The following is a 72,089-nucleotide window of genomic DNA, read 5'->3' on the forward strand; positions in this document are numbered from 1 at the left end:
AGACATATTTTAGAGTGTAGATTCACTCATTTTGCTCCGTATGTCTTTTCAGGAAGGGGTCAGATTTGTCCTTGATTTATTTATGAGGTATCTAGATGGCACTGCACCGCCAAGAAAAGAGGGTAACATCAAAATTATGGACTACTTTTTTGAGTATGTTGGTAAGGTCCCGTCATAGTCACTTGTTGGAATCTCTAAAAAGACAAATACTCCCTCCGTCCGGAAATACTTGTCATCAAAATGGATAAAAGGAAATGTATCTAGACGTATTTTCGTTTTAGATACATCTCTTTTTATCCATTTTGATGACTAGTATTTTCGGATGGAGGGAGTAGAAAAACAGTTGGTGATGATGGTGTGCATGCCATCCTGCAATATAGGTTGTCGGATTTATATCTAACGGATAGGAAAGAAACTATGGCAATTTTGCAAAAATATACCCACACGTCTCTCCATGTTCGCAAATAAGGCCTTCCCTCGTTCAACCTTTTCCCTCACAAGATAAACTACTCATACAAATGCATCCTGATGTTCCGTGCAATGCACGGGCAGCTAGCTAATTTCTTTTAAAATAGTTGCTGTGATAATTGGGTTGAAGTGATATATTTTATGTCTGCCCCGAATGATTTCAGATTCACTAGTAGTAACAAAGAAAAGGTTGCCTTGTTAATTAACAGAAAACAGGGTGAAAACTATCACATGAGGTCGGTAAAAACAAGGCACACTGGGTTCAGCGTCATCGTCACTACAGCTGTGCACGCGAGAGAAGTCTACATATCGAGGGGGCTACCGAGCGAGGCACCAAGACACAATGTTTGAGAGAGAAACCAATTGACAGATTATGATCAGATCGAGTTGTCACCCTTCTGCTGTCATTGTTGGGGGGAGAGAAAGACGTATTGAGAGTGTGTGCGGTAGGCACAGAGGCACAACTAGCGAGTGTGTGTGTGTGTGTGTGTGTGTGTTTGAAAGAGGAGTAGATAGATTATTATCAAGATCAATGTGCCACCCTACTCCTTCGGTGCCGGGTAGTGTATGTGTATGTTTGAGAGAGAAGCCAGTCGATAGATTAGTATCAAAATCGAGGTATCACCCTACTCCTTCGGTGTTTGGAAGTGTGGATGTGTGTGGGGGGGGGGCAGTGACACTCACATATCTCTACTCTTATAAAAAACAGAGTTGGTGATGATGGTGTTCCTGCCATCCTGCAATATAAGCCATCTGATTTATATCCGACAGAAAGGAAGGAAAGTATGGCAATTTTGCAAAAAGATACCCACACCCCTCTACGCATTTGCAAATAAGGCATTCCCTCGTTCATCCTTTTCTCCCACAAGATAAACTTCTCATACAAATGCATCTTGATGTTCCGTGCAATGCATGGGCATCTTGCTAGTAGGGAGAAGGAGTTTGTGTGACACATATCTAGCTATATTAAGGGATAGGTAGATAGCATATGTGTGAGAGACATTAGTGGCTGTGGGTGGGCGGAATTAAAGGGGTGGGCGTGTTAGACATAGAGAGCATGTGTGTTTCTGTGTGAGAGACTTGTAGGACGGGGTAGAAAGACGAATTTAACCCTGATGGAGGGAGAGAAATACACGAAGTGCGCGTGTGTGATTCCGATGCCCACAAGGAAATGAGATATGTATGCGTGTGAGAGAGATTGCACAATTCATTCACGTATCACTATCTAGCGATCGTGGACGTGCATCGCTTGAACATAAGTCAATATCTACTTCGTATCATGGCCAAAGGTACAATATCGATTCAATGCTATAAAGATTGGACACTCACATATCACATTTTGTTCTATTTAAATAAGCCTTTTTAGTTGTGCATGCCAAAGTTACAGTGATGTTTCTTCAAACAACCAATGTAGCTATCATGAACATGCACCATTGTTACTCTTGCATTCAAATTCATTAGTCTTGGATGATTTAAGTTTCTATTTTGAAGTAATATATGTAATATTCATATATGAATTCAACGGTTACGCAATTTATGAAATGGAGGCTATGTAATCATATGAGGTAACACTTTTAAGTAGCTGACTACAATATCCATTTCTTTTTGTGCGCCTCTACACTAACACGTCAATGCATTATGTTTGTAGTAAATAACCAATGGCACTAAATTATCTATTTACACGAGAAATACATAGGCTGAGTGTTTGATCCCTTTTTTGTGAACGCGCCACTACACCCGTACGATTGGCCGCTCCCGTGTGAACGTCCAAGTTATCGGCGCATCATCCCGAGTTATTGTCTTTTTTCTGGGGTGGACTTCACACCAGTTATTAACTGCTGACGCGTGCCCCGTGTACACAGTCTAGCATGACCTTCCCACTAGCACGGTCCAAAATTAGTTGAAACTGGATACGAACAATCCCGTGGGCGGCAAAATCTCCCGCCTCCTTCTAAAATTTCCGCCACCTTAGTCTTTAGCATGTGAAATCCCCCTTTTGTCCTTGGTGCTCGGAGACCAACAGTTACAATACCGCCCTCATCTACATGATAGGTCGGGGCTGCTTTGGTAACTTCCGGTTCCCCCACTACACGGCACCTCCATTTCCTCTCCCCCTCCTGCAAAAACGACTAACTCTACAGCACCAGAGCATCTTACATCACGCCGTCCGTACTTCATCGCCCTTTCTCCCCTCCCCTCTCGAAACCCTAGACTGCTCATCCGCCGGCGTACCATAGCCCATTCACTGCCAGCGGTGTCCACCTCGCCTGGATCTCCTTCTGCGGCCGCATCTACCCCTCCCACCTCCCCTAGAAACAAGTAGATTGCTCATCCACCACTGTACCACAGCCCATTTAGTGTCGGCCTTGTCCACGGCGCCGGATCTGCTTCGCCGGTACTCTCGTCAACCGCCGTGCATCTGCAGCGGCTCATTCGTACTCCCCACCGGAGACGCTTCGTCCACACCCCCCGGAGCCGCCCCACTAACACCCACGTCGACGGCCTCTGATCCTCTTCGCCGACACCTTCCTCAACCCTACCGGAGCCGCTTCGCCGACACCTTCCTCAACCCTACCAGAGTAGCTTCGCCTATACCATTCTCAACCCTACCGGGGCCGCTTTGACAACTCACAAGTCCACGGCCTCAGATCCGCTTCCTCGCACCCTCATCCAACCTACCGGAGCAGCTTCTGACGCCCCATCCACGGTCGCAGATCCGCATCGTCGACACCACCCTTAACCCAACCACCGGAGCAGCTTCTGACGCCCCGTCCATGGCCATAGATCCGCATCGTCGACACCATCCTTAACCCAACCACCAGAGCAGCTTCACCTACGCCCTCGTCCACGACCATAGATCCGCTTCGCCCACACCGTAGTCCACCCTACCGGAGCCGCTCCACAAACACCCTACTCGACGGTTCTAGATCTCCTTACCAGACCCCGACAGCCAGCGCAACGTCATCACCCTCGACGTTTCTAACCTGATTCCCATAGTCTGGAGAGATGCCAAGCACCCGCCACGACCTAGGTACTTGTCACCTTTAAACCCATCCAGCATCACCTGCCCGATGTACTTCAAATATACTAACCGGTCGCTATTACCTGTTATGCAGCTAGCAAAAACTACAAGGACGATGTTTCTTCTGGATCTAACATCTTGGCCAACCAAGATCCTGGACTGAGGCATTGCTATGATCTTGTAAGCGCGTCTCTCTATCTTGTATTGTTTTGTGCCTGCCAGCGTGCTTTGCTAGGATTTTCGACCAGTAATCCCTTTGTGCAGACAATGATTTCTACTATTGGCTGCTAAATTAGATATGTAGATGTCATACATGATACTACCTCATACCTTCGTTCCTAAATATAAGTCTTTCTAGAGATTCCACTATAGGCTACATACGGAGCAAAATGAGTGAATCTACACTCGAAAATGCATCTATATACATCTGTATGTGGTCCATACTGGAATCTCTACAAAGACATATATTTAGGAACATGGGCAGTACATTACACAAAATCGTAGGTGGCATGTAGGAATTCCAGTGCACTACATTAGGCTCCCTTAGAGTGCCTGCTAGTCCAGCATACAGAGTCATGGCTAGTTTATGGTACGCACACAATTGTTAATTGGTGGTTTAAATATGCGCAAGGGATATGCAATGTACTATCATGTAGATATGTCTGAAATTAGCCGTGTCAACTTGCAGATAGGGTTACACAATGAAAAAGTACAAGATTTATGTGGCAATTTCATGGAACATCGCAAAAAAGGAGAGGCAGCGGTGAGCCTATACAGTGTGCCATGGTACGTCACTCCTCCATTGCAATCATCATGACATGTTATTTGTATGCCATTTCTATTAGCCAAGTTTCTTAGGGACAGTTATTATGAGTTATCCTAAGAAAATAAGCACATGTGAATATAAGCTCCATGTAATAAGCCAACCAGTTCTTTTCATTGCGTTTTCAGCTTATCTTTGGTATGATCAGTGGAAAGTCTAGATTGCATTATATTTTTTTCATTTTGCTGCCCATATGGAAATTAATGTGACTTGCAAACATCACAAATTGAACCCAGTGCAGTAATTAATATGATAGGAAAACAGACCATCACTATTTGCTCAAAATGCAAATACAAAGATACCATCTACTTGGCACAATCTACTTTGGTCAATGTTTTCTATAGAGATCCCATTGCCTAATTTAAACGAAGAACGCATGACCCACATTTAAATGAAGAACAATTATTTATTGAAATTCGATGGTCCAAGTGGTTGGTTATTATCGTATAGCAGCACCACCTGAAAGCATCATATAACAGCAGCAGCTCATAGCAACTCATCATACAGCGGCAACAGTCTGCAATTCATCATATACCAGCAGCAGCTCATAGCAATTCATCATATAGCAGCAGCAGGAGCATGTCATAGAAATTCATCATATAGCAGTAGCAGGAGCAGCTCATAGCAATTCATCATATAGCAGCAGCAGTAGCATCTTGTAGCAACTCATCATATAGCAGCAGTAGGAGCAGCTTGTAGCAACTCATCATATAGCAGCAGCAGCTCATAGCAATTCATCATATAGCAGCAGCAGCAGCTCATAGCAACTCATCATACAGCAATAGTAGCAACTCATAGCAATTCATCATATAACAGCAGCAGGAGCAGCTCATAGCAATGCATCATATAGCAGCAATAGAAGCAGCTCATAGCAATTCATCGTATAGTGGATCAGAATGAAAATTTGGCAAAAAATCAGAGGAGATCCTCACCTTGTTGGATGAGCTCATCCTTCAACAGCACCTCAAGGCCATGCCCTGGGAGGAGGGGAGGGGGAATAAGGTGCCTTCTGCCACAGTGTGGCATCAACCGTAGTTGTGCAGCGCCCGCTGGAGTCGTGCGTTGGACGAACCACAGTGGAGCAGCTGCTGGAGACCATGAGAATGAGGGGCGGCGCCAAAGGGAGGAGAAGCCAGGGAGATTTGCCCCTACCCGCCGGCCATGTAGCCTAGCTGGACATAGCATCGTCGAGGACAAGGCCAGATGGGACCAGTGGTGATGGCTCGCCGGGGAGACCCTAGTGCTGCAGGCAGGGGATCGAGGTAGAGGGAAAGGGGAGAGGGGATGCAAGCGGGCAGGGCAATGAATGCTTGCGTGTTTGTTTTTACTAGAGGGTCAGGTGTGACACCGGCATCAGCAGTTGCATTTTGACTATAATATAGGCAGACAACAGAGTCATTTCACTATTCCCCTTCCCTTTAATTTTTAGTGAGGTTCTACCCGAAACACCCTTCTCCAAAGCGAAGTTAGTTAAGCCCAAGCCCATAACTCAAAAATGACTCTTTACATCTTTTATGGCTTATTTTGACAATATGCCCTGAAAAGGCAGAATCGAACTGGCCCTTAACCTGCAATTCAATTGTGCGTGCAATGATGAATCACTCATGCCTGCTATCTGTACATTTAGGCATCATCATACATGGCATAACCTAATACATGTGCATTCCATTGTAGAAGGAATATGCAATGTTTATGTTAGTTCATACGTTGCACATGATGTTTAAATGCCCCTTAAATCTGGTCAGTCAAGTGATGGTGTTTAAGCCTCCTTCTTTGCTTCTTTTCTTGATATGTAAGATTTGCTCACACATCTGTTCAATTGCTTGTTTGCATCAGCCAGCCATACTAGGAATGTTTTCTTTGATTACTTGCTATTCTTGACCTAACACTCTAACAGAGCTTGTCAATGATTTAAACACTAAGGGCTGCTGTAGTGGGGCCTTGTCTAACTCATAGGTGACATAAAGGTTTGGCTGTACACTATAGTAGGCAAGTATGTTAGGAAAGTATGCATATTTATCTTCCATGGAGACGAGTAACTGGTTCACATAATTATGTGGTGTTGTTTTGTTATAATCTCATCCTTTTGTGTTCACAGACTGGAAAGTATGCATATTTATATTCCAAGGAGACGAGTAACTAGTTTGTGTCACCTTGCAGAGGGGGTGCAATGAAGATAAGATTGAGGATTTCCAAGTACAAGATGTTAGGAAGGAGCCTTGCAAGAGAAGTAGGAGCTGCGCTGAGCCTCTTCAACCTGCTAAGGTAAGTCACTGTATGCAACTCAACAGTTCAATTCCTTGTTTGTTTCAGGCATAGTTAATTTTCTCTTTTCAATTGCTTTATTTGTCCTTAGTTAATGAGATGCCCAAATAATCATGCCTGATGTTCGATACTTGTATCACTATTAGTTGACATAATTGAAGGCCTTACCATTTAATTACTCTGCCGAAGTGTTCTTGAAGCTTTGAAGTCTATTAACCAACTATTATTGCATGAGGCTCACAATCTAGTTTATACTACGCTAATGATTGCATAGTTTTGCCTGCTGTAGTATGTTTGTATGAAACCCTCTGCTGTTCATTATGCTCAATAAGACTTTAATTGAGGCACAGAATGGCCAACTGCTTGCTTACTTATACGCTACGTGTTGTCTAAATTTGTAACTTGTCTATGTTTTCGATTGGGCACCAACATCATGCTCCTCTGGTGAGCTAAGAGGGATTTCTGTATGCAGGCTGCACAAACTATCTTTTTTATAATTTTTAAAATATCACCTGCTTATGCTTCATGACGTGTAACATTTTTTTGAAAGTGACGTGTAACATTATTGTTAGTCCTATTTTGCCATGTAGTACAAAATAGTGTCTTGTTTGCTTCACTGTTGTAACTATATTTTTGCCCTAGTCATGTGTACTTACAGAAACATTTCGGGATGAAGTGACATCAACACAAAGATCTGTGAGTAGTGCGGCATGGCCGTTACCAAATGATTATGGATAGGAATTGGAATGTGCTAATGTTCTCGAGCACCAACTAGAGGTGGCAAGATAACATGTACATGATTGTCAACGTATGTCGGAGTAATGGGCCACGGGTAGGCTAACCTGAGGCCCAGAACCTTTCAAGACATCGGGGCTGACTACGCCCCTCAAGAAACCAGGATGGAGAGCCGCCTTCCAGAGGCCGGCTAAAGGAATAGCCGACTATCCGCCTACGGCCGAGTCCTGGAGGAGAGGTCAAGACGGGCCGACTCCCGCCTGGTGGCTCCCAGAGAAGCCGGCCACGGGGAGTCGGCCCACAACACCAACGAAGCCCATGCCCTCATAAGGGGGGATGGGACGGGAGTGGCAACAGTAAAGCCCACTCCCTCCCCTTTTCATGGGATGGCTAGGCCACAGTGCGCCGTATTAGTGGAGATCTCCATCCGGCGAGGCACTATTGTTGTGCCATCCCTGACATCAGCAACAGTGGGCGGAGTCCTGCACCCAAGACGGCCTGTCGGTACGGTCCACGGATGCTGGGCCCTATCGGTCAGCGAGAGTCCAGAAGACGGCAAGAGCGCCAGCAGTCGGACCCGAAGGGGGCCGGCCCCCGGAAGTCGGCAGGCCCCTCCCACGAGTCCCACACGCCATTAACCAGACAAGACGGGGAGTGGCTATAGTAATTGCTCGTCAGGTAGCAGGGCTGTAGCCATGACCCCATGACCAAGCCTGCGTCATTAGAGGCACGGCTACAGTAATCGGCAGCCGGCAAGACCCGCAAGCAGCGGGTATGGCCTATCGGCTCCGTACCAGACCAGTCGGTGGGGCCCACCAGCCGGCGGGGCCCAGCAGTCGGCAGAGAGGCCGGCAGGCGAAGAGACTGATGGCTGGGCCCTGCGCCCAGTCAATTTACCATTGTACCCCTGGGGGGTAGGCCTATATAAAACCCCCAGGGCACCCATGCAGAGGGTTCCGATCCATTAGAACTAGACCAGACCTTAGAGAAGGGGGAGAGCTGGCCTAGCCTCCTTCTGTCCACAGATACAGCTCGAGGAGCACCATTGTACTCACTTTTGCCTTAGTGATCATGCGGAGACCCCGCAGAGCAGGACTATGGGTGTTATCTCCTAGGAGAGCCCCGAACCTGGGTAAAGTCCACCGGCGTTCATGTCTACGCCTCATCCCGTTTCCAGGCACCGGCGATGTTCTACTCGCCCCCACCATGATAAGCCATCCATTGGCATATGTCGCACCCAACCCCCGACATTTGGCGCCCACCTTGGGGCCTGGTGCACCGTCATCCGAAGACCTGTTCTGGACGGGAACCCTTTTCCCCCTTGGCGAGCGCAGCCAGCCCGGCACGCCAGATGGAGTCTGCGCCGACGCGCTGCATGGCGCTGAAATCGCCTGTGCGGCCAGTTGCCTCGCCAATCTTGTAGGCGAGGTCCGCCTCTCCGACGAGCCCACATCCGATGCGGGCACAGGCGGCCCCGAGAGCCTCCTCGCGGGCCTCCTCAATCAACTTCACGTCGCCAGCGAGCCAGCTGGGGACTTGGAGTCTGTAGGCTCCACTGACCCGATGTTGGTCGAATCCGATACTGTGTCGCTTGACACGTTCCCCACCAACGTGGTGGTCTACGACGAGCCGCTCCCTCGCGCGGAGAGCGGTGGAAGCACCGTCAAGGAAGTGCTTGTCATCGATCATGGCGAGCACTTCGGTGGGGGAGATTACGACCCGCTCCACGTGGCGCTGCAAGACCTGGCAGCGCCCATCCTTGAAGATGCCGACGCCGAGACGCTGGAGGCACGCCGCCTTCAGCTGGTCGAAGGCGCCAGAAAGCTGGCCAGCATGAGACGCCTGTCAGAAGCCTACCAGCGCGAGATGGACCACGCGCTGGGCGGCACGCCGGTTCCAGCTGGGCCTAGCCGCCTTGGCACGGTCCAGCAGCATGGTGCGGCTATCGCCGATCTGTTCAGGGCAAATCGCCCCGTCTATGCCACACCTACGGAGAATATTCGAGCCGCCAAGGCAGTAGCAGACGAGCTGGACAAGTTTGAGGGCGAAGAGCGTCGCTTGATGACAGAGCGCGTCCAGTGACTCCTTGACGCGGCTGCTGAGCAGAACGAGGCCGACTGCCACACTGATGCGTCGAGCCGACGGAATGACAACTTGCTTCCGCGCCGAGACCAAGGCGCGGAGTCTCGGACACCGACTGGCGGTGTCCACAGAAGAAAAGACAAGGAGACAGCTGCCAGCCGCAGTCGGACTCGCATCACCATAGAGCGCGACCGAGACGGCCGCCCAAGAACAGTGGAACGATGGGACGACTGTCCGCCTCCTCCCCCTCGGAGAGAAAGGCAAGTCTCCCCGCCACCTGTTGATCACCCGACGCTCGGCGACCGGCTTGGCCGCCGAGAGGGAGTCAGTGAGAACGACGCCCGCCATCTGATCGACCGTCTCCACCGATCCCTGGCACTCGAGGAAGAAGATGAGTTGGGTCCGCCATGTTTTGGCCCTCGCATCCGAGATGAGCCCTTCCCTAAAGGGTTCACGCTCCCCAGAGACACACCCATGTACACAGGCTTTGTGAAGCCGGAGGACTGGCTGGTCGATTACTCCACGGCCGTCAGCATAGCAAACGGCAACAAGCGTGTTGCTGTGAAGTACGTTCCACTCATGCTCCAGGGCACGGCCCGGACGTGGCAGAACAACTTAAGACCCCGCAGCATCAACAGTTGGGTCGACTTCACCGACGCCTTCATCCGCAACTTCACCAGCACGTACAAGCGACCTCCCAAACCCCGCCAGCTCTCCTTGTGCATACAAGGCCCCAGCGAGTCAACTCACGACTACCTCACGCGCTGGGCCGAGCTTCGCAACTCCTGCGAGGGCGTGCACAAGGTGCAGGCTATTGAGTACATCACTGCAGGATGCCGAGAGGGCACCCTCCTCAAGCACAAGCTTCTCTGTGATGAGCCGGAAACCCTGGATGAGCTGCTGATCATAGCAGACAAATACGCCACGGCCGATTCCTCCATGAAGACAGAGATTCAAGTCAGCACAATCGGCAAAGTGGCTCCTCAGGCTCCCCGAACCCCAGTCGGAGACGCTAGTCGGCGTCAACAGCAGAACGACCACAAGCGTAAAGCCCCCCCCCCCCCCGCCGACTTCCACCAGTCGGCAGGTTGCAACAGTTGAAGACCCACAGCCGGAAGGGCAGCCTCCGCTCAGACGTCAAAAGGGCGGCAAGTCCAACTGGCAGCCGGCCTTCTCATATGAGCAGACTTTGGATGGACCCTGCAAGTTCCACAGTGGCGTGAAGCCGTCCAACCACACAACTCGGAAATGCCACTGGCTCACCAGGATCGCAAAGGGAGACGACCTTTTGCCTCCCCCACCTGCTGGGCAGCCGCCTCCCCTCCGCCCAAGCAGCCGGCAGTCAGACCAGTCGGCGCAGTGCAAGACGAGTACCCAGAAGTGCAGGGAGCATACGTCGTGTTCACCAGTGTGGCCGACGATCGACGCAGCAGACGACTGCAGCAGCAGGAGGTGAATGCAGTAACTTCTGACACACCGGAGTTCATGCACTGGTCTGAGAAGCCCATCAGCTAGAGTCGGGCTGACACCCCGAAGTAATGCCCACACCCGGCTCCTATGCTTTGGTTTTGGATGCCACCTTTGCTACGGACAAGCGAGCTGCTCGTTTTTCCAGAGTCCTGATAGACGGCGATAGCAGCATCAACATCTTGTACAAAGATATCATGGAGAAGTTGGGAATCAGGCAGAGGCAACTGCAGTCCAGCCGGACGGTATTCCACGGCATAGTCCCTGGCCTTTCCTGCTCGCCAATCGGCAAGATCTTGATTGATGTCCACTTCGGGGACAAAGATCATTTCCGCCATGAGTCAATATGGTTCGAGGTGGTGGACCTAGAGAGCCCATACCATGCACTGCTTGGCCGGCCAGCCCTGGCCAAGTTCATGGTCGTCCCCCGCTATGCCTACCTCAAGATGAAGATGCCGAGTTCCAAAGGGATTCTGACCATAACTGGCGACTACAAGAAGTCGTCCGCCTGCGCATCAGAGAGCAGTTGGTTGGCCGAGTCCCTCGTGATCGCAGCTGAGAAGCGGCTGCTAGATCGAGTTGTGGCGATGGCAAGCAAGCAGCCAGAGATGTCGCCTGATCCCAAGGAGTCGGAAGTTGAGGGCTCGTTAAGGAAACAAAGAAGATACATTTGGACCCGGAGCACCCAGAGAGGTACGCTGTCGTAGGCGCCCACCTCGACAGCAAATAGGAAGGCGAGTTCGTCGATTTCCTCCATGAGAATCGAGACATCTTTGCATGGTCCCCAAGTACATGCCAGGTGTCCCAACGGAATTCGCCGAGCACAAATTACACGTCCGATCTGATGCCAAACCAGTCAGACAGCCTTTACGCCGCTTGTCAGAAGAGAAGAGGAGAGTTGTTGGAGAAGAGATAGCCCGGCTGCTCGCAGCCGGCTTCATCATGGAAGTATTCTTCCCAGAATGGCTGGCCAACCTGGTCTTGGTACTGAAGAAGGACAAGCAGTGGCGAATGTGAATTGACTACACAAGCCTCAACAAAGCATGCCCCAAGGACCCGTTCGCCTTGCCAAGGATCGACCAAGTGATAGACTCCACAGCCGGATGCAAGCTGTTGAGTTTTCTGGATGCATATTCAGGGTATCACCAGATCAAGTTAAACCCAGCCGATGGGCTGAAGACTTCCTTCATCATGCCGTTTGGAGCTTTCTGCTACCTAACCATGACGTTCGGCTTGAGGAACGCCGATGCCACCTTCCAACGATGCATGCAGAAGTGTCTCCTCAAGAAGCTCGACAGAAATGCTCACGTCTACATGGATGATGTGGTGGTAAAGACGGAGAAGCGTGGAACACTGCTAGAAGACCTCAAGGAGACCTTTGAGAACTTGCGTCAATTTCAGATCAAGCTCAACCCAGAGAAATGCATCTTCGGAGTACCAGCCAGCTAGCTCCTTGGTTTCCTGGTCTCTGAACGCGGCATAGAATGCAACCCTGTGAAGATCAAGGCAATTGAAAGGATGGAGGTACCTAGCCGACTACTGGACGTACAGAAATTCACCGGCTGTCTGGCGTCCGTCAGCCGATTCATTAGTCGGCTGGGCGAGAAGGCCCTCCCCCTGTACCAACTCATGAAGAAGACCACATTTTTCGAGTGGAACCACAAGGCAGACGAAGCATTTGTCCAACTAAAAAAGATGCTGGTGACTCCACCTGTTCTGGCGGCTCCGGCTCCTAAGGAGCCCATGCTCCTCTACATCGCCGCCACCAGCCGAGTGGTCAGCACGGTCATTGTAGTAGAAAGCAAGGAGGAAGGCAGAGCACTACCAGTTCAGAGACCGGTATATTATTTGAGTGAAGTACTGTCGACCTCCAAGCAAAACTACCCCCACTACCAGAAGATGTGCTATGGTGTGCATTTCGCCGCCAAGAAATTGAAGCCTTACTTCCAAGAGCATCCAATCACTGTGGTCTGCACAGCTCCTCTAGCCGAGATCATCGGCAGCTGAGATGCTTCGGGACGAGTGGCCAAGTGGGCCATAGATTTGGCCCCCTACACCATCTACTACCAACCTCGCAGTGCCATCAAGTTGGAAGCGCTGGCCGACTTCCTCGTCGACTGGGCCGAAACCTAGTATCTACCACCAGCGCCCGACTCCATCCATTGGGTAATGCACTTCGACGGCTCCAAGATGCACACCGGCTTGGGAGCCGGCCTCGTCCTCACCTCTCCCAAGGGCGACAAGCTCAAGTATGTGCTACAAATCCATTTTGCCGCCTCCAACAACGTCGCCGAGTACGAGGCACTCATTCACGGGCTCCGGCTAGCCAAAGAGCTCGGCATTCGCCGAATCTTGTGTTATGGTGACTCCGACTTGGTGGTCCAGCAGTCGTCAGACGATTGGGATGCCAAGGACGCAAACATGGCAAGCTACCGCTTCCTCGTACAGCAACTCAGTGGGTATTTCGAGGATTGCGAGTTTCTCCGTGTCCCAAGAAACGACAACGACCAAGCAGACATCCTGGCGCGAATCGGCTCCACCCATCAGACAATACCGTCTGGCGTTGCCCTCCAGCGCCTCCTCAAGCCGCCAGTCAAACCATCACCGGAGTCAGACTCCATCTTTGTGCCGACTCCTCCTGAAGTAGTCGGATCCGACTCAAGAGCCCCCGCAAATGGCACGAGTATTCTGGCAGGCGGCACGGGGATCGTGGCAGTCGCACCCAGCCCGGGGACTACATAGCCCGGCCCGGAGACTTCAGAGCCTGGCCCAGGGACTGCGCCATTCTTCCCAAGGGCTTCATCAACACAGCAAGCGACTGCCGACTCTAACCCGCCACCTCCCGACCCAGCCACCCTCGTCCAAGTCGCAGTCTTGGCAGTTGCAGAAATTGCAGCACCTTCATGGGCCCAGCTCATCCTCAAATTCATGGTGAACAAAGAGCTGCCAGTCGATGAGATCTCGGCTCGGCAAGTGCAAGGCCGGGCGGGAGCGTATGCCATCATCAATAGAGAGCTCGTAAGGTGCAGCGTCACTGGTGTTCACCAGCGGTGTGTGGAGCCAGAGCAAGGCCAGACAATCCTCAAAGACATCCATCAAGGCGAATGTGGCCATCACGCGGCTTCAAGAGCACTCGTCGCCAAAGCTTTCTGCCATGGTTTCTTTTGGCCGACTGCTCTTGAAGACGCCAAGTCTCTAGTCCAAAAATGCAAGGGGTGCCAGCAGTTCTGCTCTCAGCCTCATCAGCCGGCTTCGGCACTCAAAACAATTCCTATTGCCTGGCCCTTTGCTGTTTGGGTCCTGGACATGGTCGGGCCATTCAAGATGGCGCGAGGTGGTTTGACTCATTTACTTGTTGCAGTGGACAAGTTCACTAAGTGGATATAAGCAAAGCCAATCAAGAGTTTGAATGGTCCGACTGCTGTGACCTTCATCTCCAACATCACAATTCGGTACGGCATACCGCACAACATCATCATCGACAACGGCACAAACTTTGCCAACGGTGAATTGGCCCGTTTTTGCGCGACGCAGGGCATCCGACTGGACTTAGCGTCCGTTGCCCATCCGAAGTCCAACGGCCAGGTAGAGCGAGCAAATGGCCTAATCCTGTCCGGAATCAAGCCCCGGCTGGTCGAGCCTCTAGAGCGCTCGGCAGGCTGCTGGTTTGATGAGTTGCCAGCCGTCCTCTGGAGCCTATGCACGACTCTAAACAAGTCAACCGGCTTCACGCCCTTCTTCCTCGTCTATGGTGCCGAAGCCGTCATCCCAACGGACATAGAGTTCGACTCCCCTCGAGTCACCATGTACACCGAGGAGGAAGCAGAGGAAACACGTCAAGACGGCGTCGATCTGCTGGTAGAGGGCCGGCTGTTGGCACTCAGCCGGTCCAACATCTACCAGCAGAGCCTACGCCGATACTACAATCGGAAGGTCAAGCCACGGTCTTTCTAAGAAGGAGACCTTGTGCTTTGGCTGATTCAGCGAACAGCTGGCCAGCACAAGCTCTCAGCACCTTGGGAAGGCCCCTTCATCATCAGCAAGGTGTTGGTCAATGACTTCTACTACCTGATCGACACTCAGAAGCCCCGAGCGCGCAAAAGGGACGACTCCGGCAAAGAGACGGAGCGGCCATGGAATGCAAATCTCCTCTGAAGATTTTACAGTTAATGAAGTATGTATCACGCTACCTTTTGTATTAAAGTACGAAGACTTCGGGCCCCTCGAGAAGATCTCGGGGACTGCCTTCTTTTATCTATATGATAAAGAGTTATGCCTGTGAGTATGTTATTCTTTACCGCTTGGCACCGGGTTCGACTAGTCGGCCCGGGGACTTGCCGTCTTGAGCTATGAACTGACTTCCTGCAGCCGGACAAGTAGTGTGTGGCACTCAAGCCGTCTCCTGTTAGCAGCCGCAGATCGCAGAGCGACTGACTGGCAAGCAGGAGTAAGGTAGAATGGGTGTCCATATGAAAAATGGCTAAGGACTCAAAGCATGCACATAGCTTAAGTCGGTTTCCAGCCTTTTGCAACCAACTCTTGAGCAGCCGGCTCGCCGTTTTCTAAATTAACTTGCTAAAAACTCTAAATGGCTAAGTACTTGCCTCCCAAAGAAGCCAAGTATTTGATCTAGCGGTAGTCCACAGAGCGGCTGTCCGACTAGCCAAACGGCAACCAAGGGAAGGCAGCAAAGGAAAAGGCCAAAGAGCCATAAGAAAGAAGAGCTAGAACGCGGATAAATATTTACATAGAAAGGCCCTTGGCCGAATCATCAAATAGGAGTTCAGGATACACCCACACCCAGTGGGTGGAATTGTGCAAAATAACAAGTTCATAGAGACTAGGAAGCAGGTAAAACAAAGATAAAGTGGTAGCCTAGGAAGCCGCGGACGGACTCGGAGGACCAGAGGGGTCGGCGGTGCCGGTTGGCAGGACAGTCGGCTGGTTGGTCTCCGCCTGATCACCCCTGGCGACAGCTGGCTCAGTTGAGCGCCACTCGTTGCTAGAGGCGTGGTCGAGCTAGGGCTGGTCGTCTGCCTCGGTCTCTGGCGCCTCCTCCTCGTCTCCTTCCTCCTCCTCGCCTTCCTCTTCGCCACTGGAGTCGACCACCTCCGCCGAGTCCTAACCGTCGTCCGGGTTCAGCCCGAACCACTCCAGCGGCGCCTCCTTGCCGTTCTCAGCCCGTTCTGGGACGAAGACGCTGGTGTCGTGTCAGGACCCCGATTCCAAGTCAAATCGATCTAGCCGGTAACACCTCATATCACCTTGCGAACGGTATTCCCACGGGTGTCGCCTTACCATGGCCCAGGACCGTTTGCGCCTTTTGGCTCACGTATATGATAGTGTCGCTAGCATCCATATGACAAAGAACCCGGGCCGACATGGCTAGTCGTGAACCCAAAGCGGCACCAACCAATGGGAACAGGCATACATGAATCACATCGAGCATGTCGGTCAGCAGCGTGTGAATCCGGGCTGTAGCACTGGGCTAACAGGACTCCGGGAACCCGGGCTGTAGCAGGCTAGGCAGGACTCCAGATGTCACCGCGTGACATTTCCCCAAAGGGACAGACATAGGAACGAAGTGAAACACATGCCGGCCAGTCAAGTGTCCTGAGCAGTAGTGTTGGGCTAGCAGGACTCCGGTGAACCGAGCTGTAGCGGACTGCTATGGCTCATGGAAGCACTAGACTACATTTCCCCATAAGAGAGGCTTCCAAGGATAAACAACTAGATTGTCAGATCCCACACATACCAAGCATTTCAATCTTACACACAATATGCTCGATATGTGTAGATACAACATGGCATCACAACATAACTCTACGACTCAAGTATTTATTCATTAGGCTCCGAGGAGCGAGATATTACAAACATGGGTCTCATGACCCAACAATCATACCATACAAATCAAGCACATGCGGAAGCTTAACATGTCTGAGTACAGACGTCTACAAATGAAAAAGGCTAAGAAAGCTGACTATCTACCAGATCCTGCCGAGGGCACAAGATCGTAGCTGAGGTATCAAGCTAAACATCGAAGTCCACGCGAAACTACTAGCGAGACTGAAGTATCTCTGCAAAACATAAATTAAGCAAATGTGAGTACAAAAGTACTCAGCAAGACATACATCAGAACTAGCTACATATGCATCGGTATTAACAAAGAGGAGTGGTGGAGTTTAACTGCAGCAAGCTAGCTTTGACTCAGTGGCTAACCTGAACTACGACTGCAAGCAACTCTTTTGAGGTGGCGCACACGAGTGCACATATTCACCATTCAATACACCACTATGGATCCTCTCCAGTCTCCCTACGAGAAGGCCATCCATAGCACTCACACTTATCTTGCGAGTTTTAGAGTATCCACTTTCACTTGTCTATGAACTATGCAAGGGGTCCAAGTTTCCATATCCGAGGAATCCAGCTATTCGAATAGATAATGATAACCCTGCAGGGGTGTACTTCTTCACACACGCTCCCACCACTTACTGTCATTTACACGACATGTACTCGGCAACCTTCAAGTGGAAGCCCAACGAGGGTGTCGGCCACGGCCTAACTAAACACTCAAGTCTCTAGTCCAGGTTTATCGCCTATCCAGGTTCCATCCGCAGGGAGTACTGCCGAGGTTTCCACATACGGCCTCGAATGATGTGTACAGGGTTCTGAGACACCAAACGGGCGCTTGGGATGCCCGGCCACAGTGTATCTACCGCATCATAGCCCACCCCTAGGGTCAGCGCTACGCATGGCCGCCAACACATAACCAACAAACACTAGAAACCAGTTGCAACTCCTGGACAGAGTACTAGGGTGATTAAGAAGCCGAGAGGGTCAATTAAGGATCCCAATGAGTGGTAGTAGCTTTTCATGGATCACAGACACAGAACTCAGTTCCTAAGGACGGCTGCAATGAGACAACCCACCATGTACTCCTACATGGCCTCTCACCGCTACCTTTACCAAATTGTGTTCACACACTTAGCTCTCAATGGTAGGACATGTTCACCACGTTCCAATTCATTCCCGATGAATCAGACCTGACTCAACTCTAAGAAATAGCAGGCACGACAAACAAGCATGAATGAGTAGGCACATCAGGGCTCAAACAACTCCTAGTCATGCTAGTGGGTTTCATCTATTTACTGTGGCAATGACAGGTCATGCAGAGGATAAGGGGTTCAGCTACCGCAGCATGTAACAGTTGAAACGTTGTTGACCTAATGCAGTAAAAGAGAGCAGGAGCGAGAGATTGGGATTGTATCGGAATGAACAAGGGGGTTTTGCTTGCCTGGCACTTCTGAAGATAGTATAGTTCTTCATCGGTGCCATTGAACTCACCATCGGAACCACGTCTATCGAGAGGGGACAAATATCGGAAAACAAAGAGGAACACAATCAATGCAATGCAACAATTATGATGCATGATAATGTCATGGCAATATGCTGTTGATTGAGCTAATGCAACTAGTAATCATATTAAATGAAGTTGGTTTGAACCAAGGGTTCAAATTCAAACTCCATATGTGCTTATTTAAATGTCAATTATGCAAATTGCCCTGTACAGCAACCCTAGGTGATTCAAACATGCATGCAAATGCCATAAACAGATTCCTTGAATTTTTCTGATAATTTTTCATATATAAATTATTTGATTTGGAGCTACGGTTGATTTTCTATGAATTTTAGAAGTTTTGGGCATTTTTTGGAATTTCCTGAATTAAGCTAAATCCAGAATGTGTGTTATTGCATCAGCACTACGTCACTATGACGTCAGCTGGTCAACAATGCCTAGTCAAAGTCAAACCTGACAGTGGGACCCATATGTCATTGACTCAACTAATTAATATGGTTAATTAACCTTAAATTAAGCCTAACTAAAATGTCAGTGGGGCCGAGGCCCACATGTCAGCGGCTAACCTAACTAAATTAGTGTTAGTTTAACTCCTAATCTAGGTTTGACCAGGGGGCGGGGCCGACATGGTCAAATGGGTCAAACCCACCGGCGACATGACGCCGGCGAGGCCCGAGACGGCGGCGCGGCTCGGAAACGCAGCACAGGCGATAAAACGAGCGGCGGTTTGGCTTGGCGCTCGTCCGCGTCCAATGGAGCCATCAGCTCGCGCCGGAGTGGACCGTAACAACGGCGGCAATGGCAAGCGCGGCGGCCGGATCTCTTACAAGCTCGGCAACGACACTATGGTGCACGGGAGGACTAGCTGATGGTGGTGTTGGGTTTCTGGGAACATGCTGAGCACGTAGCAGTGCTCGGACGTGAAGGTTGCTAACCTATTCGCCGGTGACGATGAGCGCGGCAGCGGTGAGCTCTCGGGTCCGGTGGCCAGCTCGCATATAGCACGCAAATGAACATGGGAGATGGGGGGAAAGATGGCAGGGCTCACGGCGAGTCTTCTGGTGCAGCCGTTGAGCTCAGGGAGGCACAGACGCCGATGTATCAACGGGCGGCGATCGTCGGGGCAGAGGACGATGATGAGCTCGATGGCGACGTTCCTGGCCGTCCGGCGTCGTGTGACTTGGTGAAGAGGAAGAGGTCGTCGCGGCGGAGCTCTCGGGCACGTCATAGGGGCGAGGGGGAGGCGGTGGTCGCGGCAACGACGAGTGGCGGCGACGGCTGTGCTCGGCATGAGAGGGAGAGAGAGTAGTGGAGGGGGAAGAGCTCGAGAGAGAGTGAGAGACGGTCGGGGAGGTTGCGTGGCGTGCACGGAGGCATCCAGGGTGTCGGCGGCAAGAAGGAGCTGGCGAGGTGAGTGCCGGCGCGCGGCGACCACGCGCGTTGCGTCCTCCTGGCAAGAGGAGAACGATGACTGGCCACTGGGCCAGTCGGGCCGGTTGGGCTGTCATAGTGCCGGGCCGGTTGGGGTGCTAGGTGGCTTGTGGTAAGTGCCAGGTAGGTTTATGATTCCCTGTTTCCTTTTTGTTTTATTTATTTATTTATTTATTTATTTGCCACTGATTCCAAATTCAAAACAATTTCAAACCAGTGCCAAACTTTCTGTAAATATTTATGTGGCTTAGATAGGTTTTTTACAAAGCCAGACAAATATTTCAGAGGCATTTGAGGATACATTCCATATACTAGGAATATAAATTCAAATTCAAATACAATAGTGGTTTAAATTCAGTGCCAAAATATTCCTCAAAAATGTTCACTATTTTTGGTTTGGTCTCAAAGCCATGCCAAAATTATCAAACATTTATGAAGGCATTTTGGAAACAATGAATGCAATTTAAAGGGTTCTTGCCTTTCTTTTAAAATGATTTATGAGGCTCTCACTTTCCTCATTTCAATTTTCAGAATTTAGACATGATGCACACATGAAGCTAGCTTAGTGCAAAGCCAGAAGCTAGGGATGTGACAACTCACCCCTACTAAACAAAAATCTCATCCCGAGATTCAAGTCGTGAGGTAAGAAGACAGAGGGACACAAGCTAACATGATCTTCTTGATCCAACTGCCCTTCTTAAAGATGTCGACTCCTTGCGTCATATTGATCTTGGCATCTTTGCTTGTGAGATCTTCACCCAACACGAGGATAAAAGAGCAAGATAATTCTATAGGAATCGATCTTCTTAAAGATCGAGCAATCATGATCAACTCGCGGAATGAGACGTTGAACATCTCTTGAGCTGAGACACAAAACACACCTTAAAAAGGATGGAAGAAACAATTGACGAGGGTTTCAAAGTAGCGAGGAGAAACTGCCATGATCCCATTACGGGACACCTCGGGGGAGGTGACCCAAAGTGGCACAGACTTACAGGGACAGGCATCCATGACCCAGCTTCGAACGTGTCGGTCATCAGCAAGTGGGTCCGGGCTGTAGCACTGGGCTAGCAGGACTCCGGTAAACCGGGCTGTAGCGGGCTAACAGGACTCTGGTACTCAATGCGTGACATTTCCCCAAAGGGACAGACACAGGAACGAAGAAGGACACATGCCGGCCAGCCTAAGTGTTCCAGAGCAGTAGCAAGCTACCATGGCTCAGCGGTAACACTAGGAGACATTTCCCGGTAAGAGAGGCTACTAAAGATAAACAACTAGGTAGTCAGATCCCACACATAGCAATACACATTACACGTACGCATAACATGCAAGTATGTGCTGTACAACATGGCATCACAACATAACTCAACAATCATATAGATAAAGGCTCAGAAGAGCCGTCATAGCAAATATTGCAAACAGGGGTCACAGGACCCATCATACAGAGCATACAAGCAACAAGCGGAAGCATTACATGTCTGGGTACAGACATCTACAAATGAAAAAAGGCTGAAGAGCCTGACTATCTACAACATCCGATCAAGATCGTAGCTGAGGTACTAGCTACTAGTCGAAGTCCACGAGAACACTAGTAAGACCGAAGTCTCCGCTGCAAAAACATAAATAAAGCAACATGAGTACAAAGGTACTCAGCAAGACTTACATCAGATCCTATCATACATGCATTTGTATCAAGAGGGTAAGGTGGGGTTTAGTTGCAGCAAGCCAGCTTTGACTCTGTGGCTATCCTGTTCTACGACTACCAGAAACTCTTGAGGTGAAACAACGTACACGAGTCCACTAATCACCAAACAATACACTACTATGGATTCATTCCCGTCTCCCTACGAGAAGGCCATCCATAGCACTCACACTTGTCTTGAGCATTTTAGAGTATCCACTTCAAGTTGTCTATGTACCATGTAAGCATCCAAGAAGTCCATAACCGCGGACCCGGCTATTCGAATAGATCATGTTAACCCTGCAGGGGTGTACTTCTTCACACATGCTCTCGCCACTTACCGCCATGTACACGTCATGTATCTCGGCAACCTTCAAGCGGAAGCCTGGCGAGGGTGTCGGCCATGACCTGACTAACCACACAAGACTCTAGTCCAGGTTTATCGCCTATTCGGGTTCCATCCGCAAGGAGATCCGGCCGGGGTGTCGCTTACGGCCCCAAACGATGTGTACAGGGTTCCCGAGCCCACCAACCGGGTGCCACTCGGTACACCGGGCCACGTGTGCCTAGTCTGTCCCAAGCCCACCCTGCCGGGTGCCACTTGGTAGAAAAATAGCACTACCTACAAACACCAGAAACTAGTTGCGACTCCTGGACAGAGATCAAGTCGGTTAATAAGTCGAGAGGGCTTGGAGCGCCCGGAGCCCAATGTGTGGTAGTATCGAGTCATTGGACAACATACATAGAACTCAGTGCTTAAGGACGGTTCCAATGAGACAACCCACCATGTACTCCTACATGGCCTCTCACCGCTACCTTTACCAAATCGTGTTCACACACTTCACTCTCAGCATCAGAACATATCGTGACACTCCAATTCATTCCCAATGAACCAGACCTGACACAACTCTAAGCAATAGCAGGCATAGCATGGTAGGAACACATCAGTGGCTTCAATCAACTCCTACACATGCTAGTGGGTTTCAACTATTTACTGTGGCAATGACAGGTCATGCAGAGGAATGGGTTCAACTACCGCAGCACAAAGTAGCATATGAATCGTTGTTGTCCTAATGCAATAACTGAGAGCAGGAGTGAGAGAGTAGGGTTTTATCGAAATGAACAAGGGGGTTAGCTTGCCTGGTAAATCAACAAGGGAGGCACTGCTTCACCGACAGGTACTCTGGAACGTCTCCGGAGCAGGATCTATCGAGAAGGAACGGTGCCGGCAATCAAAACACAATCATATGCAACAATATGATGCATGAGCATGGCATGTAGATGAGATGCTGTTTGAGCTAATGCAACTAGTAAACATTTGGTTTGAAGTCCATTTGAACCAAAGGTTCAAATGCATTTTTAAATTAAGTCTCTTATATATGCCATAATGTGTTTTCTCATATTCAGCATGTATAGGTTGGTTTGTCATGCATGAAACTAGTACAGATGGAAAGATCGCATTTTTCTGATAATTTTTCATATATAAATTATTTTAATCTGAGCTACGGTTGAATTGTTATGAATTTTTGAAGTTTAAATCATTTTCTGGATTTTCTGAATTATTTTAATTCCAGAAAATAAATAATTGCGTCAGCATGACGTCAGCACGACGTCAGTGGTCAACGCGGCTGTCCAGGTCAAATCTGACGTGTGGGACCCACACGTCAGTGACAGGGGGGTTAAACAAGGGTTAATTAGTTTAATTAAAAGGTTAGGGGGGGTTGGGCCCACTGGTCAGCGTCAGGGGGGGGGGTTAGCGCGGTTGACCGGTCAATCCCGCCGGCGTTTAGCCGCCGGCGAGGCCCGAGACGGCGGAGGGGCTCGGGATCGCCGTTCCGGCGATCATTCAGGCGGCGGAGACCACGGGAGCGAAGCCCGCGCTCACGCGCATCCAGTGGAACACGTGGGAGGCTGCGGGGGCGGCGGAGCTCGCCGGAGCAGAGCTCAGGGCGGCGGCCGGAGTTCGGCAACTTGCGGCCGTGGCGTTGTGCTGCACGGCAGTGGAGACGGAGGGTTCCTACGGGCTCCTGGCGTCACCAGGAACACGGGGGCGCGCGCGGAAGGGACCGGCTTGGGCTCGTGCCACCGTGGCGCCATGGCCGGCGGCGAGGGGCTTACGGGCGCGGTGGCGAGCTAGCTAGACGGGGCAAACGGACACGGGGAGGAGGGGGTTCGGTGCGGGGGCTCACCGCGGAACTAGCGAGCGCGAGGGCGAGGTCGGGGATGCCCGGTAGCTCCCGAATCGCCGGCGAGGGTCCACGGCGGCCGGAGTCGAATTTGGCGACGGCGACGGCTCCACGGGGCATCCGGAGGGGCACGGCTTGACGGGGAGCTTCAGGGCGGAGGAGCGGAGCTTCCGCGTGTGTCGGGGAGGCGAGGGGAGGTCGGTGGTGATGGCTATGGCGAACGGCGGCGGCGGTGGTTCTCGGGTGAGAGAGAGAGAGCAGGGGGAGAGGAGGAGGGCGAGGGAGAGTGAGAGCGGTGCGGGGCAGCTGCGTGGCTTCGTCCGGGGCATCGAGGGCGAGAGAAGGAAGCAGGAGGTGGCCAGCAGGGGGGGAGGTGGCGCGCGCGCGTGCCGGCGAGCGTCGGGCACACGCCGTTCCCCTGTCGGGGGGGGGGGAAGACGACAGAGGAGGGGGGGGCCAGGCGGGCTAGGCCGCCTCCTGGCTGGGCCGGCCTGCTGCTGCTGGGCTGCGCAGGGGAGGGGAGGCCCAGGTAAGCCCCTCCTTCTTTTATTTTTGTTTTCTAATTTTTCTGACATTTGTTTTGATTTAATAAATATATTAAATCATTTAATTTCCTTATGCCAATTTTTGCAGGAGCTAGATATATTATTCCAGAGCTCTTTTATAATTGGCATAATTTTTGGACCATATTTCATATATATAGAAATATATTTCCAATGCAAATATTTATCGAATTAAACCAAATGGCCAAAATAAATGTCCATGAGCTCCTAAAAATATTGTTTTGATTTTTATCTCTGTCCAATATTTTCAGAGGGCAACATGAGCATTTTCTTGGACCCTTTTGGAGAAATTTTTATTTGGGTCATTTTCAAAATGATTCTGAGGGTTCCACCAATCCTCATTTCAAATTTAAATGAAATTTAAATATGATGCACAAATGGCTAGCTAGTCTAAGTCATACCAGACTAGGGATGTGACAACTCGCCCCCACTTGACAGAATCTCGTCTCGAGATTCAGGGGTCGACGGAAAGAAAGCGGGGTACTCCAGTCGAAGACGATCTTCTCGCTCCCAAGTAGCCTCTCTCTCGGAATGATGAGACCACTGAACTTTGAGAAACTTGATGTTCTGACGTCGAGTGACACGCTCTGCTTGATCAAGAATGCGAACCGGGTACTCTCGGTATGTGAGGTTATCTTGGAGATCAAGCGTTTCGTGGTCCACTCCGCGGATAGGATCCGAGAAGCAACGCCTGAGTTGAGAGACGTGGAAGACATCATGAACTCGAGAAAGATGTGGGGGTAGTTCCAACTGGTAGGCAACCTCTCCTCGTTTAGCGAGAATGCGAAAGGGACCAATGTAACGAGGAGCCAACTTGCCCTTGATACCGAAACGATGGGTACCCTTCAAAGGAGTAACCCGAAGGTAAGCTTGGTCGCCAATTTCATAAGTCATATCCTTATGATGACGATCGTACTGACTCTTCTGACGAGACTGGGCTGTTTTCAAATTCTCACGAATGATGCGAACTTGCTCTTCTGCCTCCTGGATCATATCCGGTCCAAAGAATTGTCTTTCACCGGTTTCTGACCAGTTCAAAGGTGTTCGACATCTTCGTCCATAGAGAACCTCAAAAGGAGCTTGCTTGAGGCTGGATTGGTAGCTATTGTTATAAGCAAACTCGGCGAAAGGAAGACATTTCTCCCAATCCATACCGAATGAGATAAGGCAAGCTCTGAGCATGTCTTCGAGAATTTGATTGACCCGTTCCACCTGACCACTCGACTGAGGGTGGAAAGCGGTACTGAAGGAAAGATGGGTTCCCATGGCAGTTTGGAAGCTCTCCCAGAAATGAGAAGTGAAAAGACTGCCATGGTCTGAATTGATCTCTAGTGGAACACCATGAGGTGACACTATCCGAGAAGTATATAAGTCAGCAAGCTGACTAGCAGGGATACTCTCTCGAACAGGAAGGAAGTGAGCCACTTTGGAAAGACGATCAATGACTACGAAGATAGCATTATTCCCTCTCTTGGTCCTGGGAAAGCCGGTGATGAAGTCCATACCAACTTTATCCCATTTCCACTCAGGAATAGCTAAAGGCTGAAGGGTGCCAGCAGGTCTTTGATGCTCTGCTTTAACGCGACGACATACGTCACATTTAGCAATGAACTCAGCGATTTCTCTCTTCATCCTAGTCCACCAGAACCTCTGGCGTAGGTCCTGATACATCTTAGTACTACCGGGATGAATCGTGAGAGGAGATTCATGCGCCTCCTTAAGAATCAATTGTCGCAGATGTTGATTCTTGGGAACCACCAAGCGATTCTCAAAGAAAACAACACCACGATCATCCATAGAGAAACATCCACCAACTCTCTTCTTAATGTTTCTCTTGATCCGGGAAATTCCTGTGTCTTGCTTTTGAGCTGCGATAATCTGATCCTTAAGATCAGGTTTCGCCATCAGGGTAGAAAGGAACCCGTGAGGAGCAATGTGAAGATTAAGCTTACAGAATTCCTCATGGAGAAGTGGTTGGCCTTGCTGCAACATGAGATTGTTACAATAGGATTTACGGCTTAGAGCATCAGCCATGACATTGGCTTTGCCTGGGGTGTAGGTAATCCCTAGATCATAATCTGTGATCAACTCCAACCAACGTCTTTGCCTAAGGTTCAGATCTGGTTGGGTGAAGATATACTTAAGACTCTGGTGATCGGTGTAGATCTCGCAACGTTTACCAAGGAGGTAATGTCGCCAGGTCTTGAGTGCATAGACTACGGCTGCAAGCTCTAGATCATGTGTGGGATAATTATCCTCATGTGGATGCAACTGTCGAGATGCATAGGCAATCACATGACGATCCTGCATAAGAATGCAACCTAGTCCCTGCCGTGAGGCATCGCAGTAGATAATAAAGTCTTTTGTGAAATCCGGTGGCACAAGTATGGGAGCAGAAGTCAGGCGCCTTTTCAGTTCCTGAAAACTGTGTTCACACTGTGGGGACCACTCAAACTTTTTATCTTTCTTGAGAAGTTCCGTGAGGGGTTTGGCTACTTTGGAGAAATTTTCAACAAAGCGGCGACAATAGCTGGCTAGACCAAGGAAACTCCTAACTTGTTTAACGGTCTCAGGTGGAGTCCAATCGAGAACGGCTTGAACTCTCTCGGGATTGACAGCAATGCCCTTACCAGAGATTACGTGGCCTAAGTAGGTCACTTCTGACAACCAAAATTCACACTTGGAGAACTTGGCATAAAGGCGGTGTTCTCTGAGTTTTTCTAAGACAAGTCTAAGATGTTCGGCATGCTCTTCCTCGTTCTTCGAGTAAATAAGAATATCATCGAGGTAAACCACGACGAACTTATCTAAGTACTCCATGAAGATCGAGTTCATCAAGCGGGAGAATGTGGCTGGAGCGTTGGTTAGACCAAAGGACATGACCGTGTACTCGTACTGGCCATAACGAGTGACAAAAGCTGTCTTGGGAATGTCCCCGTTTCTGATCTTGATTTGATGGTAGCCTAACCTTAAATCCATCTTGGAGAAGACTGAGGATCCAGCGAGCTGATCATACAGGTCGTTGATCCTGGGAAGCGGATACTTGTTCTTTATCGTGACCAAGTTAACGGGACGATAATCTACAACCATCCGGTCCGTACCGTCTTTCTTCTTGACGAAGAGGACGGGGCAAGCCCAAGGAGAAGAACTAGGATGGATGAAACCCTTTTGCAAGGACTCATCGAGTTGTTTCTTAAGCTCGGCTAATTCTAGGGGTGCCATCTTGTAAGGTCTCCGGGAGATTGGAGCTGTTCCTGGGATAAGATCTATGATGAACTCTACATCTCTGTCAGGTGGAACACCTGGCAGTTCCTCTGGAAAGACATCCGGAAAGTCACGGACTACCGGGATATCTTCAAGGTCTGGAAGAGGGCTGGCATTAAGAGAATAGAGCTGACGCTTTGCAACTCTAGTGGAGACGGTGACTATCTTGCCAGATGGGTGTGTAAGCTGAACAGATCTTGTGTAGCAATCAATCTTGGCATGATGAGCTGTCATCCAGTCCATACCCAAGATGATGTTAATATCTGAGGACTTGAGGGCTACAAGTGATGCAAGGAATACAAGTCTGTCAACAAGGATTTCATTACCATGGCTGATTCTGGTGGTCTGCCATCTAGACCCTGGGGTTTGAATTTCAAGCGGAGTTGGCATATCGCAAAATGACATGTCGTGCAAACGAGCATAGCCTTCAGAAATGAAGGAGTGAGATGCTCCAGTATCGAATAGAACTGATGCTGGGTGACAATTGACAAGGAGGGTACCAAGAACGACATCTGGATCATCATGAGCGTCTTTAGCTGAGACGTGATGCACACATCCACGTTCAGTGGGGGCTGACTTAACACTGATCATCTTGCGTGATGGCTTAATACAGCCAACAGTCTTCTCGGCCTTGGGTGGAGCATAACTAGTCTGAGAGCAATCACGTGCATAGTGTCCTGGTTTCCCGCATGTGAAGCAAGTCCCTGAGGTTGGATGTGGACCTGCACGAACAAGCGGTCTACCAGTAGGCCTGGGTGGAACATACGACTGAGCTGGGGAAGGCACCACATAGGATGGCCTCGGTGCATATCCGGAAGAAAGAGCGGAGTTTGGAACCCAAATCCGGCGTTTCTGGGAACTAGAACCGGAGGAAGATCCCAAATCACGGTTATGCTTACGAGACTCCTCGTAAGTGAGTTGAGCTGTCTCTGCATTGATGGCCTTGTTCACAAGGGCTTGGAATGTATCACAATGATGCAGGTGGAGATCACGACGCAACTTGGGGTTGAGACCCTTCCGGAACCTAGCTTGCTTCTTGGCGTCCGTGGACACTTCTTCTGTGGCATAACGGGCGAGGTTCTCAAACTCTCGGCTGTAAGCATCAACAGCCATCTTATTCTGGGTGAGACTACAGAACTCTTCTCTCTTGCGATCAAGGAGGGCCTGGGGAATGTGATGCTCACGAAAAGCCTCAGTGAAATCCTTCCAGGTAGGAATCTGGCCGGCTGGAAGCAAAGTCTCATAGTTCTGCCACCAAAGACTAGCAGGACCTTCCAGGTGATATGTGGCATAAGTGACCTTGTCATCTTCAGCTACGTTCGCAGAACGCAGCTTATGAGTGATGCTACGGAGCCAATCATCTGCATCGAGTGGCTCGATGGAATGATGAAAAGTAGGTGGGTGCAAACAAATGAAGTCATGAATGGTAGCAGACTTATTGGACTGACGTGCGGTGTTCTCCTCGATACGTGCCAACAAGCGGTTAGACTCACGCTTGTTCCTCTCCATCTCTAGCATGAACTCTGTCAACGAAGGCTGGTCGGGAGGATCCTCATCCCTACCATCTCCGTGGTTCTGGCTACGAACAACAGAACTTGATGACATCCTGGTGAAACGAAACCAGACACGGATTCAGCATCAACTATGGACTGTAGAATGTAGGACAAGGAATTAGTATCACTCGAACTCCTAGGGAAATTCCGGCAGCATAACGGCAGTAAAATGCTCAGAATGAGACATCCTACTAAAAATGGGGTAGTACAACAACTCAACATCACCACTCAAGGTTCTAAGATCATACTAAGCAGACTACACCGGAAATACTCAAAACTGGGATATGACTCTGATCAACCAATCCTATGGGACTACGGAGTAGTAACACGTGATCCTGATAGACGGAAGAGAAGCCTAGTTCCTTAACCCCGTCGGAAAGATAGGACGACTCAGATCAGAAGGTCATGAGGTAAAGGAGTAAAAGAGCCTTATGTTCCAACCCACAATCAATTCCCCTACATAACTAAAGAATTTCTAGACTCAACTTCGACCGGTTGGCTTGGTAAACCTACAGGCAGTCAGGCTCTGATAACAAAGCTGTCAGGACCCTGGCTCGATGTCACATCGATCTAGCCGGTAACACCTCATATCACTTTGCGGCCTCACGCACGGTATCCCCACGGGTGTCGCCTTACCTTTACCCGGGACCGTTTGCGCATTTTGGCTCACGTATATGATAGTGTCGCTAGCATCCATATGATAAAGAGCCCGGGCTGACATGACTAGTCGTAAACCCAAAGTGGCACAGACTTACAGGGACAGGCATCCATGACCCAGCTTCGAACGTGTCGGTCATCAGCAAGTGGGTCCGGGCTGTAGCACTGGGCTAGCAGGACTCCGGTAAACCGGGCTGTAGCGGGCTAACAGGACTCTGGTACTCAATGCGTGACATTTCCCCAAAGGGACAGACACAGGAACGAAGAAGGACACATGCCGGCCAGCCTAAGTGTTCCAGAGCAGTAGCAAGCTACCATGGCTCAGCGGTAACACTAGGAGACATTTCCCGGTAAGAGAGGCTACTAAAGATAAACAACTAGGTAGTCAGATCCCACACATAGCAATACACATTACACGTACGCATAACATGCAAGTATGTGTTGTACAACATGGCATCACAACATAACTCAACAATCATATAGATAAAGGCTCAGAAGAGCCGTCATAGCAAATATTGCAAACAGGGGTCACAGGACCCATCATACAGAGCATACAAGCAACAAGCGGAAGCATTACATGTCTGGGTACAGACATCTACAAATGAAAAAAGGCTGAAGAGCCTGACTATCTACAACATCCGATCAAGATCGTAGCTGAGGTACTAGCTACTAGTCGAAGTCCACGAGAACACTAGTAAGACCGAAGTCTCCGCTGCAAAAACATAAATAAAGCAACATGAGTACAAAGGTACTCAGCAAGACTTACATCAGATCCTATCATACATGCATTTGTATCAAGAGGGTAAGGTGGGGTTTAGTTGCAGCAAGCCAGCTTTGACTCTGTGGCTATCCTGTTCTACGACTACCAGAAACTCTTGAGGTGAAACAACGTACACGAGTCCACTAATCACCAAACAATACACTACTATGGATTCATTCCCGTCTCCCTACGAGAAGGCCATCCATAGCACTCACACTTGTCTTGAGCATTTTAGAGTATCCACTTCAAGTTGTCTATGTACCATGTAAGCATCCAAGAAGTCCATAACCGCGGACCCGGCTATTCGAATAGATCATGTTAACCCTGCAGGGGTGTACTTCTTCACACATGCTCTCGCCACTTACCGCCATGTACACGTCATGTATCTCGGCAACCTTCAAGCGGAAGCCTGGCGAGGGTGTCGGCCACGACCTGACTAACCACACAAGACTCTAGTCCAGGTTTACCGCCTATTCGGGTTCCATCCGCAAGGAGATCCGGCCGGGGTGTCGCTTACGGCCCCAAACGATGTGTACAGGGTTCCCGAGCCCACCAACCGGGTGCCACTCGGTACACCGGGCCACGTGTGCCTAGTCTGTCCCAAGCCCACCCTGCCGGGTGCCACTTGGTAGAAAAATAGCACTACCTACAAACACCAGAAACTAGTTGCGACTCCTGGACAGAGATCAAGTCGGTTAATAAGTCGAGAGGGCTTGGAGCGCCCGGAGCCCAATGTGTGGTAGTATCGAGTCATTGGACAACATACATAGAACTCAGTGCTTAAGGACGGTTCCAATGAGACAACCCACCATGTACTCCTACATGGCCTCTCACCGCTACCTTTACCAAATCGTGTTCACACACTTCACTCTCAGCATCAGAACATATCGTGACACTCCAATTCATTCCCAATGAACCAGACCTGACACAACTCTAAGCAATAGCAGGCATAGCATGGTAGGAACACATCAGTGGCTTCAATCAACTCCTACACATGCTAGTGGGTTTCAACTATTTACTGTGGCAATGACAGGTCATGCAGAGGAATGGGTTCAACTACCGCAGCACAAAGTAGCATATGAATCGTTGTTGTCCTAATGCAATAACTGAGAGCAGGAGTGAGAGAGTAGGGTTTTATTGAAATGAACAAGGGGGTTAGCTTGCCTGGTAAATCAACAAGGGAGGCACTGCTTCACCGACAGGTACTCTGGAACGTCTCCGGAGCAGGACCTATCGAGAAGGAACGGTGCCGGCAATCAAAACACAATCATATGCAACAATATGATGCATGAGCATGGCATGTAGATGAGATGCTGTTTGAGCTAATGCAACTAGTAAACATTTGGTTTGAAGTCCATTTGAACCAAAGGTTCAAATGCATTTTTAAATTAAGTCTCTTATATATGCCATAATGTGTTTTCTCATATTCAGCATGTATAGGTTGGTTTTTCATGCATGAAACTAGTACAGATGGAAAGATTGCATTTTTCTGATAATTTTTCATATATAAATTATTTTAATCTGAGCTACGGTTGAATTGTTATGAATTTTTGAAGTTTAAATCATTTTCTGGATTTTCTGAATTATTTTAATTCCAGAAAATAAATAATTGCGTCAGCATGACGTCAGCACGATGTCAGTGGTCAACGCGGCTGTCCAGGTCAAATCTGACGTGTGGGACCCACACGTCAGCGACAGGGGGGTTAAACAGGGGTTAATTAGTTTAATTAAAAGGTTAGGGGGGGGGTCGGGCCCACTGGTCAGCGTCAGGGGGGGGTTAGCGCGGTTGACCGGTCAATCCCGCCGGCGTTTAGCCGCCGGCGAGGCCCGAGACGGCGGAGGGGCTCGGGATCGCCGTTCCGGCGATCATTCGGGCGGCGGAGACCACGGGAGCGAAGCCCGCGCTCACGCGCATCCAGTGGAACACGCGGGAGGCTGCGGGGGCGGCTGAGCTCACCGGAGCAGAGCTCAGGGCGGCGGCCGGAGTTCGGCAACTTGCGGCCGCGGCGTTGTGCTGCACGGCAGTGGAGACGGAGGGTTCCTACGGGCTCCTGGCGTCACCAGGAACACGGGGGCGCGCGCGGAAGGGACCGGCTTGGGCTCGTGCCACCGTGGCGCCATGGCCGGCGGCGAGGGGCTTACGGGCGCGGTGGTGAGCTAGCTAGACGGGGCAAACGGACACGGGGAGGAGGGGGTTCAGTGCGGGGGCTCACCGCGGAACTAGCGAGCGCGAGGGCGAGGTCGGGGATGCCCGGTAGCTCCCGAATCGCCGGCGAGGGTCCACGGCGGCCGGAGTCGAATTTGGCGACGGCGACGGCTCCACGGGGCATCCGGAGGGGCACGGCTTGACGGGGAGCTTCAGGGCGGAGGAGCGGAGCTTCCGCGTGTGTCGGGGAGGCGAGTGGAGGTCGGTGGTGATGGCTATGGCGAACGGCGGCGGCGGTGGTTCTCGGGTGAGAGAGAGAGAGCAGGGGGAGAGGAGGAGGGCGAGGGAGAGTGAGAGCGGTGCGGGGCAGCTGCGTGGCTTCGTCCGGGGCATCGAGGGCGAGAGAAGGAAGCAGGAGGTGGCCAGCAGGGGGGGAGGTGGCACGCGCGCGTGCCGGCGAGCGTCGGGCACACGCCGTTCCCCTGTCGGGGGGGAAGACGACAGAGGAGGGGGGGGCCAGGCGGGCTGGGCCGCCTCCTGGCTGGGCCGGCCTGCTGCTGCTGGGCTGCGCAGGGGAGGGGAGGCCCAGGTAAGCCCCTCCTTCTTTTATTTTTGTTTTCTAATTTTTCTGACATTTGTTTTGATTTAATAAATATATTAAATCATTTAATTTCCTTATGCCAATTTTTGCAGGAGCTAGATATATTATTCCAGAGCTCTTTTATAATTGGCATAATTTTTGGACCATATTTCATATATATAGAAATATATTTCCAATGCAAATATTTATCGAATTAAACCAAATGGCCAAAATAAATATCCATGAGCTCCTAAAAATATTGTTTTGATTTTTATCTCTGTCCAATATTTTCAGAGGGCAACATGAGCATTTTCTTGGACCCTTTTGGAGAAATTTTTATTTGGGTCATTTTCAAAATGATTCTGAGGGTTCCACCAATCCTCATTTCAAATTTAAATGAAATTAAATATGATGCACAAATGGCTAGCTAGTCTAAGTCATACCAGACTAGGGATGTGACAGACATCAAGTAAAAGGTCGGACTTCGGGAGCACAAAAATCCATAAGGAACAATTATTGGAGTAAACCCTACGAAATCCTTATGGGGAGGTGGCCAACTTCTTCAATCAAGATACTACAATAATAGGTCTTCCGGCTGTGTGTGTCAGTCACGATATCCACTTTACTGGGTTACAGAGGGACCAATATTATAGCTCTTGGAAGACGTTTCAACCATCATATCTGCCTGAGATTCAGATCTAGTTGGAAACAGGATATTTCAGACAACATGTCTGGAGAAGGAACAGTTGCAACTCATATTAACAAGATAATGTCGCGAGATTCTCGGGAAATGAACTAAGATAGCAAGCTCCAAAACATGAGCTGGTTTTGCTAAACACATGTGAACACGTTGTCCCTGACAAGCATGACGATATAGTAGTCTTATGATAAAATACTACCGAGTTCAGGTGGGAACCATCATCTAGGTAACGAAGTCTTGTGCATGACCAAGGATTGGCACAACAACTCCTTTTCCTTGAACAAATCAATCAGTGGCTTGGTGTGCTAGGGACACATATAGAACGAAGGTTGCAAGTCTCCGAACCACAGGATACTTCGCATGTATGCATGACCGATTTGGGATGATTCCAAAAGAAGCAACATTGACTTTCTCGAATCCACAGCGGCAACTTGCATCAGATGCACATGAATTAGAGGAAGTCACTACTTTCATCCAAACATATGCTTCATGAACAAAACATGAAGAAATGCTTACACAAGTTTCCAACACTAAGTTGATGTTCAACATGAGTCATGGGGGAGACAAAATGCTGCTGATGGGTTCAACAGCAACTCATTGGAATTTCCATATCACTGGACTTCCACCATCATGTGAACACGGTGATAGCATTGGTCAGACCAAAGATGTAATGGTGTATGCTCGAGGGATCAACCACGAGTAAGACAACATTACGAACATCGTTGGTTCTGATTTGACTTGATGATAACCCATACTCAAGTCAAAGTTTTGACAAGGCAATAGATCCAACAACTGATCACAGGGACCAATCGATGAAGATATCATCTATCTTCAACACTCGCAAATATATCCCTTGAGATGAACTAAGCTGGCAAGCTTTTATCTTCCAACTCTCCAAGTTATTGTTTAGCTTAAACAACTAGCTCAGGGGGTAACCGACACAGATTCTTGGAGAATGGCTGGTTTGCAAGAAACCAACTTGATCACGAACTCCACATAGCGGTCAGGTGACAACTTGGTAATACTTCTGAGAAGATATTCAGAAAATCACGAACCACCGTCATGATACTAAGGTCGAGCTCAATATTGCTCTTCAGGGCAAGACGATATGATCAAAAGAGCAAGGGTTTGGCAAAATCCTAACCCGTTAATCGAAGAGTGCACCAGGAAATAAGGACTAGGTAGCACGATCAACCTTAGGGTGATGATTCAATAATCAGCACACTAAGAATGATATTAATGTCCATTAACTACCAAGCAAAGAGTTGCTAGGAGTGTTGATTTCACACATCACGATTCACTTGTCGGCATTCCGGTTACAACAGCACGGAACCAAGGAATGAACAATGATGGCAACAAGTATCACTAACTCAAGAATTCATAAGAGGTGGTGCAATTCTCATGACATTCTTGATAAGAAGAAGGTGACACTCCACGGTAGAACAGAGCAAAAGCTAGATTGGCATTTTGATCTGCGGATTACAAGTACTTTGACCCAATCCTAGAAATGGATAAGGTACTGGAGTTTGTTTCTCCTAGTCATTCCGAGATAGAATGGCCTTACGGAATGCAAGAGTAAAGGCAACGATGAACGAATGCACGCATACTCTTGACTATCAATTGATAGACAGAGGTCAGAAACAACTGAAGAGGCACAACTCAAAGGAACATATGGTTTTCTGGGTTGCGGATGCATAGATTTAGTATGCCAAACAAGTTCAACATATTTCTTCCAGATAATCCATGCAGAAAGGTACAACTGGCAGATTCACAATGAAGAATGGAGAACTCATCAAGAGCACTCTGGCTGTGATCTATTGGTTCAAAGAACTTCTGCGATAGGCGGTTCGTAGTATTTGGAAGAATGATATACCACAGACCTCGAGGACTAATGCAAAGGTTACTAATATCCTAAAAGAACTAGCAACACTATCAACATGAGGTAAGTAGGGTGAATCTCGATCAAGAACCCAGGAGTAGAGTACCTACTACTACATGGCATCACGGGATGCTTTCGAGAATAATGGCCAGAATCACACACTGGGGATACAAACAATGCTAGATCACTAGGTGACTCCCTAAAACACCTAGGGCCATAAAAATAGCTCCAACATATATGTCGAGGCAATAGAGTACCTCAACTCATCGATTAGTGTGGTTGAACTGGCCCAAAGGGACATCGGGAATGGGAAGAAGGGATTTGCAAATGCATCAGACTATTTAGAGACCTGGGATGACTCAGACAGCATAACGGCTGTAAATGCTCAAAATTATTTGAGACATCCTGCAAAAATGGTGGCGTAACCACTCAACAACACAATATCAAGGTTCTGAGATCAACTGTCAACATACGGAAGTAGTAGGAATGGAACTGAGGCTTGAAACTATCAATTCTATAAGTCTATGGATTAGTAGCACGTCATCTTGATAGATAGTTGAGAAGGCCTAATTCCTAATTCCCGTAGAAAAGAAGAGGTTGACTCAGATTAGAAGGGCATAGGGTAAAGGAGTAAAAAGAGCCTTACGTTCCCTCCCACAATCAATTCCCCTACATATAACTAAAGCATTTCTAGACTCAACTTTGACCAGTTGGCTTGGTAAACCTACAGGCAGTCAGGCTCTGATACCAACGTTGTCAGGACCCCGATTCCAAGTGACATCGATCTAGCCGGTAACACCTCATATCACCTTGCAGCCTCACGTACGGTATTCCCACGGGTGTCGCCTTACCATGGCCCGGGACCGTTTGCGCCCTTTGGCTCACGTATATGATAGTGTCGCTAGCATCCATATGACAGAGAACCCGGGCCGACATGGCTAGTCGTGAACCCAAAGCGACACCAACCTATGGGAACAGGCATACATGAATCACATCGAGCATGTCGGTCAGCAGCGTGTGAATCCGGGCTGTAGCACCGGGCTAACAGAACTCCGGGAACCCGGGCTGTAGCAGGCTAGGCAGGACTCCAGATGTCACCGCGTGACATTTCCCCAAAGGGACAGACACAGGAACGAAGTAAAACACATGCCGGCCAGTCAAGTGTCCTGAGAAGTAGTGTTGGACAAGCAGGACTCCGGTGAACCGGGCTGTAGCGGACTACTATGGCTCATGGAAGCACTAGACTACATTTCCCCATAAGAGAGGCTGCCAAGGATAAACAACTAGATTGTCAGATCCCACACATACCAAGCATTTTAATCATACACACAATATGCTCGATATGTGTAGATACAACATGGCATCACAACATAACTCTACGACTCAAGTATTTATTCATTAGGCTCCGAGGAGCGAGATATTACAAACATGGGTCTCATGACCCAACAATCATACCATACAAATAAAGCACATGCGGAAGCTTAACATGTCTGAGTACAGACGTCTACAAATGAAAAAGGCTAAGAAAGCTGACTATCTACCAGATCCTGCCGAGGGCACAAGATCGTAGCTGAGGTATCAAGCTAAACGTCGAAGTCCACGCGAAACTACTAGCGAGACTGAAGTCTCTCTGCAAAACATAAATTAAGCAAACATGAGTACAAAAGTACTCAGCAAGACTTACATCAGAACTAGCTACATATGCATCGGTATCAACAAAGAGGGGTGGTGGAGTTTAACTGCAACAAGCCAGCTTTGACTCAGTGGCTAACCTGAACTACGACTGCAAGCAACTCTTTTGAGGTGGCGCACACGAGTCCACATATTCACCATTCAATACACCACTACGGATCCGCTCCCGTCTCCCTACGAGAAGGCCATCCATAGCACTCACACTTATCTTGCGAGTTTTAGAGTATCCACTTTCACTTGTCTATGAACTATGCAAGGGGTCCAAGTTTCCATATCCGAGGAATCCGGCTATTCGAATAGATAATGATAACCCTGCAGGGGTGTACTTCTTCACACACGCTCCCACCACTTACCGTCGTTTACACGACATGTACTCGGCAACCTTCAAGTGGAAGCCCAACGAGGGTGTCGGCCACGGCCTACCTAAACACTCAAGTCTCTAGTCTAGGTTTATCGCCTATCCAGGTTCCATCCGCAGGGAGTCCTGCCGAGGTTTCCACATACGGCCCCGAACGATGTGTACAGGGTTCCGAGACCCCAAACGTGCGCCCGGCATGCCCGGCCACGGTGTATCTACCGCTCATAGCCCACCCCTAGGGTCAGCGCTACGCACGGCCGCCAACACATAACCTACAAACACCAGAAACTAGTTGCAACTCCTGGACAGAGTACTAGGGTGATTAAGAAGCCGAGAGGGTCAATTAAGGATCCCAATGAGTGGTAGTAGCTGTTCATGGATCACAGACACAAAACTCAGTTCCTGAGGACGGCTAAAATGAGACAACCCACCATGTACTCCTACATGGCCTCTCACCGCTACCTTTACCAAATCATGTTCACACACTTAGCTCTCAACGGTAGGACATGTTCACCACGTTCCAATTCATTCCCGATGAATCAGACCTGACTCAACTCTAAGAAATAGCAGGCATGACAAACAAGCATGAATGAGTAGGCACATCAGGGCTCAAACAACTCCTACTCATGCTAGTGGGTTTCATCTATTTACTGTGGTAATGACAGGTCATGCAGAGGATAAGGGGTTCAACTACCACAGCATGTAATAGTTGAAACGTTGTTGTCCTAATGCAGTAAAAGAGAGCAGGAGCGAGAGATTGGGATTGTATCGAAATGAACAAGGGGGTTTTGCTTGCCTGGCACTTCTGAAGATAGTATAGTTCTTCATCGGTGTCATCGAACTCACCGTCGGAACCACGTCTATCAAGAGGGGACAAATACCGGAAAACAAAGAGGAACACAATCAATGCAATGCAACAATTATGATGCATGATAATGTCATGGCAATATGCTGTTGATTGAGCTAATGCAACTAGTAATCATATTAAATGAAGTTGGTTTGAACCAAGGGTTCAAATTCAAACTCCATATGTGCTTATTTAAATGTCAATTATGCAAATTGCCCTGTACAGCAACCCTAGGTGGTTCAAACATGCATGCAAATGCCATAAACAGATTCCTTGAATTTTTCTAATAATATTTCATATATAAATTATTTGATTTGGAGCTACGGTTGATTTTCTATGAATTTTAGAAGTTTTGGGCATTTTCTGGAATTTCCTGAATTAAGTTAAATCCAGAATATAAGTTATTGCGTCAGCAATGCGTCACTGTGACGTCAGCTGGTCAACAACGCCTAGTCAGAGTCAAACCTGACAGTGGGACCCATATGTCATTGACTCAGCTAATTAATATTGTTAATTAACCTTAAATAAAGCCTAACTAAAATGTCAGTGGGGCCGGGGCCCACATGTCAGCGGCTAACCTAACTAAATTAGTGTTAGTTTAACTCCTAATCTAGGTTTGACCAGGGGGAGGGGCCCACATGGTCAAATGGGTCAAACCCACCGGCGACATGTAACCGGCGAGGCCCGAGATGGCGGCGCGGCTCGGAAACGCCACACAGGCAATAAAACGAGCGGCGGTTTGGCTTGGCGTGAAGCTGTCGCTCATCCGCATCCAATGGAGCCATCAGCTCGCGCCGGAGTGGAGCGTAACAACGGCGGCGATGGCAAGCGCGGTGGCCAGAACTCGGACAAGCTCGGCAACAACACTGTGGTGCACAAGAGGACTAGCTGATGGTGGTGTTGGGTTTCTGGAAACATGCTGAGCACATAACAGTGCTCGGGCGCGAAGGTTGCTAACCTATTCGCCGGTGATGACGAGCGAGGCGGCGGTGAGCTCTCTGGTCCGGTGGCTAGCTCGCATAGAGCACGCAAATGAACATGGGAGATGGGGGGAAAGATGGCGGGGCTCACGGCGAGTCTTCTGGTGCAGTCGTTGAGCTCGGGGAGGCACGGACGGCGACGTATCGACGGGCGGCGATCGTCGGGGCAGAGGACGTTGATGAGCTCGATAGCGACGTTCCTGGCCGTCCGGCGCCATGTGACTTGGTGAAGAGGAAGAGGTCGTCGTGGCGGAGCTCTCGGGCATGTCAGAGGGGCGAGCGAGAGGCGGTGGTCGCGGCAACGACGAGTGGCGGCGACGGCTGCGCTCGGCATGAGAGGGAGAGAGAGCAGTGGAGGGGGAAGAGCTCGAGAGAGAGTGAGAGGCAGTCGGGGAGGCTGCGTGGCATGCACGGAGGCATCCAGAGCGTCGGCGGCAAGCAGGAGCTGGCGAGGCACGTGCCGGCGCGTGGCGACCACGCGCGCTGCATGCTCCTAGCAAGAGGAGAACTATGACTGGCCACTGGGCTAGTCGGGCCGATTGGGCTGTCACAGTGCCGGGCCGGTTGGGGCGCTAGGTGGGCTGCGGTATGTGCCAGGTAGGTTTATGATTCCCTGTTTCCTTTTTGTTTTGTTTGTTTTTTATTTATTTATTTGCCACTAATTCCAAATTCAAAACAATTTCAAACCAGTGCCAAACTTTCTGTAAATATTTATGTGGCTTAGATAGGTTTTTTACAAAGGCACACAAATATTTCAGAGGCATTTGAGTATACATTCCATATACTAGGAATATAAATTCAAATTCAAATACAATAGTGGTTTAAATTTAGTGCCCAAAATATTCCTCAAAAATGTTCACTATTTTTTGTTTGGTCTCAAAGCCATGCCAAAATTATCAAACATTTATGAAGGCATTTGGAAACAATGAATGCAATTTAAAGGGTTCTTACCTTTCTTTTAAAATGATTTATGAGGCTCTCACTTTCCTCATTTTAATTTTCAGAATTTAGACATGATGCACACATGAAGCTAGCTTAGTGCAAAGCCAGAAGCTAGGGATGTGACATGTCGATGTACTCAATGATCAATGTGGCGCACCTGACGAGATCGCCCTCCACCGTTGCCAGCTCCGCCTGAGCTTCCAGTCGGAATGTGGCTAACTGGGCTAAACTCAGCCTAGGATACGACGCCTTGGCGAATTCCAAGGCCCGGCGGGCTCCAGCCCAGGCTGCAGAACCTGTCCAGGCCTCAAGACGGCCGGCTACCACCTGCAACCAGTCGGCAGTCCGACTAGGGGGGCGTGGTGCCTGGATGTCCGGCCACAGGGTGGCAATCGCCTAGACGCCGACACGTTGAAGCCGGCGCAACATCCGGTGGGCTGGCCGAAGACAGGCCTCGATTCTTAGAATCTGCTCATTGAGAGTTCGGGGGGCGTCGGCGGTGACCTGTGCGCCGTCCGCCCTCCGTGCTTCACGATCAGCCTCGATGGCTTGATTGGCGGCATCAGAATGGCCGGGGAAGAAGTCTGCTAAGGAAGAAGAGCAAAGAAACAAAGTTAAAAATTTAAGGCCGACTCAACTAGCAGTTGGCAGCCCGGAAAAAGAAACAAGTGGAAGCTCACCATCGACAAGATCTTCGATTGCTTGGAAGCCGGAGACCAGCATCGCCTCCTTATCGGTCCAGGAGGAGCGCTCGGACGCCAATTCAGCAAGAAGGGCAGTCTCCTTGTCCTTTGCCTCCTTCTGGGCCCTCTGGAGCAGCTCCTTCCGCTCCGCCAGCTGCGTAGCCAGCCGGTCGCGCTCCTCCGTCAGTCGGCCGCACTCCTCCTCCCAGACGCGCAGCGCGGTTTTGACTTCGCCCAGCTGCTGCTGAAGGCCGGCGTTCGCCTCTGAGAATGGAGGGGAGGAATGTCAGTTGTCAGCAAAGAAGAAAGGTCGCCGGGGAGATCCGGCCCGACTGGTCAGCACTCGGCTTGAATCTCGGGGACTACAACCCACGAGTGCGCCAGCGCGCCCCTGCAGAGAAAGAAGGAAACTCACCCCGGCTGTCCGACAAGTCGGTGGTCCTCTTGGCCAGCTCCTCAACATTGGCGTTGAAGGAGGTCACGCGAAGATTGTGGTAATCCTGCATCAAAATTTTAGAAAAAAGCGTTGGTACTTGGAACTCGCCGATTAGAGTTCCGAGCCGCCTGCTCAGCAGCCGGCTCGAAACTTGGGGACTACACCCAGTGGGTGCGCTGGCGTGCCCCCATAAAGAAAAATCAAGGAAGAAAAGCAAAAAGAAGAATGCGTACCCGGATGGCCGTTCATGACGCCAAGTACGCCTTGGTGCACTCCTTGATGGCGTCACCCTCAGCCCGGAGCTTAGCTTGGACGTCCAGGAGCGCTCAGTTCAATGGGCCCGTCCCGCCTCCCCTCACCCACCCGGTGGGCGCGGCGCTCGACACCTTGGTGTCCGGGATCGAGGAGCTCATAGCGCTGGGCTCCAGAGGACACGGCGCTGAGGCCGCCTTCGTGAGACGGCGGCGCGTCGGCGTGCTGACCTCGAGGGCAAGGCCCGTCGCCGTCGCGCCTCCGGTCGGCGGTGCTGGTGGGTCCGCCGGTTGTCCGCCTGGCGCGCCTTCGAAGGGTGGCGGTGGCGGCACTATGACTTCCGACGTGGCGGTGACGCCGGCGTCCCTCTCCACGACCGGGTTCTCGTCGCCGGCTTCCCTAGTCTACGCCGAGAACTCCGGCGGTGGTGGTGCGGAGTTCAAGGGGATGACAAACACCGCCGACTGGCGGCGTGCGGCTTCCTCTGCATGCTTCTTCTCCGCATTGGCGGCCTCGGCCTCTGCCAGCTTCTTCAGGGCGGCGGCGTCCGCCTTGTCGGCTTCCGCCTTCTTCAGACGGGCGGCTTCCCGCTCCTCACGTGCCTCCCGCGCGTTCCGCTCCGTCGCCTCCCGAAGGTCGGCGGCGGGGTCAACCCGCCGGGTGGTGGAGGAGGTCTCCGCCGACTTCACGACGGAGCCGGCGGCCGACTTCTCAATAGAGAGAGGGGCCCTAAAGCCGGAAAATAAAGTAAAGAAATTTTAGGCAGACTCAATAAAGAAATACGAAGGTACGAAGGGAGGTGGTGCTTACGCTGAAATAAGCTGCGGTGTCTTCACCACCTTGCGGAAGCGGTTGGCCTTTGCGGCCGCCTCGTCCCGCTTGGTCGCCGCGGCTGAGCCATTGGGCTTCTTCGGCCGGCTGCCAAACAGGCTCGCCCCGGCCCTACGCTTCTTGCCGCCACCTTGTGCGTCCGACGGAGCTGACGAGCCCGCGCCCGACTGGCCGGCTCCTGGCTGGTGGCGTGGGACGACCTCCTCGTGATCATCGGGCCAGTCCTCGAGACTGGCCCCAAGTCTCAGGCCGCCCGCTGCACCGCCTCCTCCCTCGGTGTCATCCTCCAGGGCCGCCGCCCCCAGGTCGGGGTCGTCAACATCACTCTCCGACCGGTCGGGGAGGAATTCATGGTCCAGCCCCGCGGTGCCAGCAGCTGGCTGGAGGAGGGGGTTCTAACCAAAGCCGGCTGGTTAGATCGGACAAAATAGACTCGGCAACAAAGAAGTCGGAGAGAAAGAGAAAAAGAAAACAACTCACGAGAGGCGGAGGGGCGGCACGTGAATACGGCTCCTTGCCGAACTGCCACTCTTCGTTGAGGTCGCAGCTCGCAAGGTAGTTCACCATGTAGGCTACCTCCTCGTGAGGCATCTCCTTGGTGCACATTCGGCTCGGGTCTCGATGCCCGCTCATCTGGCAGATCATGTGGGGGCGACTTTGGAGGGGCAGCACTCGGCGCGCCATGAAGGCGGACAGTAAGTCCGGCCCGGTAAGGCCCTCCAACTGCACTAGTACTCGAAGCCGCGCAATGGCGTCGGCTCCCGCAAGCGTCAACGTCCGGGCCCGGTTCGACCAGTTGGGCTGCCTCCCAGCCGGCGGGCCGGCTACGTAGGCCGGCAGATTGATCCAGTCGCCCTCCGCGGACACGTTCTTCACGTAGAAGTATGACTGCTGCCACATCTTCACCGACTTGATTAGCTTGATGGAGGGAAACAGGTTGTCGGCCCCTGACCTCCGCACGGCGGTGAACGCGCCGCACTGAGTCGGCACGCCCGCGGCTTGGGTGCCGAGCTTGGAGTAGAAGAACTCCCCCAGAGCTCCAGGGTGGGGAGAACACCGACGAAGCCCTCGCACAGGGTGACGAAGGAGGACAATAGCACCACCGTGTTGGGGGTGAGGTGGTGCGGCTAGAGTCCGTAGAACTCAAGGAAGGAGCGCAAGAAGTTGCTCGCCGGCAGGACCAAGCCGTGCAGGCAGTGCGAGCGGAAGACGGCCCGCTCGTCCTCCTGCGGTGCCGGCGAGATTTCCTCCCGCGGCGTGAGACGAACCCGAACGAGGTCCTCGCCAGGCAACCAACGCGTCTTGCGGAGGAAATCGACGTGGTCGTCATGGACCTCCGAACCATCCCATGTGCCGGAATGCCTCGTAGGGGGCGTGACGGCGGAGGAAGAGCTCATCATGAGCAAACTGACGTAGCGCTCGATGTAGCTTGAGGCGCGGCGGAGAGAGAGAGAGAGAGAGAGAGAAGAAGAAGAAGAAGAAGAAGAAGAAGAAGAAGAAGAAGAAGAAGAAGAAGAAGAAGAAGAAGAAGAAGAAGAAGAAGAAGAAGAAGAAGAAGAAGAAGAAGCAGTGGGGAGGTGGGACGCGCATGCTCCGCCGTCCCCCCTCCTCCCCCTACTTATAGCCCAGTGGGCTGCGAAGCCAAGGGGGCAGTTGTGGGATTTACTGCGCCCACTACTCCATGCCCCCACGTTTATCGCGCAAAGTTACTGCGCACGGTAATTCCATGGGAACCTCAACCGCCCCCACGGCCGCAGCAGATCCGCTCGCGTGCCAAGGCACGGTAGTGGCGGGCCCCGCCTGCAGGCAAGTCCCATCTCGCGGATGGGTAGGCGGGCTGGCCCGGCCACTGGTTGCCACATGGCGGGCATGGAGTGGGTGGCGGTCAGGAAGCTTAGCTCACGCGCTACTGAGTTCCCGCCGGTGGATTCGAAAGCATTTTTTGGACAAGTCAAAGTCAGGCGACTTCGACTCCTACCAGTCGGCCCGGCAGAAGTCAAATGAGGTCTCACCTCAAGCACTCGGAGAAAGAAACTGCAGAGGCTCCTCGGCTGATCGTCCGCGACGCCTCACCAGCTTCGGGGACTACTGTCGGAGTAATGGGCCACGGGTAGGCTAACCCGAGGCCCACAACCTTTCAAGACATCGGGGCTGACTGCGCCCCTCAAGACACTAGGATGGAGAGCCGCCTTCCAGAGGCTGTCTAAAGGAACAGCCGACTGCCCGCCTGCGGCCGAGTCCTGGAGGCGAGGTCAAGACGGGCCGACTCCCGCCTGGCGGCTCCCAGAGAAGCCGGCCACGGGGAGTCGGCCCATGACACCAACGAAGCCCATGCCCTCATAAGGGGGGATGGGACGGGAGTTGCAACAGTAAAGCCCACTCCCTCCCCTTTTCATGGGATGGCTAGGCCACAGTGCGCCATACCAGTGGAGATCTCCGTCCGGCGAGGCACTGTTGCCGTGCCATCCCTAAGATCAGTAATAGTGGGCGGAGTCCTGCACCCACGATAGCCTGTCGGTACGGTCCATGGATGCTAGGCCCTACCGGTCAGCGAGAGTCCAAAAGATGGCAAGAGCGCCAGCAGTCGGACACGAAGGGAGCCGGGCCCGGGAAGTCGGCGTGCCCCTCCCACGGGTCCCACACGCCATTAACCAGACAAGACGGGGAGCGACCCCATGACCAAGCTTGCGTCATTAGAGGCACGGCTACAGTAATCGGCAGCCGGCAAGAACTGCAAGCGGCAGGTACGGCATGTCGGCTCCGTACCAGACTAGTCGGCGGGGCCCACCAGCCGGCGGGCCCCAGCAGTCGATAGAGAGGCCAGCAAGGCGAAGAGACTGACGGCTGGGCCCTACGTCCAGTCAGTTTACCATTGTACCCCTGGGGGCTAGGCCTATATAAACCCCCCAGGGCACCCATGCAAAGGGTCCCGATCCATTACAACTAGACCAGACCTTAGAGAAGGGGGAGAGCTGGCCTAGCCTCCTCCTGTCCACAGATACGGCTCGAGGAGCACCATTGTACTCACTTTTGCCTTAGTGATCATGCGGAGACCCCGCAGAGCAGGACTAGGGGTGTTATCTCCTAGGAGAGCCCCGAACCTGGTTAAGTCCGCCGGCGTTCGTGTCTACGCCTCATCCCGTTTCCAGGCACCGGCGACGTTCTACTCGCCCCCACCATGATAAGAAATCCATTGGCATATGTCGCACCCAACCCCCAACATTTGGCGCCCACCTTGGGGCCTGGTGCACCGTCGTCCGGAGACCTGTTCTGGACGGGAACCCTTTTTCCTCCTTAGCGAGCGCAGCCAGCCCGGCACGCCAGATGAAGTCTGCGCCGACGCACTGCATGGCGCTGAAATCGCCTGCGTGGCCAGTTGCCTCGCCGATCTTGTAGGCGAGGTCTGCCTCTCCGACGAGCCCGCATCCGACGCGGGCACAGGCAGCCCAAGAGCCTCATCACGGGCCTCCTCGATCAACTTCACATCGCCAGCGAGCCAGCTGGGGACTTGGAGTCCGTAAGCTCCACTGACCCGATGTTGGTCGACTCCGACACTGTGTCGCTTGACACGTTCCCCACCAACGTGGTGGTCTATGACGAGCCGCTCCCTCGCGCGGAGAGCGGCGGAAGCACCGTCACGGAACTATTTGTCATCGATCATGGCGAGCACTCCGGCGGGGGAGATTATGACCCGCTCCACGTGGCGCTGCAAGACCTAGCAGCGCCCATCCCTGAAGATGCCAACACCGAGACGCTGGAGGCACGCCGCTTCAGCTGGTCGAAGGCGCCAAAAAGTTGGATAGCATGAGACGCCTGTCAGAAGCCTACCACGACCGTCGCGTCGCTCGTGCGGTCGCGCCCTTGGGGATTTAACACGGTGCGTTAGGCTATCTGATGTTGGCATGTCATACATAGTCATCACTTAGTCACTCATACTACAACAAGGTTTTGGCTATAAGGTTGGCTATAAGTGTATTTTTTTACTTCTCTCTATCTCTTTTTTCGTATTCCCTCCATCCCATAATATAAGAACGTTTTTGACACTAGTGTAGTGCCAAAAACGTTCTTATATTATGGGACACAGGGAGTACTAGTATTTATTGCATTTGCCAAGGAGTGACCTCTTCCAATGAAATGCTGTTGCTAAGTTTGCTTCATTTAATTAGTTATAGACTCAAAATTGTCTTTTCACCTAGGTACACGTGCTTAGCACCTTTCTTCCTTGGGTCACCAAAATAGTCTCTCTCTTCTTGATTAACTTGCCACATCAGACTTTATGCCTATGTGGCAAGCTAAGCACCTGTAGGAGCAAGTAAAAGTAAGTACAATAGTGCGCTTTACATGGCACGCATATGTGGAGGAAAGAGAGGCAAGGAAAAAGTGGAGAAGTGGGCTCTCATGCAAGAGCCACCCTCTACTACATGGTGGAGCATTGGGAGAGGCACCTGTATGGAGGTGGTCAGGAATCGGGAAACTCACGCCGGTCGTAGCGCCACAGTTAAAATGATAATGGCAAGTCAAATCATGGGGCCCACCTGTCGAGCAGTAACTCGTTGTCAAATCACACAACCCTACGTTTGCATCAGCCTAGTCCCTCATCTTCTTGCGTCTCTGTCGAACCGACTAGGCGGAACTACCCCGCCTACCGCGCAGGAAAAGCCCCACCCTCGACTTTTAAATACAACTACATCCGCTTAAGAATCCAATGATATACTTTTTGTGACATAGTAACTCATATTTAGTTAGTCAAATGGATGACCTAGAACTACGTGCAGGCCCTATAAACCGAGACGCCTAAAAATAAAAAACCCGAGATGGAGAGGGTAGTTCAGCACGTATCTTTTTAGATCAATATAGTCGGGATTCACCAAGGAGCAAAACCAAGTGGTAGGCTGCTCCTGTCATGTTGGCGTAGCAACTCAAGCAGGGTCAGTCCAAACACAAAATGGCGACACACTTAACAGGACCCCTTTAGCCGACATGTGGCTCATCCACCATCTTGTTCCACATGCGATGCACCAAATTATAGTTCGCAGCAGCGGTTGGAATTGGAGGCACCCCGGTCGTAGCGCCGCAATAGTAGAAAATGAGCGATGAGGGGTCAAATCACAAAGCCCCACCTTTCCCGCATTAAGCTGCACGGACAAAGCAACCATCATTTCACTCTAGGGCACAAGAGCATAAAGAAAATAGAAAACAATGGTGTGTGCGGCAGCCCTAGGGCACCCTAGGGTAGGGGTCTCCACTACAGATCCTTTTTTTGAAGCGCCTCTGCTACAAATCCGGCTTCTCCCTCGTCCTCTTGAAGAAAACCGATGATGAGTGCGGCGGTAGGGTTTGTAGGAGTACTACGGCGTGCGGGGCCACGTCGTAGTAAACGGGTTTGAGTCGACACCTTAAATATGTATGGGCCGCTTGGTTTTACGAGAGCGAGGCAGGATTTTGGGTTCGGGGACCAGTGGAGATATAGTACGTACAAACAATTGTGGACGTAGGTTCGACTAAAGGCAATGATGCATGGGCCCTGCATTTTGATATACCCGCCGCCACGTGAAATTGGCTACTCTACTCAAAACTAGTAAGGTACACATGTATTGAACGCATGAGATTTCAAAACCAAATTATGAATAAATACACACTATAGCATGTAAAGCTTTGAGTCATATATGCATGATGTAGATGTTTGTTTAGTTCTTATAGTTCATCCCATTCAAAATCAATTAGTTTTATAAAAATGTTAAGATTCATGGGGTTGTGCATTGTAAATCATAAAGGAAAAAACAAATAATGGCAATTCATTTAGAAAAAAATAATCAATTATGATACAAAAGATTCTAGAACAAAAGAGAAGTGCTTGTGTTTTGAGGTTTGTGCATTATGCTTAAGTTCAACCATGGAGTCTTCTAAATTGTACATGTGGCAGATTTGGTGGAATGTTGATGATATCCAACGGCCAGTAATGCTCGGATTTGCCTATCTCTGCACTATCGGTTTAGCTTCATCCAACGACCATCTTTCAAAGTTATTGGCACACTATATAGTTCTTGTGCCATAGTTGCATGTTTTGGAAAAAAGCTACTAGTGGGTTGTACTATCTATTTAGGAATAGAAGATGTATACATGGAAGTTGTAGGGAAAGAGATGACATGGAGCATCTCAATTCCTATGAGTAGGGATTGGAAGAGAGATGTCATTTGGTTCACATCATAGGAACTTTTCTATTGAATCTAGAGATGACATGTATCTCAATTCCTATGAGGAGGGACTAGAAAAGAGATGTAATTTGGTTCATGTCATAGGAACTTTTCTATTGAATATACGCTAATGTTTATTTTCCTTTGAAATTAAGGGAGTATAGGAATCCATTCATATGAACCAAGTGGCTCTAAAGCTATAGAAATGATATCATGTTTATTTCCTTTGAAATGTGGAGTATATGAATCTATTCCTAAGAACCAATTGGCTCTAAAGGAAAAAATCCTATAAAAATCATATCATATAGAGTTCCTATGATATTCCTTGACACTAAAGGATGCTTGAAATTGCTGCGGGTGATACGATGGTCTTTCTTTGTAGACTGCCCACCCATCTTTATAGTTACCTCTCGAAGATGAATGAAATGATATATACATGGTATTCTACATGTGCAATTTGGTACACAAAAACTCGGTAAAAGTTTGCGAGGTTCGAATTTTCAATAAAGCTATATGCACTGCATTTCGGAATGGAGGGAGCATACGGCAGTTGCTAACACTCACGTGGAAGATTTGTGTGTAGGAGGAGTGGTTGTTCTATTAAATGACATGGCAAAACTGACACTGTCGGATGCCGATCTAACGGTTCTTACGGTGTTCGTCAAGAAAAGGCTTGTGGCGAACGTTTGTCGGATAATGATTTACGGACACATGCATTGCATTGATACATGCCCCCCCTCTCTCACGCACACGCATCCTCACGAGTCACGACTCTCCCGAGTCCTCTGGCAGACTCGCACGTCGCACCCACCGTCTATCTGCAGGTAGACGTCACGCACATATGTGCTCTTCACACCCTACCCTCGGAACTTCTAAAAAATAAAAGACGGCGCGCACAGTTTATTTTAGCTCACACGTCACACACTTATACTATTACTCTTGAGGCGAATGTTCTTTGGGCATAGTATATTGTACTCTCATGAAGAGAAGCGGTGCACGCACGCACTAGTTCTCTCACACCCACTCACGGGTACACGTAGGAGCGCAAAGCTGGTACAACAAAATCACTCCACTATATATAAAAGCAGGAACCTTAGCGCTTTCTTTACTAGGGTTCCTCTCGTTCACTCTCTCATGCTCTCTAGATCTAAGCAACACATAGGTGGCCACACTCTCTCTCAGCTCACGGCTGGTCACAAATCCGGCCGGACAACCTCGACCGGGGCAGGGGTGTAGGTGCATCGTTCACGCTGTCGGCGGCGGCGAGGGAGGAGACCAACAGCTGCCCGCGCGTCCCGATCAGCGACCGTGCCGTTCTCTCCGAGAGAGCACCGGCTCGGGAGGGCCTCTGACCCCTTCTTCCTCCCTGCGGTATTGTGTCCAAGATGCAGCCTCCCAACGCCGTCTTTGCCACATGCCGACGACCCTCAAGTATATATTCCTTCGAAACCTGCCTTGCTCTACTGCCCCAGCTCCCTTCGCGTGGATCCTTTTCTACTTCCACCCGCTATTCCAAAGCAACCTAGACTTCTACTATTATTAGAAGTAAAGCTAGTTCATACAGTCGACTCAAAGCGTTGGTTCAAACAGGGAAGAAAGTGGGAAAGCTGTAGCATGAATCTAGGACTTGGTTCTAAGAGGAAATGGGGGAAAGTAGTAATATCTGTCACTGTTTAAATAACCGTATTTCGTTTTTGCGCAAACAGGGATGTCTGTCTCCATATCGTTTCGGGATGTCTGTCTCCGTATCGTTTCTATCTGCGCAATCAAAAGCACACACCTCAGTTTTAGTACAACTGCGCAAAATGAGATGGCTATCCCTCGTTGCCATCATCTAACCTCCCATCTTCAAGGTATCCCTACATTGGTAGTAACTAAGGTAGAATGACCAACGCAATCTAAAAGAAGTTGATTCGTATGTTTTACTTCCTGATTGCAGTGCAGGGATGAGCAAAAACAACTGCATCCTAGTCCGGAATGCACTTTCTACTAGTTCATCCATGGATCGAGGACTGGCTGGCACGGCTACACGGCGGTTTTTTGGACAGGTGCATGGACAAGAGGCATTGTGGTCTGCTTATTTTTGCAAATAGCGGTGCTTAAATTTAGTGGAATGCACAAGTATTTCAACTGGTCAGTACACTGCATGGTTCAGTTCAGCATTCCAGCTGAGACCACAATTATAATTGGTTATTCTGGAATGAGAGAACCTAACCATGGATGGTGGCAACAAGAAAAAACCAGAGTGAACTCCTGGAAATTTAAGCCTACCGGGAGTCCCTTTGCTCAGAGAAGCCTTGCTTGTTTTTTCCTGATTTGTAAACCTTCTCACAACTTTGTCTTTTGCTATGAATTAGTATATGTTTGTTATGTTCTATGAATCATTGAGATGTATAAAATTGCTTAACTATGCTTTTCAAGTTTTTTATGAAGACGAGTTTAATGTGAGTGTTCCACATGAGCGCTGGACTAGCGTGTGAACGTTTGGAATTTATTACATTGTGGCCTCAATTAACTGCATGAACCACTGTAACAAGATACATAGTTGCTTATATGTCAGACAGCAGATTGTTGATAGTTAGCTGGTCAATAGCCTAGTGTTGAAGCGAGCTGAGCCAATGTGCCGTGTTTTGCACAACTTCTTACAAGTGGGGTAGCACCAACCGTGTTTACAAGTACTTATGTATACGTTGGTGCACGGTTCTCGAACGAGTGCTCTATTTCATCGCAACACACACTGCTCGTATGATAAACCGTGACAACTTATGTCTAACCATGCCATATTCATGAAAAAACTAGTAAGGACGTGTCTGTCTTGGCAACAATTACGATGGTTCTCACATGATTCATGGGCACACAAAAGTAGCAGCAATTCCCATAGACAGATTCAAACAGAGTACTAGCCCCAGAGGGGTCGATAACAGGCAAGGTTCGGATAATTAGACACAATCCAAACTACTATTAAACACTAGTTGGGGAAACTATTTCATGACTCGATCTAATTTGGGCTGGACACAAGACGGACCTTTCCATGAACATCATCGAGGACGTCTCGCAGCAGCTCAATCCTGTGAAGCTTCATGAAGACAACCTTGTGGCCTTGCCACTGATAAACTTGTTTGTGGAGGCATGCCATGTCATCTTCCTGTGTAAGCTTGACAAGAACAGTATGTGCCACAAACGAAGGAGTAGCTTTGAACTTCCTGTGCTTCAGTACACCCTGGACAACATGCCTGACAACAGTGAGGCTGGAATACAACTCTTCATTGGTATAACCGCAAATGGCTTCCAGGATCCAACAGCCTAAGAACTCTGTTTTCCCAGTGCGTATATTTAGGTCGCCCGCCTCATAGCGAGTGACATGTACAACCACACAATCCTTGTCTGCGTCAGGGCTCTAATTGAAACAGAAACAAATTTTGAATTACTTTTCAGTATGAGAAACACAAGTTATTTAAACCACTATGTATAGCATGGCATCGAAGCTAATAAATTTTTGCATTATTAATCACCACATACTTCCTTTTCTAAAAAAATCACCACATACTTAGATGAAAAACCACAATCAAGATCGCAAAGAAGGAAATCACCTTGGGCAGCTCAGTGGGGGGGGACACATCCTCGAAGGGGGAAAACTGCTCCTACAGTGCCACGGGGGCTGTAACCTCAAACGGGGCGTTGACCATCTCAGTAGTGGCCGTGAGCGTATCTGGGGTCGGCTTGGTGGTTGCCTCCATCTTCTTGGAGCTCTCTGTCTCGTGGGGATCAGCCTCCCGCGTCTGCTCCAATATCAGCAGATCTTTGCCTGGTTCTCCTTGGTCCATCATGAAACTAACAAATACTAGGATACCACTAAAAGGAAAACACAATTGCAATGAGAATGAAACGAAAAAGAGAGTGAGGATCGGTTACTGCTTTGCAAAAGTTCTTTTTTCTCTGAACAAAAATATACCAACATCACGGATCCGCTTACCTTCCCTTCGTTCGGAGAGAAGAACAGTGGCAGATGCGAGTGTTGCCTTTTGACGGTGTCCTGGACTAGGGGATACTCACCACGTCATCTCCCGATCCATTAGATTGGGCCGAGGGCCCCCATGGCCGTATACTCATGGGCCAGTTCGGACAGTTGCCGCATACATGGAAGATTCCACAAGACTTGGTGATCAAGACAAGGACTCCTCCCCATCGGCGTATTCGGCTAGGACTCTGGTTATCCTAGGCCTCTAGTGCATTATATAAACCGAGGCCAGGCTAGTCGATATATGATATACATACAATCATACCATAGGCTAGCTTCTAGGGATTAGCCTCTACGATCTCGTGGTAGATCAACTCTTGTAATGCTCATATCATCAATATCAATCAAGCAGGACGTACGGTATTACCTCCATCAAGAGGGCCCGAACCTGGGTAAAACATCGTGTCCCCTGCCTCCTGTTACCATCGATCTTAGACGCACAGTTCGGGACCCCCTATCCAAGATCCGCTGGTTTTGACACCGACATTGGTGCTTTCATTGAGAGTTCCGCTGTGTGTTCGGCAAAAGGTTGATGGCTTGCCTGCAGATCAACTGCGACTTCGACATCTTCGTCACCAGCTCGACTGGTCACCTTGGTTCGACCAAGGACTGCGCCCTACCTCCGATCGTCATGTTCGAATGAGGGTCTTTATAAACATCAACTCCGATCTCTATCAAGATCATGGAGGAATCATCCAGGGAGCCCGGGGGCTCAACCTCAACATTGCCCTCGGGCGACCGTGCTGTTTTTCTGGACAGCAAACTTGTGTCCGCCGCCACCGCCTCCTCAAGTCTATTTTTAACAATTGCTTCAGTGTAATTGTGCGGAATTGAGCCTACAACAACCCTGGAAAATTTCATCGAGTTCCGATGGAGGAATCTCTGGCAATCCACGATATACCGGAGCCCTGTCAAATCTAGACGGGAATCTAGACGAGTTTAGGGCGTGGTGTCCAGCTGCTAGCTCGGACATCCTTTGGAAGATCCAACCGTTGATCGGATGCGGAATTCCTATATCTACCACCTCTAAAATTTCAGCTCGATCCGACCGTCCAAACTCCGAAAACCTTCCGATTAGTGCATCACTTTTCGGATCTCTTTTCTGCGCGAAAACGAATCCGACCCGAGTTCGTCTTTTTTATGAACGGGATTTCGGACATCCTTTTGAAGGAAGTTTTGTATGGGGTATTGTGTTTTGTTCCCGAACACATCCCACTAAATTTAAGATCTTTTGAACATGATCTTCAACATCATGCTGGTGTCAAACCAGTCCAGCAATATTGCTCCATGACTGCCGACCTGCGCTAGACATGTCGTCACTTTGTTGAGCCGAGCTCAACTTCTTCGGATCATCATCTCGGCAAGCCGAACAAGAGTCCGGCATCGCGAAGGATAAATCATCACCAACATCGCCGCCCCACGGATTACACGGAGCGGGCATACCGGCATCGCCGCACGGTCGCTTCATCAAGCCGGCATCGACCACGTCACGATCTACATCGGCAGGGCTGCACTATTGCTTCTTCAAGCTGGTGTCCATCATGCCGACCTACTTCGACTCATCGGCTGACATCGAGGCTTCGACATCTCGGCTGGATCGGGGGCTTCGCCATCTCTTCATCAACCTACTCCGGACACTTCGGCGTCACTAGCCGACCAGCTCCATCACGTTAGCTGGACCGAGGGCTTTGCCTCAGCGAGCCAACCTTTGCCAACATTGCCATGCCGTTGTTTTATCGCCCATCAGGCAATGGGTGTGCGGATCGAGTCCCAATTTTGGGAATCACCTTCCGTCGGATTGCTACAACAAATAAACCAGGTGCTATTAATCCCAGTATTTTTTGCTTGTTTGGGTTCATTTTTCCCAAGGAATTATTACTCTGGCTTGTCCATCATATGTACACGGGTCTATCAAATGGTGGCCGCATTAACGAAGGTCGCATGGTGGTTCGGTCAGTCTCCGTACATAGTCCGGCGAATGCCGCATCCGGAACTCGGACCTACCTGTGAAGTCAGGCTTTGCCATGCCTTTACCGCATCATGCCGACGCCCTGCATCGACATTGACTTCGGCATCAGGCCATATTTCTTTTATTACTCACTTTGCATAAATAATTTATTATGCAACGACTTTTCTATCTCCGGTTTGCATCACTTCTTGTGCACAGGAAAATAATCCGGGTTGGTCAGTATCGTCAACTTGGCGTATTGACATACCACGCCACCTCGGCTAGACGGGGGGCTTCGTCAACACTTCATTACCCCATGCCGGGGACTTCGGCATCACTCGGCCGGCCTACATTGACCGTGCTATTGAAACGCCCTCGATGCGGCTATAGCTCCCACGTGTCGAGGCACGACTTAGAGGCATAAGCGCATTGAAAGCAATGTCGCAAGTCAGGCAATCATTACAACATCCCATGTAATATATAATAAAAAAAGGGGAGATAACATAGTTGGCTTACACTCGCCACGTCACATCAGAGTACATAAATAACATCCATCATACAAATCACTCATGGCCCGACTACGGCGCCAAAATAGAAAAGACCCCAACATGCGACAAGGTCCTGAATCGATAACCCCAACTAGGCACCACTACTGATCATCCGGAAAAGACACGTAGTATCGCTGAGAGTCCTCGTCGAACTCCCACTTGAGCTCGTAATCGTCACCTGGAGCGGAATCACCTGGACCTGCATCTGGAGTTGTAGTATCTGTGAGCCACAGGGACTCAGCAATCTCACACCCACGCGATCAAAACTATTTAAGCTCATGGGAATGGATAAGGCAAATATATGTGGAGCTGCAGCAAGCGACTAGCATATGTGGTGGCTAACTTATACGCAAAAGAGAGCGAGAAGAGAAGGCGAAGCACGAGCGAGAAGCTAAAGGAACATCCTGCGCAAGCATAACTCCAACACCGTGTCCACTTCCCGGACTCCGCCGAGAAGGGGCCATCACGGTAACACACACGGTTGATTCATTTTAATTAAGTTTAGTTCAAGTCATCTACAACCGGACATTAACAAATTCCCATCCGCCCATAACCGCGGGCACGGCTTTCGAAAGATCAATCCCTGCAGGGGGGTCCCAACTTAGCCCATAACAAGCTCTCACGGTCAACGAAGGAATAGACCTCCACCCAAGACACACCGATCAGACTCGGTATCTCGGTACAACAAGATGATTCGACAGGTTAAAACAAGTCCAGCAACACCGCCCGAATGTGCCGACAAATCCCGATAGGAGCTGCACATATCTCTTTCTCAGGGCACGCTCGGATAGGTCAAGCTACGAGTAAAACCAAACCTCAAGTTTCCCCGAGGTGGCCCCGCAGGCTGCCTGGTTCGGACCAACACTCAGAGGAGCACTGGCCCGGGGGGGGGGGGTTAAAATAAGATGACCCTCGGGCTCCGGAAACCCAAGGGAAAAAGAGGCTAGGTGGCAAATGGTAAAACCAATGTTGGGCATTGCTGGAAAAGCTTTAATCAAGGCGAACTATCAAGGGGTTCCCATTATAGCCCAACCGCGTAAGGGACGCACAATCCGGGAACATAACACCGATATGACGGAAACTAGGGCGGCAAGAGTGGAACAAAACACTAGGCGAGAGGCCGAGCCTTCCACCCTTTACCAAGTATATAGATGCATTAAGATAACATAGCAATATAATGATATCCCAACAAGTAAATAAATGTTCCAACAAGGAACGGCTCCAATCTTCACCTGCAGCTAACAACGCTATAAGAAGGGCTGAGCAAAGCGGTAACATAGCCAATCAACGGTTTGCTAGGACAATGGTGGGTTAGAGGTTCAATCATGGCAATTGGGAGGCTGACAAGCAAATGGTAGGCATCGTAGCAGTGGCAAAGCAAAAGAGCGAGCAAACTAGCATAGCAAAGATAGTAGTGATTTCGAGGGTATGATCATCTTGCCTGCACAGTTGTCAGAGTTGACTGGATCCTCACAAGCAAACTCAACGGGCTCCTCGGTAGCGAACTCGTCTCCCGGCTCTACCCAAAGACAAACAAGCAACAAGGATACAATCAACCACGGGCAAGACCAAGCAATATGATGAAATGACGATATGCTATGCGGGATGCGATGCGGGATGCAAAATGCAAGATATGACAGGAAATGCATGAACCTGGCATCAACTTGGAAAACCAAGTGTGCCACTGGATAGAGGGGATGAAATCGCTTGAAAACGATATAAAGATCATAGGAATCGGAGCTACGGTTTAGAAATGGCAAGCGTTTTAAGATATGACACCGGTATGCGATTTGCAGCAAGTAGGCATCTAAATGCAACGAAATGAACATGCTACAGCCACCAAACATGAAAACAAAATACATGGCAGTGATGTACACAAGATGGTTGACAAAACACTAGCACTGAGCCATAGGCAAATTCATCCATTAAGAGGTTCAAACAAGCATGGCTAAAACGCAAATGCAAAACAGATTTCAGACTTAGTGAAATTAACACTAGTCTGAAATTTCAGATCACGATGCTCTCTTCGGAGCAGCAAAACAACATGATAGAAAACCTGAACATGACAAGTAAGAACATGGCATGGAGCTACTCAACAAGCTTAATAAAACACCCAAAGTGACCTGGGGCCAAAAGGGTTCACAAAATACTCTACCGAGCTCACGAACATAGCTCGAACACAATCAGTTTTCAGACTTAGTGAAAACTGAGACACGCTGAAATATAACTCACGAAGGCATGTAAACGAGCTCGATGCACTCACTACGGTGCAAGTCATGGCAAGGAAAGCATATAACCAGCAAGAAGGCACAAAGTGCTAGCTACACATGGCAAGAACAAAGGCATAGCATGCATGGAACACTAACGGTAGCATCGGCAAAATCGCAAACAAGTTGACGATCTGCCCAGATTAACAACGAAGCAAAAGTTGAGCTCGATTGAGTCAACCTAGAGCACTCCACATATGCCAACAAAGACATGGATGGATAGAGCATAGCATAAATATCAAAACTTCCTTACTGATCATCCTCAAAAGAGGCACGGATCACTAGGAAACAAGCTGGACATATAGCATCATGAACTAAAATATCCCAGACTTAGTGAAAATCACTAAGTCCCTGAAATCTGCAATCTCAGGTACCTCTCTTCGCAAGCTTGCACAAGACAACACACACATCCTAAAAATGCATGGGTGGCACCTCTGGAAAGAAGACAAAATGCTTAACAATTCATCCCAAAGGGGCACAGGCATATCATGCACGAATTAAACATGACAAAAATGACAAAAGTGCATGATGAACTAACGGATCTGCAATTTAACTCACGAAGCCTCCTTCTAACAGCATTTTGGGTATCAAGATGACCTCAAATGCAAATGATGCAATGGAATGAAATGATGTACATGTCGAGGCGAAGATTTTGACATATCATACGCCCAAAACGGAGCTACGGTTGCAGAGATACAAGCAGTCAAAGATAGCACGAAAAATTAGGGTTTCGGGGGAGAGAAGTCAACCGAAAACTCAGATCCAGATCGGGATCTCGCGGGTACTGTTCACCGGCGCGTTTCCCGAGGATGACCAGCGCCGGAGCTCGTCGGTGCCGGCCGGAGTGGGGGAAGAGGAGGCCGGGGTGAGGGAGAGGAGGCCGGGCGGCGCCGGAGGAGGAGGCGGCGACCGCGGGCGGCGGCGTCCGGGGCGGCGCCGGCCGGTGGCGGGCGGCGGGGCCCGGCGCGGCGGCGGCCGGTGCGGTGGCGGCGACGGCGCCGGTCGCCGGAGGTCGGGGAGGCGGCGGCGCCCGAGAGGAGGAAGAGGCGCGGGGGCGCGGGCTCGCGGGGGCCCCTCCTGGGCCTCCCGGGCCGGGACGGCGGCGATGTGGGCCTCGCCCACGTGGCGGCTGGCGAGTGGGCGGCTGCGGCGGCGGACGCTGTCCGGCCGGGGCGGACACGTCCGTCGGTGGAGATCTCAGTTTTTTTTAAAACTAGGGTTTCGGACGGGGGAAGAAGAGATCCGAATGGAGGGGGTATAAATAGGCATAAGTGGAGCTAGGAGAGTCCAAATGAGGTGCGGTTTTCGCCCACACGATCGTGATCGAACGCTCTAGGACATGGAGCAGAGTTTGGTGGGTTTTGGGCCAAATTTGGGGGGTGTTGGGCTGCAACACACACGAGGCCTTTTCGGTCCCTCGGTTAACCGTTGGAGTATCAAACGAAGTCCAAATGATACGAAACTTGACAGGCGGTCTACCGGTAGTAAACCAAGGCCGCTTGACAAGTCTCGGTCCAATCCGGAAATGTTTAATCCCCACACAAGAAAGAAAGCTAGAAATGGCCACCGGAGGAGAACGAAGCGCCGGAATGCAAAACGGACAACGGGGAAAATGCTCGAATGCATGAGATGAACATGTATGCAAATGCAATGCACGAGATGACATGGTATGAGATGCATGAAAACGAAAACAACACACGGAGACAAAGACCCGAACCGAGAAATAAATATAACTTGACACCGGAAACGGCAAGAGTTGGAGTACAAATGGGGAAAGTTACATCTGGGGCGTTACAACACTCCACCACTACGAAAAGATCTCGTCCCGAGATCTAGGACTGAAAGAACTCCGGGTACTCAGAACGGAGGTGATCCTCGCGTTCCCAGGTAGCTTCACGGTCGGAATGGTGAGACCACTTAACTTTGAGGAATTTGATTGACTTGTTGCGAGTCTTGCGTTCAGTCTCTTCAAGAATAGCAACTGGGTGCTCACGATAGGAGAGATCTTCTTGGAGCTCAATGTCCTCGAAGTTGACGGTGCGGTCAGGAGTCTTGAAGCACTTTCGAAGCTGAGAGACATGGAACACATCATGAACATTTGCAAAGTTTGAAGGAAGCTCAAGTTGATAGGCGAGGTCGCCTCTCTTGCTGACAATCTTGAAAGGTCCCACGTATCTAGGGGCAAGCTTCCCTTTGATACCGAAGCGACGAGTACCTTTCATAGGAGAGACGCGGAGGTAAACATGATCTCCGATCTCGAAAACCAGATCACGGTGCTTACTATCATAGTAGCTCTTCTGGCGGGATTGAGCTGCTTTGAGGTTATCACGAATGACTTTGCACATATCTTCTGCTTCTGTGATTAAGTCATTACCCAGCAGCTGACGTTCACCGGTTTCAGACCAGTTGAGAGGGGTACGGCACTTCCTGCCATATAGAATTTCAAAGGGGGCCTTGCCCGAACTTGCTTGAAAGCTGTTGTTGTATGAGAATTCAGCATAAGGAAGACAGTCCTCCCACTTCATGCCGAAAGAAATCACACAAGCCCTGAGCATGTCTTCGAGAATCTGGTTGACACGCTCGACTTGACCGCTTGTTTGAGGATGGAAAGCTGTGCTGAAGCGGATGTTGGTGCCCATGGCCTTCTGAAAAGAATCCCAAAACTTGGAGGTAAAGATGCTGCCACGGTCTGAAGATATCACTTGAGGAATACCGTGCAGAGAGACAATGCGAGAGGTATAGAGTTCCGCCAATTGAGCTGCAGTGATCGACTCTTTGATAGGCAGAAAGTGAGCCACTTTGGTGAGCTTGTCGATGACAACGAAGATAGCATCATTGCCACGCTTGGACTTTGGAAACCCAGTCACGAAGTCCATTTCAATGTGGTCAAACTTCCATTCTGGAATGGCAAGAGGTTGGAGGAGACCTGCTGGCCTTTGGTGTTCTGCCTTCACTCTTCTGCAGACATCACACTCGTTCACGAATTGAGCGATCTCGCGCTTCATTCGAGTCCACCAATAAGTTTGCTTGAGATCCTGATACATCTTCGTACTACCAGGGTGGATGGAGAGGAGAGAGTTGTGAGCCTCGTTCATGATCACCTTACGAAGTTCACCTTTGGGCACAACAATTCGATCCTCGAAGAAGAGAGTGTCCTTGTCATCAAGTCGGTAGCACTTGTACTTGGACTGACTCTTTGCAATACCAATCTTCACCTTCTTCACCATAGCATCAAGAAGTTGGGCTTGGCGAATCTGGTCTTCCAAGGTAGGAGAAACTTGAAGGTTGGCGAGGAAACCTTGAGGAACAACTTGCAGATTAAGCTTGCGGAAAGCTTCACAAAGCTCGGGTTGATAAGGCTTGAGAATCAGACTGTTGCAATATGCTTTTCTGCTCAAAGCGTCAGCAATCACATTAGCCTTGCCTGGAGTATACTCGATACTCGGATTGTACTCTTGAATCATTTCGACCCATCGAGTCTGCCTGAGGTTGAGATTAGGCTGAGTGAAGATGTACTTGAGACTCTTGTGATCAGTGAAAATGTCCACTTTCCTTCCCAATAGAAGATGTCTCCAAGTCAACAAAGCATGCACAACTGCCGCCAACTCGAGATCATGAGTGGGGTAGTTCTTCTCATTAGGTTTCAACTGGCGAGAGGTATAAGCAACAACTTTCTTCTCTTGCATCAGTACAGCACCGAGACCTTGGAGAGAGGCATCACAAAAGACCTCGTACGGCTTGGTTTCATCAGGCGGAGTCAGAACTGGAGCAGTGATCAATTTCTCTTTCAAAGAGTTGAAAGCAATATCACACTCCGGAGACCAAACGTACTTGACGTGCTTCTGAAGAAGATTTGAGAGAGGCTTGGCGATCTTAGAAAAGTTTTCAACGAATCTTCTGCAATAGCTTGCGAGACCGAGGAAACTGCGGAGTTGCTTCACGTTCTGAGGAGGTTCCCAATTCACAATTGCAGACACCTTCTCAGGATTCACGGAAATGCCCTTGGCAGAGATGATATGACCAAGATAAAGAACCTCATCGAGCCAAAATTCACACTTGGAGAACTTGGCGTAGAACTGATGTTCTCTGAGCTTGTCAAGAACCAAACGCAAGTGCTTGGCATGATCTTTCTTGTTCTTCGAGAAAACCAGAATGTCGTCGAGATAGACCAAAACGAATTCATTGGTGTAGGGGTTGAAGATGAAGTTCATCATGCGAGAGAACGTCGGAGGAGCGTTGGCGAGGCCAAAAGACATGACGGTGTATTCATATGAACCAAAGCTTGTTCTGAACGCCGTCTTGGGAATATCTTGCTCACGAATACGAATCTGATGATAACCCATACGGAGATCAAGCTTGGAGAATACTTGAGCACCCTTGAGTTGTTCGAACAGCTCATTGATGTTGGGAAGTGGGTATTTGTTCTTGATGGTCTTCTTGTTTACTGGACGGTAATCAACACAAAGTCGACTCGATCCATCCTTCTTCTTCACAAAAAGAACACCACAACCCCACGGAGAAGTACTAGGCCGAATGAGACCCAATCTTTCTTGCTCATCGAGTTGTTTCTTCAACTCCTTCAACTCTTCGGGGCCGAGCTTGTAAGGACGTTTGCACACAGGTTCCGTACCGGGCTCAAGTTCAATAACAAATTCAACTGGCCGGTGCGGAGGCATTCCTGGGAGCTCTTCTGGAAAGACGTCTTGATACTCACAAACAACCGGAATCTGCGAAATAGCATCCAATTCACCCTTCTCATTGAGAGAAAACAACCGGATGGAATTATCCCGAGCGGCAAAGACAATGACATCCTCAGACGAATGAGTCAGTTGAATCTGCCTGGCTGCACAATCAAGCTGAGCTTTATGCTTAGAGAGCCAGTCCATCCCGAGAATAAGATCGATATCCGAGTTACCAAGAACCATAGGAGAAGCAAGAAACTTGAAATCGCCCATCGTGATAGCGACATCTGGCACCTCCAGACTTGCGCTCAAACGTTTGCCAGGAGAAATGATATCCATATGTTTACCCAAATGAGAAGAAACGAACTCATGCTTGGTAAAAAATGGCTTTGACATGAAACAATGCGATGCACCCGTGTCAAAAAGAACTTTTGCAGGAATATCATTAATAGGAAGGTTACCCATAATGACATCTGAAGAATCCTCAGCCTGAGCTGCATTCAGCATATTGACCTTGGCGTGCTTGGGATTATGCTTGACCACAGCTGTACTTGCCGATCTGACAGGAGGAGGAGGAGGAAGACGCCTCTGGTTGGTACACTTGTTGGCATAGTGACCCTTCTGTTGGCACTTGTTGCACGTGACCTCTGAAAGCGGACGGTGATACGGAGCACTCGATCTTGGCGCTTGAGACGAAGACTTGTTCTGAAAGCCTGGGTTGGGTGGGTGGGAGAAACCACTGCCACCTTTGCTCTTCTGCTGATACGGCTGACGGAACGGAGGAGGAGGAAGCCAATACTTCTGCTGCTTGACCACTTGAGTAGAGGAAGAAGGAGTAACATCTCTGGCACGCTTCCTGGAAGCATCACATCTCATCTGAGCAGCCTCTTGCTTCAGTGCCATGTTGTAGAACTCATCGTATCTCAACGGCTCAAAGAGGACAAGAGCGAGCTGAATTTCCTCACGAAGACCACCCCTGAACTGATAGATCATGCTCTTCTCATCAGGAACATCCTGCTTGGCAAAACGGGCGAGCTTCTGGAACAACTTGTTGTAGTCATAGACAGACAAAGAGCCTTGCTTCAGATTGCGGAATTCCTGACGCTTACTCTCAACCACACTTTGAGGGATGTGATGAGCGCGGAAATCTTGACGGAAATCGTCCCAAGTGATAACACGTCCACCTCTGGAATCCTTGTACTGCTGGAACCACTCTGCAGCCTGATCTTTGAGCTGGAAAGAAGCGAACTTGACGAAATCTTCAGGCCTGACGTTGCTACATTCAAAATGCTTGCCCAGATCCACTAGCCAATCGTCAGCATCGGTAGCCTCAACACAACCGCTGAACGTCTTTGGGCCATTTGCGAGGAACTGGTTCAGAGTAGCAAAGTGGTGCTGATTATGGCCTTGATTCCCTTGACTGCCTTGATTGCGCTCTTGAAGGATTTGCATGATCAACTGTGTGTTTGCATTAGTAGCGGCCATCACAGCTTGCCATGCTTCCGGAGGAGGCGGAGGTGGAGGCGGATTAGGATTCGGAGTCGTGCGCGTTGGAGGAGCCATCCTGAAGAGGTTGACCACCATTAGCACATAGATAGACAACAATATAGAAGCTGAATCCAACGGAATGAAAATTGCAACATATAGTCTTCACATCCGAACAAAATGAACGAATGCATTCCTCTTCAAATGGTCACATATCCATAAATTGAGAAGCCACGAAGAATTAAGGAAGAGAAATAATTCAACAAGGTACGGATCAAGAACGAATAATCGGTAAGAAATCCCAATCTCAAACCAATATCCGTGGAAGAAGAACTAGAGCTACTAGAATTCCCACCTATGAAATTCCCGAACCTTTCCGGTTATGCAATCAGGTGTTGGGGATACAGGGGAAGCACAATATCTCACCCAAACTAGCAAATCCTACATCCAGCTGTATCCATCCTTCAACACATAACCAGGAAAACTTCGGAAACCATCTACCTCAACCTTCGAAAAGCATCCGTTATACAAGTTATGGCGATACTCCCGAACTCCCGCCCCAGTACTGGGTGGCGTCGAGGTTATCTCACCAACGAACTGCATAAAAGAGATTTTCGATGTCGGCGAACATATCTCAAGTATACCAGAATTGCAACGATAAAATTGTGACGACAACACCTCGGAGCTCAACTCCCCGGGACACTGCCACAACCCCTAAAGACAGGAGGCACCAAGAACAATGTTCTCGTCACAAAACCATCGGAACAAAACCAAGATACTCGCGTGATCCTAAAAAAAATTTAGTGAAATTTGAGAAGAGAAGAGTCAAAACTCTACGCCAGGATGCCTTACCAGAGCGATGAGGAGACTGGGAAGTAAAAAGAATTCCTAAGCTCTCCGATATATAATTCCTAAGGACTCAAAACATTTTTCTAGACACAACTCGGCTGCTAAAAACGATCAAGCAATGGGGCTCCTAAGGTCGGGGAAGGCTCTGATTACCAACTTGTAACGCCCTCGATGCGGCTATAGCTCCCACGTGTCGAGGCACGACTTAGAGGCATAACCGCATTGAAAGCAATGTCGCAAGTCAGGCAATCATTACAACATCCCATGTAATATATAATAAAAGGGGGAGATAACATAGTTGGCTTACACTCGCCACGTCACATCAGAGTACATAAATAACATCCATCAAACAAACACTCATGGCCCGACTACGGCGCCAAAATAGAAAAGACCCCAACATGCGACAAGGTCCTGAATCGATAACCCCAACTAGGCACCACTACTGATCATCCGGAAAAGATACGTAGTATCGCTGAGAGTCCTCGTCGAACTCCCACTTGAGCTCGTACTCGTCACCTGGAGCGGAATCACCTGGACCTGCATCTGGAGTTGTAGTATCTGTGAGCCACAGGGACTCAGCAATCTCACACCCACGCGATCAAAACTATTTAAGCTCATGGGAATGGATAAGGCAAATATATGTGGAGCTGCAGCAAGCGACTAGCATATGTGGTGGCTAACTTATACGCAAAAGAGAGCGAGAAGAGAAGGCGAAGCACGAGCGAGAAGCTAAAGGAACATCCTGCGCAAGCATAACTCCAACACCGTGTCCACTTCCCGGACTCCGCCGAGAAGGGGCCATCACGGTAACACACACGGTTGATTCATTTTAATTAAGTTTAGTTCAAGTCATCTACAACCGGACATTAACAAATTCCCATCCGCCCATAACCGCGGGCACGGCTTTCGAAAGATCAATCCCTGCAGGGGGGTCCCAACTTAGCCCATAACAAGCTCTCACGGTCAACGAAGGAATAGACCTCCACCCAAGACACACCGATCAGACTCGGTATCTCGGTACAACAAGATGATTCGACAGGTTAAAACAAGTCCAGCAACACCGCCCGAATGTGCCGACAAATCCCGATAGGAGCTGCACATATCTCTTTCTCAGGGCACGCTCGGATAGGTCAAGCTACGAGTAAAACCAAACCTCAAGTTTCCCCGAGGTGGCCCCGCAGGCTGCCTGGTTCGGACCAACACTCAGAGGAGCACTGGCCCGGGGGGGGGTTAAAATAAGATGACCCTCGGGCTCCGGAAACCCAAGGGAAAAAGAGGCTAGGTGGCAAATGGTAAAACCAATGTTGGGCATTGCTGGAAAAGCTTTAATCAAGGCGAACTATCAAGGGGTTCCCATTATAGCCCAACCGCGTAAGGGACGCACAATCCGGGAACATAACACCGATATGACGGAAACTAGGGCGGCAAGAGTGGAACAAAACACTAGGCGAGAGGCCGAGCCTTCCACCCTTTACCAAGTATATAGATGCATTAAGATAACATAGCAATATAATGATATCCCAACAAGTAAATAAATGTTCCAACAAGGAACGGCTCCAATCTTCACCTGCAGCTAACAACGCTATAAGAAGGGCTGAGCAAAGCGGTAACATAGCCAATCAACGGTTTGCTAGGACAATGGTGGGTTAGAGGTTCAATCATGCAATTGGGAGGCTGACAAGCAAATGGTAGGCATCGTAGCAGTGGCAAAGCAAAAGAGCGAGCAAACTAGCATAGCAAAGATAGTAGTGATTTCGAGGGTATGATCATCTTGCCTGCACAGTTGTCAGAGTTGACTGGATCCTCACAAGCAAACTCAACGGGCTCCTCGGTAGCGAACTCGTCTCCCGGCTCTACCCAAAGACAAACAAGCAACAAGGATACAATCAACCACGGGCAAGACCAAGCAATATGATGAAATGACGATATGCTATGCGGGATGCGATGCGGGATGCAAAATGCAAGATATGACAGGAAATGCATGAACCTGGCATCAACTTGGAAAACCAAGTGTGCCACTGGATAGAGGGGATGAAATCGCTTGAAAACGATATAAAGATCATAGGAATCGGAGCTACGGTTTGGAAATGGCAAGCGTTTTAAGATATGACACCGGTATGCGATTTGCAGCAAGTAGGCATCTAAATGCAACGAAATGAACATGCTACAGCCACCAAACATGAAAACAAAATACATGGCAGTGATGTACACAAGATGGTTGACAAAACACTAGCACTGAGCCATAGGCAAATTCATCCATTAAGAGGTTCAAACAAGCATGGCTAAAACGCAAATGCAAAACAGATTCAGACTTAGTGAAATTAACACTAGTCTGAAATTTCAGATCACGATGCTCTCTTCGGAGCAGCAAAACAACATGATAGAAAACCTGAACATGACAAGTAAGAACATGGCATGGAGCTACTCAACAAGCTTAATAAAACACCCAAAGTGACCTGGGGCCAAAAGGGTTCACAAAATACTCTACCGAGCTCACGAACATAGCTCGAACACAATCAGTTTTCAGACTTAGTGAAAACTGAGACACGCTGAAATATAACTCACGAAGGCATGTAAACGAGCTCGATGCACTCACTACGGTGCAAGTCATGGCAAGGAAAGCATATAACCAGCAAGAAGGCACAAAGTGCTAGCTACACATGGCAAGAACAAAGGCATAGCATGCATGGAACACTAACGGTAGCATCGGCAAAATCGCAAACAAGTTGACGATCTGCCCAGATTAACAACGAAGCAAAAGTTGAGCTCGATTGAGTCAACCTAGAGCACTCCACATATGCCAACAAAGACATGGATGGATAGAGCATAACATAAATATCAAAACTCCCTTACTGATCATCCTCAAAAGAGGCACGGATCACTAGGAAACAAGCTGGACATATAGCATCATGAACTAAAATATCCCAGACTTAGTGAAAATCACTAAGTCCCTGAAATCTGCAATCTCAGGTACCTCTCTTCGCAAGCTTGCACAAGACAACACACACATCCTAAAAATGCATGGGTGGCACCTCTGGAAAGAAGACAAAATTCTTAACAATTCATCCCAAAGGGGCACAGGCATATCATGCACGAATTAAACATGACAAAAATGACAAAAGTGCATGATGAACTAACGGATCTGCAATTTAACTCACGAAGCCTCCTTCTAACAGCATTTTGGGTATCAAGATGACCTCAAATGCAAATGATGCAATGGAATGAAATGATGTACATGTCGAGGCGAAGATTTTGATATATCATACGCCCAAAACGGAGCTACGGTTGCGGAGATACAAGCAGTCAAAGATAGCACGAAAATTAGGGTTTCGGGGGAGAGAAGTCAACCGAAAACTCAGATCCAGATCGGGATCTCGCGGGTACTGTTCACCGGCGCGTTTCCCGAGGATGACCAGCGCCGGAGCTCGTCGGTGCCGGCCGGAGTGGGGGAAGAGGAGGCCGGGGTGAGGGAGAGGAGGCCGGAGTGGCGGGCGGCGGGGCCCGGCGCGGCGGCGGCCGGTGCGGTGGCGGCGACAGCGCCGGTCGCCGGAGGTCGGGGAGGCGGCGGCGCCCGAGAGGAGGAAGAGGCGCGGGGGCGCGGGCTCGCGGGGGCCCCTCCTGGGCCTCCCGGGCCGGGACGGCGGCGATGTGGGCCTCGCCCACGTGGCGGCTGGCGAGTGGGCGGCTGCGGCGGCGGACGCTGTCCGGCCGGGGCGGACACGTCCGTCGGTGGAGATCTCAGTTTTTTTTTAAAACTAGGGTTTCGGACGGGGGAAGAAGAGATCCGAATGGAGGGGGTATAAATAGGCATAAGTGGAGCTAGGAGAGTCCAAATGAGGTGCGGTTTTCGCCCACACGATCGTGATCGAACGCTCTAGGACATGGAGCAGAGTTTGGTGGGTTTTGGGCCAAATTTGGGGGGTGTTGGGCTGCAACACACACGAGGCCTTTTCGGTCCCTCGGTTAACCGTTGGAGTATCAAACGAAGTCCAAATGATACGAAACTTGACAGGCGGTCTACCGGTAGTAAACCAAGGCCGCTTGACAAGTCTCGGTCCAATCCGGAAATGTTTAATCCCCACACAAGAAAGAAAGCTAGAAATGGCCACCGGAGGAGAACGAAGCGCCGGAATGCAAAACGGACAACGGGGAAAAATGCTCGAATGCATGAGATGAACATGTATGCAAATGCAATGCACGAGATGACATGGTATGAGATGCATGAAAACGAAAACAACACACGGAGACAAAGACCCGAACCCGAGAAATAAATACAACTTGACACCGGAAACGGCAAGAGTTGGATACAAATATGGAAAGTTACATCTGGGGCGTTACAGCTATGTCACCACTTCGGCGTGTCGAGCCTCCGCTCCGCCACCTCAGGACCGTCTTGGGGGATGGAACCTTGTCCCGCATCAAGCTCGGACCGCGTCATCAATGCCGAACACATTAATCAGCTAAGTCGCTTTCGTGCTCAAAGTTTTAATTTTTAACTTGTCTTCGATTCGACCAAGCATTATAATTTTTTGGAAAAAAGTTGCTTGTAAAAAATCTCCTTGTCAAAACTTTGTTTGTGACATGCAAATTCAAATACCCCATTTACTTGGGGGCTTCCTTCATGAAGCTTTTTCCTCTTGCATATGATTATACTTGTATGGCTTCGTTCCTTGTTCGTGTATTACGCCACAATATGCACCATATTGACTTAAGCGATTTGCAAGCTGGGTTGCCTGGCTCCTGTGCGTACCCCTACGTTTCCGATTGTTCGGCTAGGGAGTAAAGGGAGCACCTCTGCGATTGTCAAGACCGGGTCCTCCGAGCTCTGACCTCATACTGGGTGAAGCTGAAAGCTAGCGCTCTTATTCTTTTCAATCATGGTTGGCACACAACGGAACTCATGAGTACAAACAATCTATTGCATAAGTCTCATAGTAATAATGAGCACCGAAGAAAGGTATCGGTGGGGGTACTATTTTCTTCGAAGATGCTTCTTACACTTTGTTAGTAATATAGCATAAGTTCCCTCAGCGCGCTTTGTCTGTTACAGCCTTATGGCCTGATTGCCTGGTCATCGGAAACACCGTCGATACTCTCGACAGGCGGAGTACATGAAACTTTTTGGCCCTTGGCCGAAGAGGGAGAAGCCGACGGTCGGTTAAGACGCGATTAAAGTTCGGGTGAACACAAATATTATATAAGTACTTTGGTACATACAATCATTATACATAAAATTCTTTTACCCAAGTCACTTGGGGGCTCCTAAAATTTATATGAGCTATTTTATAGTAAATGTGTTTTCTTCTTGGTCATTGCAAAGTCTTTTTCTACCGCTCCTTTTTCGACACAAGTGTGTGGTCAATAGCCAGATAACCCATTTTCTCTTTAGTGATCGCTCGAGTTTAGTTCGCTAAACTGGTCTAACGAGAAGCACTCTGCCTTTGGGATAGGAGGCTGCAGCCGTAGGCTGACCTGCTTGAAGTCTTGAGATCGGATGTGTCATATTAATGCATGACAGAAGCACAATTTTTTCCCCAATTTTCGGATTGGCACCGAACACTTGATCTTGTTCGGACGTCAAGTTTTTACTGACGTTTTTTGGTTTTCCAAGCTTATGGCACTTTTAAACTATTTATGTGTTTTAGGCACAAGTCTCACAGTGCAACGTCGGACACCTTTAGAGATTCGACAAAAACATTCTCGGATATTGCTATATATGCATCGGTGTCGAATTGTGTCTTCGGTCGATAGTTGGGTTGCCCGGCTCCTGCACTTGCCTCCTACATTCTACTGTGTTCGGCTAGGTGTGCAAAGGGAGAACCACTGCGATTGTGCTTCCAGCTCACTTGGTTAAGCACCTCAGTGGAGAAAGCCGAAAACTGACTGTCACAATAAGCGTAAACTGGTCAGCGATCCGATGACTGTATTAAATGACGGGTCATTCATAACATTGGCCGAAGTGTTTATGGCTTGACCTCGACTGTCGTCGAACACTACCGGGGGCTAGTAACTGCCCCCCAAACTAAAATCCTCAATATTTTGCTCTTACATTAGAGCTAAGGTTTCATGATCATGCTTAGCATGACAACCCAAAGAAAGGGACCGATAGCGGGACTATTTTCTTTGGAAAGACATTTCTTATGTTAAACAGTAATATAACATGTCTCTCTGTGTACCTTTGTTTATAAAACCATATGGCCAGATTGCCTTGTTTGTCGTAAATCTTTGCCCTTATAAAGGCCTTATAAAGTAGGACAAACACTCCTCGGCTACTAGCTGAGGAGGTGGAAGCCGATGGTCGGTCAACAAAGTTTTGTACAATGCAGATCCGAGCATTAATGATGTAAAGTACTTGGATACATAGAGTCATTACACATAATTTGTGATTTTACTATGGATATCGATCCTTAATTCGGCCACTCGTGCCCGCATTAAGGATCGGGGGCTACTGGGCTTCGGGCTTATTATTTAAACATATTAAAGGGGCACATCGATCCCCTGATCTGGCGTTGCCACCCGACCAGTGTCCCGGGGGCTACTGCATTGCCTGTTCAATGCAGAAAATTTTAAGTGCAATACAGTTGCCGAGGAGATTTTGATCCTCAGGTTGGTCGGCCGCACCCAACCTGAGTCTCGAGGACTGAGCACGCCGCTTTTTGTGTCCCGAAGTATTCTGCCGAGCTAGGACTTGATCCTCAGGCTGATTTTGTAAATCAACCTGAGTCTCAGCGGCTACTGGGATCAGCGGTCTTACATCATCCTTCAAGTGCATCTCGGGTTTTAAACTGATACACACCTTGAGGGCTACTGGCTATATATCTCGGTAGAGAATAAATTGCACCAATAAAAAATATTGACAAAAATCGGCCCACAGTCGGGGTGGTGCACCACCGCGGAAGCAGTCCGGCATAAAGCTCGGGCGCTAGTGGCTGGCTCCATAGAGGACATTTCCGGAATTAAGCTCGGCTAAACTCCTTCAACTTTTTTTGGACCAAGATGATCTATGACATCTTGGATATAGTCCGGCATTGGAGCTTGGACACAGTCCAGCGTTGGAGCTCGGATACATTTCGGCGTTGGAGCTCAGAAGCAGTCCAGCATTGGTGCTCGGCTACAAAAGATACCTCGAATGCAGTCCGGCGTTGGAGCTCAGACGCAAGAGGACACTGCCTCCCGGGAACAACTTCAAACCCGAGGTGTGGCATAAAAATAACAAGGCATTGATAAAGGCCGGAAACTTAAAGGGGCTCCTTGGATACCCGACGTGTAAACCCGTCGAATGCATTTCGGCAATCCTTAAGATCGAAGATGAGAATATTTGTTGAACCAGTTTTCAAGACCGACAACCGAAGATGAAGAAGAGTTCGGAAGAATTGAGGAGCGTCCCTAACTTGAAGACCAGTTCAGGGGGCTACTGAAAGTGTCCTGGACTAGGGGGTACTCACCATGTCATCTCCC

The sequence above is a fragment of the Triticum aestivum genome, chromosome 2A, assembly GCF_018294505.1.
Source record: "Triticum aestivum cultivar Chinese Spring chromosome 2A, IWGSC CS RefSeq v2.1, whole genome shotgun sequence".
NCBI classification, from domain to species: domain Eukaryota; kingdom Viridiplantae; phylum Streptophyta; class Magnoliopsida; order Poales; family Poaceae; genus Triticum; species Triticum aestivum.